We start from the raw sequence: 72,089 nt of genomic DNA, 5'->3' as shown, positions 1-72,089 counted from the left end.
GAACTAGCTACTTAAGGACACCTTGAAGAAATTTGAGGTTGGTAGTAAGTCTTTGAACATGATCCTTACAAATAAGGGTCACGTTCCCAAAAGAAGTGGAATCGGATTTGTGAGAAGTCTTCACCAAAATCCAACCACCTTCATAAAAGGCCCTATCTTATATGTTCGACACCAAAACAAATGCAACTTTTGTTACAAACATGGACATAAAACGTATCATTGTCCATTCAAGAAAATTAGCCCGAACAAACTGATTTGGGTTCCTAAAGGAAGCATGATAAACACTATGCAACATAATAAACAATGTAGATCAGTTTTTGAGGCACCCAAAAGTAAATGGATACTTAAAAATTATCCTTTCTTGTAGAGACATACACCATCACAAGCTAGGAGCAAGAGATGGTACCTTGATAGTGGATGCTCAAGGTATATGACGTGAGATCCATCTCAATTCTCTAAGCTCACTAGCATAGACGAAGGCTATGTCACCTTCGGAGACAACAACAAGGGTAAAATCATTGGCAAAGGAACCATAGGTAACAAATCCAACTTCTTTGTTGAAGATGTTTTATTAGTTGATGGTTTAAAACATAACCTTTTGAGCATTAATCAATTATGTGATAAAGGATATATCGTCAAATTCGAATCTAATGCTTACATCATTAAAAAACCATACAAAAACGCATCTATGATTGCATTAAAACATAATAACGTATACACCATTGACATCAATGATCTTTGCAATGAAATGTGTTTCTCGGTTTTGAATGAGGATGCTTGGTTTGGCATAGGAGATTAGGTCATGGTAGTATGAAACTAATCACTCAAATATCATCCAAAGAACTTGTATAAGGAATTCCTCATATCAAGTTCATAAAAAATAATGTGTGTGATGTTTGTCAATTAGGAAAATAAATTAAAGGTAGTTTCAAATCTAAGAATCAAATAAGCACCTCTAGGCCCTTACAATTGATCCATATGGACTTGTTCGGACCAATCTCTACATCAAGCCTAGGAGGTAGCAAATACGCATTCGTCATTGTAGATGACTATAGTAGATACACATGGACTTATTTCTTGAAACACAAAAATGAATGCTTTAGATATTTCATAAAGTTTTGTAAACTTATTCAAAATGAAAAGGGTTTTATGATTTCATTAATTCAAAGTGATCACGGTGGTAAATTTCAAAACCGTGATTTCCAAGAATTTTGTGAATCTAATGGATACAACCACAACTTCTCTACTCCAAGAAATCCTTAACAAAATGGAGTAATAGAAAGAAAGAATAGAAATTTACAAGAAATGACAAGAACCATGTTGAATGAACATAGCCTACCCAAATATTTTTGGGCCGAAGCCGTAAACACTACATGCTATATTTTGAATAGAGTTCTAGTAAGACCCTTACTCACCAAAACTCCATATGAGTTGTGGAATAATAAAAAACCCAATGTTTTATATTTTAAAGTTTTTGAGTGTAAGTGTTTTATCTTGAATGAAAAAGATGTCATATGAAAATTTGATGCTAAATCCGATTAAGAAATTTTTCTTGGTTATTCTTCGATTTCTAAAGCTTTTCGTATCTTTAATAAAAGAACTTTAATTATAGAAGAATCCATTTATGTTGTTTTCAATGAGATTTTCGAAATTAAGAAAAATGATTTTGATGATGATGTTAATTTCGATTCTTTGAATTTAAATAAAACCCCTTCTCCAACTAGCAACTTGGATGCATCCACTTCCGAAACATCCTTACCCAAGGATTGGAAGTATGTAGATGCTCATCCTAAGGAGCTAATCCTAAGAGACACATCTAAGGGGGTTCAAACACGTTCTTCTCTTAAAAATTTTTGTGTCAACGCCGCTTTTCTCTCCCAAATTGAACCTAAATGTATTGACGAAGCCATGAAAGATGATTCATGGATTATCGCTATACAAGATGAGTTAAATCAATTTGAGAGAAATGAGGTGTGGAAGCTTATTCCTAGGCCACATGACCATTTAGTTATTGGTACTAAATGGGTCTTTAGAAACAAGCAAGATGAATATGGTATCGTGGTTAGAAACAAGGCTAGATTAGTGGTCAAAAGTTTCAACCAAGAAGAAGGTATCGATTATAAAGAATCCTTCGCTCCTGTGGCTAGATTAGAAGCCATAAGGATGCTCCTTGTCTATAGTAATAATAATAATTTTAAGTTGTTTCAAATGGATGTTAAAAGCGCTTTTCTTAATGGTTTTATTTCTGAAGAAGTTTATGTTGAACAACCTCCCGGATTTGAAAATAATAGCCTCCCTAATCATGTATTTAAATTAACTAAAGCTCTCTATAGTTTAAAACAAGCCCCAAGAGCTTGGTATGAGAGACTTAGTACTTTTCTTATTGAAAATAATTTCACAAAAGGTAAGGTCGATACTATATTGTTTATTAAGAATTTTAAAAATAATTTTCTCATTATTCAGATTTATGTTGATGATATTATCTTCGGTTCTACGAATGAATCTCTTTGTGAATCTTTTGCTAAAACCATGAGTCTTGAATTTGAAATGAGGAGAATTAACCTTTTTCTTATGCTTACAAATTAAGCAACTAAGTAATGACATCTTTATTAGTCAAACTAAATATGCTTTAGATCTACTGAAAAGATTTAATATGGATAGCTCAAAAGCTATTAACACTCCTATGAGCATCTCCACTAAGTTAGAAGTTGATGAAAGTGGAGAAAGCTTCGATAAAAAAACTTATAGGGGTATGATAGGAAGTTTACTTTACCTCACTACAACTAGACCAGATATCATGTTCAGTGTAGGACTTTGTGCTAGGTTTCAATCGAACCATAAGATATCTCATCTCAAAGTGGTTAAAAGAATACTTAGATATCTTAAAGGTACCACAAATCTAGGATTATGGTATCCAAAAATCGAGAATTTTGAGTTAATTGCTTATGCTGATGTGGATTTTGCTGGGTGTAGACTAGATAGAAAAAGCACATCAGGAACATGTCAATTTTTGGGACATTCCCTTGTTTCCTGATCATTTAAGAAATAAAACTCGGTTGCACTATCAACAACCGAAGCTGAGTATATTGCACCTAGTGCATGCTGTGCACAAGTTGTGTGGATGAAAAACACCTTAGAAGATTATAAAGTTCATCTTAAAAATATTCCCATTAAATGTGATAACACAAGTGCAATATGTTTAATAAAGAATCTCATTCAACACTCAAGAACAAAACATATTGATATTGGACATCACTTTATACGAGATCATATCACTAATCATGATGTAATCATAGAGTTCATTGATACTAAGCATCAACTAGTTGATATTTTTACAAAACCTCTAAGTGAAGAACAATTTGATTTATTAGAAGAGAATTAGGAATGTTAATATGTCCGAATGCATGAACCTATTAAGATTATTTTTCAGACTTTTTTGATTTAATGATCAAATCACTTAATTGCCATGATAATTTTACACAATTACATGCCTTAATTACATGTTGGAAATTATATGTTTTGGATACAAAAATTTCCATGATAATAAGCATGTTTTATCTTCATTTTTTAATTTGAAAATCTACAGTAAAACCTCGTCCGAATGCATGAAAGTGTTAAATTTTATTTTCGGATCTTCTTGATCCTAACAATCGGATTTTCTCAACACATTATTCTCTTCCGGACTTAATAAACATATGTCATATCGAGTTTTGGATTCACATCATTGATTTTTGACATATGGAATCAACTAACAAATGCATCTCTCATAGACTTATCACGTGAAAAATATCTTTCAAGAAATGGATTTGACTTTTCCTTCATATATCTTTTGAGAAATAGTTTTACGTGCAAGGATTTGATTCACACACATATCTTGATTCTTGTAAAAATAAAGCGTACTTTAATATATTATCAATTTTAACTTCATTCGAGTAAGCTCACAAATGGCTTTCCTCCTTCATGCAAAAAGATAATAACAAATAAAGAGGAAGAAGTAATGAAAGTCATCTCCATGTCATGTTTTCCTTCAGATGTTTGTATAATTGATATCCTATCACTCATTATTGAAAAATGACATAAACCTAGTTAAAATTTGCTAATATCATTCTCCTTTTTATTGATGACAAAGGGGGAGAAATATATGAATTGATACTATGAGTACTATATTTGAATGAGAAATATATGAATTGATGCTATGAGTGCCATATTTAAATTTAATGCTATATAAATTGATGCTATGAGTGCCATATTTGAATTTGAATTATGTTAAGATATCAAAAGCTTGCATCAAAATATATGATAAATTGGTGATAGAATTGCTATAATTGCCATATTTGCACTATGTTAAGATATCTAGAGCATACATCTAATTGATATCTTGTCATGTGATGAAATGCTATGATTGCTAAACACTTGAAACGTTTGTATTATGTTAAGATATCAAGAACATACATCGCAGTTTTACATGTTAATATCTTACCATATGATGAATTGCTACGATTGCTATCTTTCACATTTGAAATGTAAAACCTGAAAATGGATGTCAAGCCTTGACATCATTTTTAGAGAAATACATCATGATAGGAATCATGATAGGAGTATTGATAAGGTTAAACGATCTTAACTTATCAATATGTCTCTTGAATTCAAAGGCTTTGAATTCAAGAATGACTTATCTCAAGTATGGCATATAGATAGGGAGAGTTAAGGTTAACTCCGTTATCAATTGATTGTCATCATCAAACTGGGGGAGATTGTTGAATCTCGGATTTTGATGATGAAGTCAATTGTCATTTATTATCTAATCCATATGTTGAGATAAGTGTGCAAGATTAACTACGATGGAAGTAAGACATGCAGCAGGAGTTGCGCCAAAGTCAAGACCATGATCACGTTGGGGGTTCGAGAGTTCGACGGAAGTCCGGACGGTCGTCAGAGGTTCTGCGGGAACAAATCCGAGAAGTCTAGGAGCTTGCTAAAGAAGCTCATCGGAACTCGCCAAGTGGATCGTCGCAAGTCCAGGAGTTGGCCGGAAGTCCGCCGGAGTATCGCCGAGGGTTCTTTAGATGTTCGTCGGAAGTTCCCCAGAAGAAGCGATTGACGCACCGAAGCAAGTTGCAGTAAATGTCTTAAGAAATATTGTAGTTAGCATGTAGATTAAGCTAGGAATGGGAGGTGATCCCATTAACTTAATCTGGGGGTAATTAGGCCCTTGACAGACCCAAATTAGGTCGAATGGATCAGCCCATTCGGACCTAGATTTCTTGGTCGACGATGCAACCGCCCAGGTCAGGCGGTGGTACCGTCTGGGCTCAGTCTTCAAGCAAGACTGGGCGGTGGTACCACCCCTGTCAGGTGGTGGTACCGCCTGGGCTCAGTCTCTGAGCAAGACTGGGCGGTGGTACCACCTGAGCCGAGAGGTAGTACCGCCCAGTTATGGCGATAGTACCGCCAGGACCTCGGAAATCTGGGAGATGATATTTTTAAGCTCCAAATTCAAACCAGTTTGGGGTCTATATAAACCCCACCCTTTCCTGCATGAAAGGGCACCGAAAATCCAATCTTACTCTGTGATTTTTAGAGCTAAAAAGTATTGTATAAGCTAAAAATTCTCCTCCCTCTTTTCTTCCAAGTTTCAATCATTCAAGAGAGGAGTGAAAATTCTGTAAGGGTTGTCTCCTAAGCCCGTCAAAAGGAGTGAAATTGTAAAAGGGTGGTTGGCCTTCGCTTATTGAAGGAAGGCCTCTAGTGGACGTCGGTGACCTCGTCGGAGGAGGAAGCCAAATGTGGATGTAGGTCAAGATTGACCGAATCACTCTAAAATTGCAGTGCTATCTGGTTTGCATTTATTCTTGCTGCTTACCTTACTGCAAACCTTCACATGTGCTTTACTTCCTCATTACTTTTGCTGCACTCTTTTACGAACTTGCTTTCAAGTTAAGTTTATGAAAACGATTTTACGTCGGAAACGATTTCAACGCACGAACGTCGTTTTAAATCGTCGAAAGTTTTCCGCTGCACTAATTCACACACCCCCCCCCCCCTCTTAGTGCTCTTGATCCTAATAGTCTACCCATTTAAGATCCCAAATAGTTAAAAAACATTGCATAGATCCATGCCATTTTGGTGAAAATGAAAAAAATATTAGAGAAAATAATGAATTATAAATTATTTAGATGCTAAATGAAAATAAATATCTAGATTAGAAAAAAAAATGATAGATGTACATATGGGTGCAATGGAAAGTTTTCATTAAAAAATTAAATGATTTAAACCAGCCCTTATATGTGATACATTATTTTTTATTTGACTAAAAAAATAGTGCATTATATACCAAGACTTTAATTATTTAGATAAATTTTCACCATGGGTTGTTCACTTATTTAGAAGCCCAAATGTTAAAAAACATTACATAGATCTATCATATTTTGATGAAATTAAACAAATAAAAAAATAAAAAATTGATAAAATGTTGAGATGTCAAATAAATTATAAAAAAATTTGAATAAATTCTCTAAATTTCAAAATGTGTAATAGATATCCATTCGGGTGCAATGCAAAGCTTTTATGAATTTTTTAAATGATTTGCACTAATCCTTGAACGTGATACATTATTTTTTTATTCTAAAAATAGTATATCATATATCAGGACTTTAGTTTTGATTTTTACCATTGGTTATATATCTATGTAGAAGATAAAATGTCGAATGTGGATCAATCTATTTTGATGGAAATGGAAAATATAGTTTGGGTGTCATTCATTTATGAAATTGTTATATGCTTATTTATATAATGGTCTCGTTATAGGGACAATCCACTTTTTGATAAAGTATTTTCTATTCTTGATAATATTGATAGTTAGAGATTAGCTGAAATATTATCTTTGGGTGAAATTTAATTACTAAATAACTCGACACTTGTACTGTAAGAAAATATAGAGGTGACATCATATGTGCAACGGAAGAACATAAAACAAAAATCTTAAATTTTCCAAAAGGTGTTTATCGTCGTACGAAGATTGGTACATAAAATCTATGAAATTGAAAATCACGTATGAGATAGTTGTGTTACCTAGGGAGATCGTATATCCCTGAATTCCTATAGATCTGTGGGAGAGGATGAATGAGATCAAACGTCCTCCTCTCTAGTGGTGATCCACATGGTAGGGGTTGCGAAGATGCTCCTTAAATCTTCACACCTACTATTTGAGGAGGAGAATGAGAGAGGAGAATAGAAGGTGGCAACCAAGAAGCTTTTCCTATGGCTCTTTGATTCTCTCATATTTATAGAGGCTCTCTATCAACTTAACTCTAATGGATCATGCCCTATTGGGTATTGGATCTCCATCCAACTACCCAAGCCTTTTAGATTAGTAGATCTCTATCCAATAATCTCTATTGGCTCTTATTGGATAGATTAGTAGATCTCTATCCAATGAACGTTTGGACTTCCGATGAACTCTCAAACTCCTAGTGAAGTCTCGATCTTGACTCCGACACAACATCTGCTTCATTTCTTACCACTGTCGTAGTTAATTCTGTACACTTATCTCAACATATAGATTAGATCAAATAATTTACCAATTGATTTCATCATCAAAATCTGAGATTCAACAACTACCTATGCCATAATAATGTACTTTGCCTTTATGGTCGAGTCAATAGTAGTTTCTTGCTTGGAACTCATCTAGTATACTGCTCTTCCATTCAGGGTGAATACATACCTTGAATTAGACTTACTATCATTGACATCAGACCAGAAACTCGAGTCTGTGTAGCCCTGAGGCTACTTTCTCAATATACCGGTAAAAGATCTTTAGTCGTTCTCAAGTACTTAAGGATATATTTTACTGCTTTCCAATGCTCCAAGCCTAGATCTGCTTGATACTTGCTCGTGACACTCAGAGCATGCGCTATTTCAAGCTTGGTACATAGCATAACATAAATGATAAAACCTATCGTTGAGGCATAGGGTATCCTATCCACGTCTGCCCTTTCTTCAGGAGTCTTTGGGGACATACTCTTAGAAAGTGATATCCTATATTTTATCGATACGAGACATCTCTTGGAATTTTCTATGCCAAACCATTTGACAATGTTATTTATATACCTAGACTGGGACAAGTCAAGCATCTTCTTGGATCTATCTCTATAGATCAGAATCCCCAAGATATAAGATGCTTCCCCTAAGTCCTTCATGGAGAAATGTCTAGATAACTAAGCTTTTACTATGGAGAGCATTCCAACATAATTCCCAATAATCAAGATGTCATCCACATATAGCACCAAGAAGGTGATAGCGCTCTCACTTACCTTCCTGTACACACAAGGCTCATCTTCGTTCTTAACGAAGCCATAAAATCTAATATTCTAATCAAATCTTATGTTCCAACTTTGGGAAGCTTGCTTCAGTCCATAGATGTGTTAGGAAATCTTAGGGGTTGACATCAACTATATAGTGGAAAAACATTAAAAACAAAATCCCCAATTTCCCAAAGATGTGTTCGTCGTCATACGAAAATTGGTGCGTAAAATCTGTGAAACTTAAAACTGCATATATGAAAAATTGTGTTACATAGGGAGATCATATATTCTTGAATCCCTACAGATCTCCAGGAGAGGGTGAAGGAGGTCAAGTATTCTCCTCTCTAGCGGTGATCCACATAGTAAGACTACGACGATGCTCCTCAAAACTCCAAGCTTGCTATCTGAGGAGAAGAAGGGGAGGAGAATAGGATAGGTAACCCAAAAAGGCTCTAGCCTATAAACTATTGGTTTCCTCCTATTTATAGAGGTCCCCCTGTCAACTTAACCATAATGGATCCTGTCCCATTGGATATTGGATCTCCATCCAACTATCCAAACCTCTTAAATTAGTGGATCTCTATCCAATTATCTATCATTGGCTCTTATTAGATCTCATCTATTGGATCCAATAATTCATGGGCTTATTAGATATCCAATAAAATATGGGCTTTAACGGATATCGCATATCTGAACCTCTACTCATCGCAACGCCTACCATATGTCTGTGACCCTCTAGGCCCAATATCGAGTTGGCCATGAGTCATATCTGTCAGAACTTCTTCTGGTTCAGTGAATTATTATCTCAATAATAATTCACTCGACTCATCGATTACGGACATACTAGGCCACTACGTCGTAGTCTCTAGACGATAGAAGGGAATTCAATCCATTGGACATGTCTGTCCTTGGTTACCATATACTTATGGTCCCTCATCTATTTAATATCCCAAAGACCGTATATCGGGCATGGTGCTGTCAGACCTATACGGTTTCTGCTCGAGTCTCGCTCTAATCGGATTCTCCCGGAGAACTCTTTCTCTCTCAATCCAAATGATCCTGGCCAGGGATTTGTTTGAGCAAGAACATATAAGATATTTCTCTTATGACACCGAGAGTGGATGATCCTTTATCGACACTCAATAGTTCTCATAAGGTTGGCTACCAATCCCAATGACCGGTTGTGCTAGATTTGGAACCTCCAGACCTATAAGTCCGGTATCAAAGAATGGAGTACTCATATAGGACATCCTTGGTGTCTCAAGTCTAAGGATTAGATACACCACTAAGACTACGGAATCGTTGTCTAACAATAAGGCATCATCAACCATCCAACATTCCGTAAGTGCATCAATCAGTGAACTCATTCTCTAATGAGCACCTGTATTGTATCCCTAGTGTCCCCACACAAGCAGCTATGAGACCAGTTGCATCTATCATATGGACGAGTATGCAACACACTAGTCTGTCCGGTTATCTCGATTTTCCTCTTGAGTAACCTATGATTGGGATTATTTAGGATGTGTGTTTAAAGGCGAATCGGTCTCATTATCGTGATCTCATCACGATTCAATTCCCATTGCACAGATCCATGGACATCACAATATATTCAACCAATAAGCAATATAAAGTGATAAAATATCAAATAATAATAATAAGTAAAAAGACTGCATGTCAAGTCACACATGTCATCACTCACGTGATTGGCTTGCATGACACCTATGACTAGCAATCTTCCACTTGACCTAAAGCCAATCACCTATGTGTCTGATCCCCATCAGACCCTAGTGATACTCAAAGACAATTTGAGACTATAACTTTGTTAGTAGATCTGCGATGTTACCTTCAGATGGAACTCTTTCCATTGTTATATCTCCTCAGGTCACGATCTCTCTAATCAGGTGGAACCTCCTAAGAACACTTCTAATGAGACCCAGGTTCTCTCATTTGAGCAATTGCCTCATTGTTGTCACAATATAAGGGAATTGACTCCTCGCTGCATAGCACGACTCTTAGATCCGTGATGAACTTCTTCATCCAGACTCCCTTTGTTACCTCTATTGCAGCAATGTACTCTACTTCTATAGTCGAGTCAGCAATAGTATCTTGGTTGAAACTCTTCCAGCATACTGCTCCTCTATTCAGGGTGTACACATACCCCGAATTTGACTTGCTATCATCGATATCGGACTGGAAGCTCAAGTCCGTGTACCCCTCAACCTTGAGGCCACTACCTCCATATACCAGTAAAAGATCCTTAGTCCTTCTCAAGTACTTAAGGATGCACTTTATTGCTTTCTAATACTCCAAGCCTGGATTTGCCTGATACCTGCTCGTGACACTTAGAGCATGTGCTATATCAGGCCTAGTACATAGTATGACATACATGATAGACCCTATCACTGAGGCATAGGGTATCCTATCCATGTTCGCCCTTTCTTCAGGAGTCTTTGGGGACATACTCCTAGAAAGCGATATCCCATGTCTCATCGGTATGAAACATCTCTTGGAATTTTCTATGCCGAACCTTTTGACAATAATGTCTATGTACCTGGACTAGGACAAGCCAAGCATCCTCATGGATCTATCTCTATAGATCCGAATCCCTAAAATATAGGATGCTTCCCCTAAGTCCGTCATGCAGAAGTTTCTAGATAACTAAGCCTTTGCTGTGGATAACATTCATACATCATTCCCAATGATTAGGATGTTATCCCCAAAATATATGCGCTCCCACGTACCATCCTATACACACAAGGCTCATTTTCATTCTTAACAAAGTCATAAGATCTAATTTCCTCATCAAATCTTATGTTCCAACTTCGAGAAACTTGGTTTAGTCCATAAATGGACCTAAGCAACCTAAAAAACTTGTCTGGGTAGTCCTTGAACATGAATCCCTCAAGCTGTATCATATGCACCTCCTTCTCGAGGTTGCCATTGAGGAATGCAATTTTCACGTCTATCTGCTAGATCTCATAATCATAGTGTGCTACAATAGCCAATAGAATTTGGATGGATTCTAACATAACTACGGGTGAGAAGGTTTTGTCATAGTCAACACATTGCCTTTGACGATACTCTTTAGCCACTAGCCTTGCTTTATAGGTTTTTACCTTTCTATCTACTCCGATCTTATTTTTGAAGATCCACTTCCAACCGATTGGTACAATACCCTCGGTGCATCAACTAGGTTCCAAACCTTATTGAAGTATATAGAATCCATCTCAGAATTCATGGCTTCTTACCACTTCCCATAGTTTATACTCACAATAGCCTCCTCGTAGGTCTAAGGATCAATATCCTCAACATCATCTCCTTTAATATGTCTCACATATCTCTTAGGAGGATGGGTGTTAGGACCTTTTTTTTGAGCTTTTGAATAATGTTTATTGAGTTTGTTTAGTCCAGTTGTTTATTGAGTCTGTTTAGTTTAGTTAGAATCGGGTAGATATTTATTTAATATTTATTTATTATTAAGAGTCCAAGTCCTAGTGGACTCTAGGTGGAACTCTATAAATAGTGATGTAACCCTTTCATCAAGGAATCAATCAATCAATCAATCAATGAAATATTATTCCAATTTGTTATAACAAACCCTAGGAGGCCGATCCCCTCGAAGTGATCAAGGAGGTCGATCTCCTCGAAGTGATCATCCCCTTTTCTTCCATTTCATTCATTTCTTTTATAATAAATCCTTAGTTTCTATCATTTGGTATTAGAGAGGAGATCCTTGGTGTTCTCACTGCAGTGTTGCAGTAGTTATTAAAAAAAAATAAAGAGAGAAAGAAATTGGTGTGAGGAAGGGTGAAGCCGTCAACTACGAACACCGGTCCTTCTCAACCGAGAAGGAACCTCTGCGTCTCGGCCAACGACCACCGCTGCCCCTTCTCCACCGCTGCCATTGCAGTTATCAAAAGAAAAATATATATAGAGGAAGGAAAAATCTGCAGCCACATCCTTCTTAAGCGAGAAGGAAGCTCAGCCAGCGAAACAGAGCCCACCCCCGCCACTGCTCGTTGGCCGGCGATCACTATCATCGCTGCTTCCTGGCCGACGGACCACCATCGCCCCCTCATTGCTCCTAGCCTCAGTGACCACCACTTCCTCTCCTCCACCGGTTGCAGCCACATCTTTCTCGAGTAAGAATGAAGCCTAGCCAGCGAAACAGAGCCCACCACCGCCACTGCTCATTGGCTAGAGATCACTGCCGCCGTTGCTTCCCGGCTGATGGACCACCACCGCCTCGCTTCCCGGCCAGAGTCCATCGCCGCCCGTCGCCTCTCATCCGAGCCACCACTGCTGCCAGGAGATGACGTTGCTAGAGTCCCATCACGCCGTAGCCCCGTAACCCAGCCAGAGTCCACCGTCGTCTCCCACCCGAACCACCACCATTGCTAACCTTCTCCTCAATTGCTCGCGATCCTTCGGCATTGCCAGCGGCTCCTGCTATGGTGCGATAGAAACAGAGCACCCCTGTTTCCCCTCTCCACCACTACAACTCCCCAGCCAGCGACAACCGCCACCCACCTTCCAGCCATGACCCTCGTTGCCTCTTTCTCCACCGCCGCTTGCCCCCTCCTTGGGTCGCAACCGCAGCCGCCCGACCTCCCCTCCTCGCAGCGACAAAATAGGGTAATCTTGCATCTTCTATCGCAGCCACCGATCACCGCAGTTCCCGACTAGCAACCATGGCCGCTGCTACTCCCGGCCAGCACCTCCCAGCCGTGACCCTCGCTGCCTCCTCCACTGTCGCCCACCTCCCCTTAGGTCATAGTCGCAACCACAACCGTCGGTTGCCGCAGCCCTCGTTGCAACGGTTGTAGAAACAGAGCTTCCTTTGTTACTACAGCCCCCCTCGTCAATCCCTGTCACGACCCTCGCTACTTCCTTCTCCACCATCACCGCTGCGCTGTGGCCAGCGACCACCGCTGCTACCAGCCCACCGCAGTCTTCTCCTCAGTCACTCATCATCCTTCCGGCCAACTCCTTATGTGGTACGACAAAAACAGAGCACGCAGCAACAAAAACAATGGCACCCTCTACTGCCATAGTCGTCGATTGTAACCACCACCGCCGCTGCTCTCGGCCAACAACCAACCCCTCGTTCTGCAGCAACCGCCCTCTAATAGCACACGCAGCAACCACCGCCGCACGCAGCAACAAAAACAATGGCACCCTCTGCTGCCGCAACCGCCGATTGTAACCACCATCGCCGCTGCTACCGGCCAACAACCAACCCCTCGTTCTGCAGCAGCCGCCCTCTAACAGCACACATAGCAACCGCAGCAAGTACGCTACCCTGCCTCAACCCCAACAACGCACGCACCACCGATTCCTCTTCTCAACCCCGGTCGCTTCAATGTCGCCTCCCCCTTGCTTAGCATCTTCTGCCACAACCGCAGGTTGCCATCACCGTAGCCTCAACCCCGCTACTCGGCGATCGCCCCTTGGGTCGCAGCAGCTGCAACCACATTGACGTAGTCGCCTTCTAGCCCCAGTGCTCTCACCCCACGCAGCGACAAAAACAGGGCAGTAACTCTTCCTCCAATGTAGTGACCGCAGCACTGCTCTCGGCGTCCACCTCCTCGGCAACTTAGCATCGACAGTGCTGATGTCGTTGACTGACATCAAAAATAGGAGTTGAGATTACAGATTTATAGTCTTACACAATGGCCACACTCAGTGAAAGCACAAATGGAAGCATTGGAAGTCAGAATTGAGAATCAACTACAAGAAACATTTAATGATTTCAAAAAGAGCCTATTGGAGAGCCTCAACAAATTTCAACAAAATGGGGGTTCAAGTTCTACGTTGTATAGATCTAGAAATACAAGAAAAGAGCCCCAAGATTGTGACACAAACTACTCACATAGGAAGGTGGAATTTTCGAGATAGGAAGATGGAGATCCGACCAGTTGGATCTATAGGGCAGAATTTTTTTTTTCACTTTCACAGAATCCCAAAAGAATCCAAGGTAGAAGTAGTCTCAATCCAACTCAATAGAGATGCAATCCAGTGGTACAATTGGTATGAACCTTGTCACAAAGTTCCTTCGTGGGAGTAGTTCAAAAGAGGGCTTCTTGTTCACTTTGGCCCATCCGAATATGAGAATGTTGATGGATAGCTCGTCAAAATTTGTTAGACTTCTACAGTGTTGGAATATCAGAGTAGGTTTGAAAGATTGTCAAATCAAGTTAGCGATTTGTCGGAATGACAACTTCTAGGTATATCTATTAAAGGGCTTATTCCAGAGATCCAGTATGAAGTTAAGGCTCGTCAACCCCGCACTATGATAGCTGCGATCTCATTCACACATCTACATGAGAAAAAAATTAGTAGGAAAAATCATGGAAACAGAAGTGACAACAACTAGATGATCAGCAAGCCAACCGCCCCATCTATTCCCAACCGAAACCTTGACACCCGAAGACTAACCCAAAAAGAACTTAAGGAAAGATCAACAAGGGGTTTGTACTATGATGAAAAGTAGAGTATGAAGCACCAATGTAAACAAGGGTAACTTTTGATGATTGAGCCAATTGGAGAGGAACCAGAAGCAGAAGAGTTGGACTGTGATCACGAAGGTGTGGAAACTGATGACGATATTGAAGTCATCACATATACAGTGCATGCATTGGCTGGCTATGCTAACCCATAAATTATGAAAATCGAAGGAACTTTGAAGCATCAGTCTGTCACTGTTTTGATTAGTATGGGTAGCACTAAAAAATTTTTTGGATAGGAATGTTGATTGGTTCTCAAACCTCACTCAACTCTATCAAGCTCCCACTATCTCCGCCAAGAATATGTTTCTTCTCAAGGAACACCGCTCTCTTGGCTACAAAGATTTTTTGGTCCTCGGGATGATAGAAATAATACCCACAAGTTTCCTTGGGGTATCCCACGAACTTGCACCGCTCCGTCCTCGATTCTAACTTATCAGGGTTATGTCTTCCCTTTCCATATCTCATATGGTGTAGACACTACTAATTTAGTTGGAACTCTATTCAGAAGATAATCTATGATCTTTAAGCGTTATCTCCAGAATGAGATGGGTAGGTCAGTGAAACTCATCATAGACCGCACCATGTCTAACAGTGTACGATTCCTACTTTCAGATACACCATTAAGCTGGGGTGTATAAGAAGGTATCCATTGAGATAGAATCCCATGATCCATAAGGAATTGGGTGAACTCTATACTCAAGTACTCACCTCCTCGATCTGATCAAAGAGTCTTGATACTCTTTCCAATATAGTTCTACACTTGATTCTTACACTCTCCGAATTTCTTAAAGGCCTCGGACTTATACTTTATCAAGTACACATGTCCATACCTTGAGAAATCATCAGTAAAAGTAATAAGGTAGGAGTAACCACCTATGGCATGAGTTGATATGGGTCCACATACATCACTATGTATGAGTTCCAATAGCTCAATGGCTCTCTCTCTAGTTCCACTAAAAGGAGTATTGGTCAGTTTTCCATGAAGGCAAGGCTCACTAGTTGTATATGACTCATAGTAGAATGGATCTTGATATCCATCCTTTAGCAACTTTTGGATCATTCCCTCATGGATGTGACCTAGCCTACAATGCCACAGCATGCACTATTCACCTCATCTCGTTTCTTCTTGGACACACTTACATTCATGATATGTGGAGCAGTGTCTAGCATAAACAAACCATTATGCAATGTTCCTCTTGTGATGATCTCATCATCTAATAATATTGAACAACCATTGTTCTCAAAAACTAATTTATATCCACTAATTGTCAAACATGAAATGAAAATAATATTTTTAATAATAGAAGGAACAAAATAACATGCATCCAATATAATAATAGCTCCACTAAGCATATGTAGGGTAACCTCACCAATAGCTACTACAACAACTCTTGCTCCATTGTCCATCTTAAGGTTCATCTCGCTTCTCGCCAATCTCTTAGGTCTTGCAAGAACCTACAATGAATTACAAATATGATAAGCACTACCATATCTGATACTCATGTATTATCATAAGAGTCTAACAAATGGAGACTGATCATGAATGTACTTGCTTCTCCAAGCTTCTGTTTCACCCTCTCTACAAGGTACTCTTTGTAGTTTCTTTTCCAGTGCTCATCTTTGCCATAGTGGAAGTACTGGCCTTTGTCCTTTGTCGGGTCTTTCTTAGCAACCTTTGCTTTACCTGGTCTGCCCTTGTCCTTGCCCTTCTTAAGGGACTTTTCTACTTTCCTTTTCTTTCTGGTCTCATCAGTATAGAAAACTGGTTTCTCTTTCTTAATAATGCTCTTTGCCTCCCTCAATATATTTAGGAGCTCAGGGAGAGTCACCTCAAGCTTGTTCATATTAAAATCAATATGAACTGTGAAAAGGAATCTAGTAGAGACTGAAGCACAAAATCCACACATAGGTTATCCTCTAGGACCATTCCTAGACCTGTGAGTTTCTTTATCTACTCAATCATCTTTAGGATATGGTTCTGAATCGGTGTCCCCTCAATCATCCTAGTGCGGAAAAGGCACTTAGATATCTCATATCGTTGAGTCCCTCCTTGTTCTTCAAACAGTTTGTGGATATGTAGGAGAATGGATTTGGCATCCATATTTTCATGTTGTATCTATAACTCAGGAGTCATGATCCTCAACATGTAATACTGAGCAAGAGTGGAGTCATCTATATACTTCACGTAGCGAGCAATCTCATCCTCACTTGCTCTTTCCTCGGGCATAGGCATCACTGTATTAAGGACGTACGTGATTTTCTTTGTCGTGAGAACAATTCTCAAGTTGCGGAGATAATCCATATAATTCAGACTAGTGAGGTGGTTGACATCAAGTATGCCACGTAACGGATTTGAAAGCAATATTTCTGAAAATAACTATGCAGCAGAAAGAAATAACATACAAATTTTATAAAAAAATAAACAATCAAAATATGAACTTCTATCTTAATATGCTCCCATTATTTTACTAGCGAGTCACACGACACCCTCAGCACGTGAAATGGAAGTCTCTGGTAGACTTCTAGTGGGGATCGAGATCTAATCAACATCTTAGTGTAATCTTGAGGGACTCGACCAATTACACTAAGCCTAAAAGGTAGACAAATCTTGCTGATCATAACTCATTGTGATTTCCGTCCTATTCGACCTCCAAACCACCATGGTCTCGAGGGACTCGACCAACTATGATGTGCAGTTAAGTCAACACCATCATTACAAGATGAGTCTGATTTGATGATATACCCTCCAGGGACTCGACCAAGTATACCATGTCCTCATGTCACCGGTGACATCTCTATGTCGTAGGCAAGATAGAGAATCACAATATAGGTGAGCCTCGAGGGACTTGAACAACTCAACCTACATCGAGAATCAGCCTCGAGGGATTTTGATTTGGACTCCTAATATTACATGTCACACACATACATATTTAATACATATCTACATCGCATGTAAATATATATACATATCTAATAGGTGTACAAACAATAACACATCACATGAGCAATCACACAAGATGATCATGGACCACAGCCTAATGTGATCAGGCCCGAGCCAATGGGCCTAATCACTCACATCAAGTTCTATCTATATGTGCAGCGGTGTATCTCCATGCTGTTGAATCTCGGATTTTGATGATGAAACCAATTAATAGTGTTTATCTGATCTGCACTTTGAGTGACACTAGAAGCTTCGATCAGGGAGAGACAATTAAAGGCAGGAAGAATCATGTTGGGCCGGAGTGGAACATGTCAGAAGATTGGATGTCGAGTCGGAGGATCAGTCGACATATCAACAGAAGGCTTCAGGCCATGAGTTCGAGCATCGGGCCAAGAAGAGCGGAAATTGTGCCAAGGAAATCGGAGTTGCGGAGTCAACTAGCCAATTGGGCAATAGGCCGTAAGAAAGGACGATGCGCCGAAGAATCGGACGAAGCGTCGATGAACCAATGACATGCCGGACAACATGATTCAAGCTTTGTAATAATTGTCTAGATCAAAGTAGGTTTTATTTGTGCAAGATTAACTACAATAGTGATTAAGGCATAAGACAAAATGAAGTCCTGGAGTCAATAACGAGACTTCGTTGGGAGTTCGAGAGTTCGTTGAAAGTCCGAACGTTCGTCGGAAGTCCGAACCTTCGTCAAAAGTTCTACCAAAATTGACGGAGAAGTCTAGGAGCTTACCGAAGAAGCTCGTCGGAACTCACCAAGAAGATCATCGTGAAGTCCAAGAGTATGCCGGGAGTCTGTTGGAACATTATCAAGAGATCATCGGAAGTTCGCTGAAAGATTGCTAGAAGCTCGCCGAAAGAAACATAGACTAACCAGACCGGATTTGCTTAGTGTATGCCTTAAATTTTATAGTTAGCACATAATTGGGATTGGAATTAGGCCAACCCAATTAGGGATCAGTTAGGCCTATGTATGGACTATGTTGGGCCAAGTGAAAGGCCCAAATAATGACCCAACAGGTGGCACCATCATGGCATAATCTCCGAGACTATGTTAGGCAGTGGTACCGCCTAGTGTTAGTGTCAAGCGGTGGTACCACCAGTCTGGGCGGTGGTACTGCCAGTCTAGGCAATGGTACAACCCAAACACAGTCTCCCAAGCGGTGGTACCGCCCAGTATCAGTGTTCCAGGCAGTAGTACCACCCAGCATAGGCGGTGGTACCACTAGGACCTAGGAAACTCGGGATGAGACCTTTTTAGGCTCCAAGTTTGAATCAACTTGAGGCCTATAAATACTCCTCTTATTCCTAGTTAAAACACAAGCACAAAGAACTTAAAAGTGAGAAAACACTATAGAAATTACTTGAGAGATCCCCTCCTCTAGCTTAAACTTAGAATTCTATTTAGAGAGGAGTGTGTGCTTGTAAAAGGTTGTCTCCTAAACATGTGAAAAGGAGAAGAGGGGTGTAAAAGGGTAGTTGATCTTCGCCCATTGAAGGAAGATCGTTAGTGGATGCCGGTGGCCTTAACGGAAGAGGAATTAGGAGTGGATGTAGGTCACGACGATCGAACCACTATAAACTCGATTTGTATTTCTTTCGAGCAATTTACTTTAACCACGAACTTTCTTACATGCTATACTCTTTCATATGCTTTCAATTTAAGCATATTTACGAAACGGGTTTAAACGAAACGAATTTTTTAAACCGGCGTAATTTTATTCGCTACACTAATTCACCCCCCCTCCCCCCTCCCCCCTCTTAGTGCTAACTCGTTCCTAACACATGCCTTGTGATCGTCCATCTCATTCTCATCGGTCGGGAGCCTGCACGCAGATGGTAGTGCTGCCATCTACAAGGGTAGCAACAGTTGCTGCCCTTTCTCGCTTTTACGTCAACGATTATGATGTAAAAAGCTTCTAGAAAACACAACACATGCAGTTTAAAATCAATCTTTCGCACGAACGACCTGGCTTTGATACTACTGTTGGAAAATCTAGGAGCGACATCACATGCGCAATAAAAGAACATTAAAAAAAGAATCCCCAATTTTCCAAAGATGTGTTCTTCATCGTGCGAAGATTGGTGCGCAAAAACCGTGAAATATAAAACTGTGCATATGAAAGATTATGTTACCTAGCGAGATTGTATATCCTTGAATCCCTATAGATCTTTAGGAGAGGGTGAAGGAGGTCAAGTATCCTCATCTCTAGCGGTGATCCACAAAGTAGAGCTACGACGATGCTCCTTAAAACTCCAATCCTACTATCTAAGGAGGAGAATAGGAGAGGCATCCCAAAAATGCTCTAGCCTATGAACCATTGGTTCCCTCCTATTTATAGAGGTCCCTTGTCAACTTAACCCTAATGGATCTTGCCCTATTGGGTATTGGATCTCCATTCAACTACCCAAGCCTCTTAGATCAGTGGATCTCAATCCAATAATCTCTCACTGCCTCTTATTGGATCTCATCCATAGGACCCAATAATTCAGGGGCTTATTAGATATCCAATAAGATAGGGGCTCTAGAGGATATCTCATATTCGAACCTCTACTCATCGCAACGCCTACCATATGTGTGTGACCCTCTAGGCCGAATATCGAGCTAGCCATGAGTCATACCTATCAGAACTCCTTCTGCTCAGTGAATTATTATCTCCATAATAATTCACTCGACTCATTGACTGTGGACGTATTAGGAACGAGCTGGCACTAGGGGGGTGAATTAGTGCAGCGGTAAAAACGTCGATTTCGTAAAATCTTTGTATGATTAAAACCAATCTCGGAAGGTGTTTATTTGAAAGCATATACGAGCGTAGGCGTAGTAAAAGCACAGTAAGGAGGAGAGGTAGTTTGCTATAAAAGTAAATTGCTCAAAGTAAATGCAAACCGAGTTTATAGTGGTTCGGTTGTCGTGACCTACATCTACTCCTGATTCCTCCTTCGTCGAGGCTATTGGCATCCGCTATCGGTCTTCCTTTAATAGGTGAAGACCAAACACCTTTTACAGCTCTTTCTCCTTTTACCGAGTTTAGGAGATAACCCTTATACCTCCACTCACTCCTCTCTCAAACTATTCTAACACTTAGAACTTTAAGAGGAGTTCATACAAGATTACAATAGCATTTCTTTCTTTTTCACTCTCAAGTCTTGTATATTTTAACCGAGGATGAGAGAGGTATTTATAGGCTTCAAGTTAATTCAAACTTGGAGCCTAAAAAGGTCTTATCCCAGGTTTCTTAGGTACGGGCGGTACCACCGCTAGTGCCAACTTGACACTGGGTGATACCATTGCCTGACAAGGGCAATACCACCTCTTGAGTCATTGTTTGGGCCTTTTCATTAGACCCAACACAGTTCATACATGGGCCCAACTGGCTCCTAATTGGGTTGGCCCAATTCCAATCCCAATTATGTGCTAACTACGAATTCTAAGACTTTACTAAACTAAACAAGTCCGTAAGTCTAGTTTCTTCCGGTGAGCTTCTGGCGATCTTCCGTGCGAACTTCCGACGATCTCTAGGAAATGTTCCAGCGGACTCCCGGAAAGCTCCTAGACTTCACGACGATCTTCTTGGCGAGTTCTGACGAGCTTCTTTGGTAAGCTCTCGAATACTTCTCGGTCAATTACGGCAGAACTTCCAACGAATGTCCGAACTTCCGACGAACTCTTAAACTCCCAACGAACTCGTGTTCTTTACTCCGGGACTTCATTTTGCTTTATGCCTTACTATCGTAGTTAATCCTACATACATAAAACATACTTCGATTTAGACAATTATTACTAAGTATGAATCATGTTGTCTGACATGTCATTAGTCCAACGATGCTTCGTCCGATTCTTCGGTACCTCATCCTCTCTTGCGGCTTATTACCCAATCGGTCAGTTGACCTCCGCAACTCCGATATCCTTAGTGTAATATCCGATTTTCTTAACCCAATGCCCGAATCCATGGCTCGAAGCCTTCTGTCGATACATCAATCAATCCTCCGGCGCGACGTCCAATCTTCTGACATGTTTTTCTCGAGCCCAACATGATTCTTCCTGCTTTAATTGTCTCTCCCTGATCGAAGCATCCTGTGTCACTCAAAACGTAGATTAAATCATAAACACTATCAATTGGTTTCATCATCAAAATCCAAGATTCAAAAAAATCTCCCTTTTTGATGATGACAACCAATTGATGACGGAGTTAACCTTAACTCCCGGAGTTTAAACAAACTCCCTCTATCAATATGTCATATTGATAGAACTCTTAGATTAAAAAATCCAAGCAATATGTTATCATAAAACTTATGCATAACATCATCATACTCCTCCCCCTTTGTCATCAACAAAAAGGATAAGTTCAATTATCAAGTGTTTTAGACATTTCAGTTCAAATCATTACATAATAAATCTCAAGTTTAATCATTATGCAAGCTAGCAAATTTAGCAAGTGCCACATCATATTAGAACATGCAAGCTATTAAGTTTTAGATATGCAAGGTAGTAAAATAGCAAGTTTATAACATACAAGCTAGCAAAAATTTCGAAACCAAATGCAAAATAGCTTTCTTGTTGAAGTGTGTAAGCTAGCAATTCTTGCTTCCTTTTGCAATCTGTAAGTTGTAAGTTTTGCTTCTTGAGATAGACAAGATAGCACTTCTTGGTGATGTTTAAGATAGCAAGTTTTACATCATGCAAGCTGGTGAATCTTACAACATTTTAGAACATGCAACCTAGCACATTTTTACATCATTTTTTTAAAAATATAAGCTATCAATATTTGAGATATTCAAGAAAGCAACTTTTGCTTCTTAAAATATGCAAGTTAGCAATCTTTGCTTCTCTTTTGAGATGTGCAAGCTAGTAATTCTTGCTTCTTTTTTGAGTTGGGCAATCTAGTAATTTTTTGATATGCAAGCTAGTAAGATTGTAAGTTTTACATTAAGCAAGCTAACACATTTTACACTATGCAAGCTAGCAAATTTTACATAATTTTAGAACAAGCATAGTTAGTTCTTTCTCTCCCTCTGTCACTGTCAAAAAGAAGGGAAGAAATTAATTTTAAAATTCTTTTTTTCCTTTACATCGATTTTCAAATCATGACAAAGGATAAATAACAAAGATGAAAAATCAAGTCATGAATGTCAAAATAATTTTTCATCATGAATATTTCATCATTGCATGCATCATTATCATAGGTTGAAGTATTGCATGCATAATATCAAATCATCATTCATAATTACATCAATATTTCAATCATCAAAAATGAAAGATCAAGTCTAAAATTTGAGAAATCAAGAGAAACCATAATTCATTTTAACAAATCTCCTCTTAAATAATTAACAAAAAGAATTCTTAGAAGATCATGATATAGATAAAATTCATTTAATCTTATAGGAAAATAAGACCTCAATTCATGTATACAAAATCTCTCAATTCATTATGAATCATATAAATTATAATTTAAAAAAATCATAATTCATTTAGATAGTAGATAGCAAAAGGAGAAAATGATTTTTATTCATAGAAAGATTTCAAGTATCAAGTATCGAGAAATCAAGATCATGAATTGAATTATTTTTCTCTTTAGTAAATGGCAAAGAGAAACATAAGAGATCAAATAAGAGATCTTGATTCATAAAAGATTTTATGTTATAAATATCGAAAAATCAAGATAAAGCTCATTCAAATTCAATTCATCACATCAAAATCATTTTCAAGAGATTCATAAAAAAATATATTTAGATTCATTAATCTCTCCTTTTTGAAAATCAATGAAGTAGAGAAAAAGAAATTTTTCAAGGAGAAAGCTTTCCTCTTTTTAGTTGTTTCAATTCATATGATTTATTTCATATGAACATACCTTTGTCATTTATACCAAATAAAAATATACATTATTTTTAAATAAAAAAAACTACTTTACGATAAAAATCGATAATCCATAAATCGCAAGAATCATCATGCATAATTTCGAAAGATAAACTAATTAAGCATGATCTTAAATCATCATTACATTTTCTTTAAGACATCAAGCATGGTTTCAATTAAAATCAGAAATAATCAAGATACACATTATTTCTTCTTGAAAAATATACATAGGATTATCATTGGATTTAAATCTAACATTTTATTTATTTATCATAAAAGATGTAATTTTCATTATCATTTTTCAAATTACTAGCATGATCCTAATTTTTTAGCATTTTCATTACATTATTAAAAATATAATTTTCAAGAAAAATAATTAAACTAAATTAAAAATAACTTATGAAAAGCATAATGTAATTTCGAAATAAACTAAGGAGATTTTCATTACGTCGTCATCGAAAGCCGTTAAGACGTAGTTTGTTATCACGCCTTTGTTGATTTTCTCCTCGTCTTTGGATGAGCTCGATTTGTCCCAAAGTGCTTCCCTCTTCTTGCGTTCATAGCAAGTAGTTGCATTTATTTTGTTCTTTAATTTTTATTTTATGAATTTTTTAAATTTCATAGTGAGAAATTTAAGTTCACCATCACTTGAGCTTATGCTCGAGTGGTCTTCAATTGCTCTAAGTCTGAAATCCTTCCTGTTCTTTGAAAGGTTGTTCTCAAGTTCGTTTTGTGCTACATTGGTCATTTCGTAGGTCATTAAAGACCCGATAAGTTCTTCGAGTGAAAATTTGTTTAAGTCTTTTATCTCTTGTATGGTAGTTACTTTTGAATCTCAATTCTTATTAAGAGAATGTAAAATTTTGTTTATAAGTTCAAAATCTGAAAAACTTTTACCAAGTGCTTTTAAACCATTGACGACATCCGTAAAATGGGTATGCACGTCTCCAATAGTTTTGCTTGGCTTCATATGAAACAATTCAAAGTCATGCATTAAAAGATTAATCTTCGAAACTTTTACTCTACTAGTGCCTTCGTGTGTGATTTCAAGAGTGTGTCAAATATCGAAAGACGTTTCGCAAGTAGAAACCCGATTGAATTCAATTTTGTCTAAGTCGCAAAATAAGGCATTCATAGCCTTTGCATTTAAAGATAAAGTTTTCTCCAACTCATTCCAATCGTTCATTGGAAGAGAATACCTTTGAAATCTGTTTTTGATAACATTCCATACATTTAAATCCAAGGAAAGCAAGAAAACTCTCATTCGAGTTTTCCAATATGTGTAGTCCATCCCATCGAACATGGGAGGACGAATGAGAGAGTGACCCTCTTGAAAGCCGAAAAGAGCCATTTCTCTTAGGTGTTAAACCAAATGAGAAATACGTGGCTCTAATACCAACTGTTAGGAACGAGTCAGCACTAAGAGGGTGGGGGGGGTGAATTAGTGCAGTGGTAAAAACGTCGATTTCATAAAATCTTCGTACGATTAAAATCGATCTCAAAAGGTGTTTACTTGAAAGCGTATGCAAGCATAGGTATAGTAAAAGCACAGTAAGGAGGAGAGGCAGTTTGCTATAAAAGTAAATTGCTTAAAGTAAATGCAAACTGAGTTTATAGTGGTTCGATCGTCGTAACCTACATCCACTCCCGATTCCTCCTCTGTCAAGGTCACCGGCATCCACTATCGGTCTTCCTTCAATAGGCGAAGACCAACCACCTTTTATAGCTCTTTCTCCTTTTACCGGGTTTAGGAGATAAACCTTACACCCCCACTCACTCCTCTCTCAAACTATTCTAACACTTGGAACTTTGAGAGGAGTTCACACAAGATTAAAGCAGTGTTTCTTTCCTTTTCACTCTCAAGTCTTGTATATTTTAACTAGGGATGAGAAGGATATTTATAAGCTTCTGTTAGGATCAAGAGCACTAAGAGGGGGGGGGGTGAATTAGTGCAGCAGAAAACTTTCGACGATTAAAATCGCGTTCGTACGATAAGAGCGATTTCGGTAGAAAATCCGATTCGTAAATCACTTTAACTTGTAACCAAGCAAGATGCAGTTAAAGCAAAGATATAAAGGTAATTTGAAATTATGATAGAAATCATAATGTAAATGCAAATTGAAATATGATGTTCGTATGATAAAAATGATTTACGTTTAAACGCTGATTCGGAAAATGCAGAGCTTGAAACACGATCGTATATGCGCAGAAGGTAGTAAGCTTTTGAGGAGGTTTGCAGTAAAGATAAGATGCTCAAAGTAAATACAAACTGAGATTTAGAGTGGTTCGGTCAATCTTGACCTACATCCACTTTTGGCTTCCTCCACCGATGAGGTCACCGACGTCAACTAGAGGCCTTCCTTCAATAGGCGAAGGCCAACCACCCTTTTACAGTTTCACTCCTTTTGACGGGCTTAGGAGACAACCCTTACAGAATTTTCTCTCCTCTCTTTAAAGATCAGAACTTGGAAGAAAAGAGGGAGAAGAACTTTTGGCCTTTACAAAAATTTTAAGCTCTAAAAATCACAGAATAAGATCAGGATTTCAGTGTGTTTTTTGTGCTCTTTCAGTGCTGAAAGGGTGGGGTATTTATAGGCCCCAACCCAGTTTGAATTTCGAGCTCAAAATTATCAATTCTCGGAATTCTAGGATCTGGCGGTTGCATCTCCTGACTGAGGTGGTTGCACCGCCTGGCAGAGCTCGAAGACTGAGCCTCTGGGCGGTTCCACCTCCTGTTAGGAGAGGTTGCACCTCTTGCCATAGCTCGAAGACCGAGCTCAGGCGGTGCCATCGCCTGACTGAGGTGGTTGTACCTCCTGCCAGAGCTCGAAGACCGAGCTCAGGCGGTGCCACCTCCTGTCAGGGGCGGTTGCACCGCCCAGTCTCGCTCAGAGACTGAGCCCAGGCAGTGCCACCGCTTGGCTGGGGCGGTTCAACCGCCTGACAGAAATCAGGGTCCGAATGGGTTGATCCATTTGGCCCAATTTGGGTTTTCCAGGGGCCCAATTGCCCCAAGATTAAGTTAATGGGATCACCTCCCATTTCCAACTTAATCATTGTGCTAACTACGATATTTCCTAAGACATTTACTGCAACTTGCTCCGGTGCGTCAATTGCTTCTTTCGGCGAACTTCCGTCGATCATCCGATGAACCCTCGGTGATGCTCCTGCGGACTTCCGGCAAACTCCTGGACTTGCGATGATCCACTTGGCGAGTTCCGACGAGCTTCTTTGGCAAGCTCATGGACTTCTCGGATTTGTTCCCGCAGAACCTCCGACGACTGTCCGAACTTCCGTCGAACTCTCGAACTCCCAACGTGATCATTGTCTTGATTCCGGCGCAACTCCTGCTGCATATCTTACTTTCATCGTAGTTAATCCTACACACTTAAAACAAAACTTTGATTGAGACAATTAATCCTAAGCAATTAACCAAGTTGTCCGGCATGTCATTGGTCCCTCGACGCTTCATCCGATTCTTCGGCGCATCGTCCTCTCCTACAGCCTATTGCCCAATTGGCCAGTTGACTCCGCAACTCCGATATCCTTGGCACAATACCCGCTCTTCTTGGCCTGATGCCCGAGTCCACGGCCCGAAGCCTTCTGTCGATACGTCGACCGATCCACCGGCCCGACGTCCAATCTTCTGGCATGTTCCTCCGGCACAACATGATTTTCCTGCTTTAATTGTCTCATCCTGATCGAAGCATCCTGCGTTACTCAAAACGCAGATTAAATCATAAACATATATCAAGTAGTTTCATCATCAAAATATGAGATTCAACAATCTCCCCTTTTTTGATGATGACAACCACTTGATGACGGAGTTAAACTTAACTCCCGGAGTTTAAACAAACTCCCCCTATCAATATGCCATATTGATAGAATCTTGTGTTTGGAATATTAGTTTAACTTATTATATGAAAAACATAATATCAAGTTTTATCATCATGCAGTTTTGAAGCTAGAAAATTTAGCAAATGTTACATCATGCTTAGAACATTCAAGCTATCAAGTTTTAGATATGCAAGTTTTACAGCATACAAGATAGCACTTTTAGAACATGCAAGCTAGCAATGTTACAATATTTTAGAACTTGCAAGCTAGCAATTTAGAGACGTTCAAGAAGGCAACTATTGCTTCTTGAAATATGCAAGTTGCAAGCTAGCAAATTTTTGCTTCCTTTGCAATGTTTAAGCTCGCAATTTTGCTTCCATTGCAAGGTGTAAGTTTAGCATGTTTAATTTTCTTGAGATAGCAACTATTTGCTTCTCTTTATACTACAAGCTAGCAATTTTTACGATATGCAAGTTTTACTACATACAAGCTAGCAAAAATTTCGAAAGCAAATGCAAGATAGCTTTCTTGTGTAAGCTTATGATTCTTGCTTCCTATTGCAATGTGCAAGTTGCAAGTTTTGCTTCTTGAGATAGGCAAGATAGCACTTTTGTAATTTTTGTTTGGCAAGCTTGTGATGTTCAAGATAACAAGCTCTTTCTTCTCTTTTGAGAAGTGTCATTTTTGCTTTCTTTGCAAAGTGCAAGCTAGCAAAATGCCAAACTAGCAAGAGATAACGTTTTACATGAGGCAAGCAAACAATTTGGCAAGTGTTACATTTGCATCTTCTCTTTAGAGGAGTGTAATTTTTGCTTTCATCTTGAATTGTGTAAGCTAGCTAGTTTGCCTCTTTTCATGATGTCCACGCTAGAAATTCTTACTCCCCCTTTGTCATTGTCAAAAAGAAGGGAAGACCATTTTTTCAATTTTCAGGTTACGACAAAGGTAAGTATCAATTTTATTTGTACATCATTATATATTCAAATTAAAACATACACAATTTCAAAAACCTTATTTTTCATGCACGATACCGAAAAATAAATCAATCATCATTAATGGGTATATCATACATGATACTCAAACATTAAAATTTTTAAGCATTTATCAACATATTGATCATGATACCAAACATTCATCATTTAAAGCATTCATGATACATATCATATGCAATACATTATGTACATCATTGTCATAAGTATTGCATGCATCATTTCAAATTCATGAATATTTCATCATTGCATGCATCATGCCAAATCATAAAATATACAATCATCATTAATGCATAATTCCTAATCATCATTTATTTTGCAACATGATGGTACCAAATTTGTCAAATTACATTCTACCATACATGATCGAAACTTCTTATTTGTATACATCAAAACAAATTAATGAATATTTCATGTATTCTTATCATCACATAAGGAATATCAAGAAGAATTATTAGGTGATGAGATAAACATTTCATGAATACAAGGAATTGCATAAAAATCATATCATGAAAGATTAGAACATGTGAATACCAAAAGACATGATTTCTTTTTGAAAAACCTACTCCATAATTAATCAAAAGAAAATCTTAGGAGAACGATTAATGAAAAAATCTTGATTCATAATATATCTTAATTTATAAATATCACGGAACCAAGATCATGATTTTGGATAAAACTCATTCAAATTCAAATCACCAAAAATCATTTTTATGGTTCACAAAATTCGTAACATAAGTAGATTCATGATTTCATTGATAATATATTTTTTCCTTTTTTAAGTATTTCATTTTAAGTGATTGATTTCATGTTAGCATGCTTTTTCATTTATGTTAAACATGCATCAACGTTTAGGATCGAAAAATGAATTTCATCATAAAACCATCAAGATCAATAGATTCTCAAAAATGAACTACTATGATCAAAAAAATCCAAAAATGAAATTTAACACTTTCATGCATTCCGACAAGGTTTTGCTATAGATTTTCAAGTTCAATCATGAAGATAAAACATGCTCATGATCATAAAAATTTTTGTATCCAAAACACATAATTTCCAACATGTTATTAAGGCATGTAATAGTGTAAAATCATCATGGCAATTAAGTGATTTGAACATTGAATCAAGAAAGTCCGAAAAATAATCTTAACAAGTTCATGCATTCGAGCATATTTTTGCCATAGTTTTTCAAATACACCCATGAAAATAACACATGCTTATCATCATGTATAACTTAAAATCTCATGCATAAAATTGTTAATCAAAATATTTAATATTACATCATTATGCATTTCTTCAAATCAAACATGATTTTTTTTTTAATCAAAATGGAAATCAATGTAATACACATTATTACTTCTTAACCATGATTTCATATTTTCAATCAAAATTATTTTATTTGTTTATCATAAAATATGTAATATTATCATTTTCGAAATTACTTACCATGATCATAATTTTTTTTTTAAACATGTAATTTTTAAGAAAATTAATTCTAAACTAAAAAAGAAAATACATCATGAGAGCATCAAGTAATTTCAAAATAAATTAGGGGGATTTCGATTACTTCATCATTGAAAGCGGTTAAGGCGTAGTTTGCCACCTCGCCTTTCTTGATTTTCTCCTCGTCTTCGGAGGAGCTCGATTCATCCCACTTTGTGTTATTCTTCTTTGGCCTCTTTCTTCGTTCAAGTTTATTATTTATTTTAGATTTTTGTTTAATAAACTTATTAAGATTTAGTGTTCGAAGTTTAAGTTCATCATTGTCCTCATCACTTGAGTCATCGCTCAAGTGGTATTCATTTGTCCGGAGTTCCAAATCCTTCCTGTTCTTTGGAAGGTGATTTTGTTCATCATGTGCATTGTGCACCATTTCATATGTCATCAACGAACCAATTAGTTCTTCAAGTGGTAAGTTGTTTAGGTTTTTAGCTTCTTGTATTGTAGTTACTTTTGAATCCCACTTCTTAGAAAGAGAACGCAAAATCTTGTTTATGAGTTCAAAATCTAAAAGATATTTTCCAAGAGCTCTTAAACTATTGACGACATCCGTGAAACGGGTGTACATGCCGCCTATAGTCTCGTTTGGTTGCATTTGAAAAAGCTCAAAATCATACAATAAAATGTTAACTTTCGAGTCTTTGACTCTACTAGTTCCCTCGTGCATGATTTCAAGTGTTCGCTAAATGTCAAAAGTCGTTTCGCACGTAGAAATCCGATTGAACTCATTTTTGTCCAAAGCGCAAAATAAGGCATTCATAGCCTTTGCGTTTAAAGAAAAATACTTCTTCTCCAAATCCAACCATTCGTTCATCGGTTTAGAGGGAAGTAGAAAACCGTTTTCAACGATATTCCATAAATCCAAATTCATAGAAATCAAGAAAACTCTCATTCGAGTTTTCCAATAAGTGTAATCCAATCCGTTAAACAACGGTGGACGAACAACCGATAAGCCCTCTTGAAAGCCATGAAGAGCCATTTCTCTCGGGTGTAAATCCGAAATGAGAAATACCGGGCTCTGATACCAATTGTTAGGATCAAAAGCACTAAGAGGGGGGGGGGGGGTGAATTAGTGCAGTAGAAAACTTTCAACGATTAAAATCGCATTCGTACGATAAGAGCGATTTCGGTAGAAAATCCGATTCGTAAATCACTTTAACTTGTAACCAAGCAAGATGCCGTTAAAGCAAAGATATAAAGGAAATTTGCAGTTATGATAGAAATCAGAACGTAAACGCAAACTGAAATATGATGTTCGTACGATAAAAATGATTTACGTCTAAACGCCGATTCAGAAAATGCAGAGCTTGAAACATGATCGTATATGCGTAGAAGGCAGTAAGCTTTTGAGGAGGTTTGCAGTAAAGATAAGATACTCAAAGTAAATGCAAACTGAGATTTAGAGTGGTTCGGTCAATCTTGACCTACATCCACTTTTGGCTTCCTCCATCGACGAGGTCACCGACATCTACTAGAGGCCTTCCTTCAATAGGTGAAGGCCAACCACCCTTTTATAGTTTCACTCCTTTTGACGGGCTTAGGAGACAACCCTTACAGAATTTTCTCTCCTCTTTAAAGATCAGAACTTGGAAGAAAAGAGGGAGAAGAACTTTTGGCCTTTACAATAATTTTGAGCTCTAAAAATCATAGAATAAGATTAGGATTTCGGTGTGTTTTTGGTGCTCTTTCAGTGCTGAAAGGGTGGGGTATTTATAGGCCCCAACCCAGTTTGAATTTCGAGCTCAAAACTGTAAATTCCCGAAATTCCGAGATCTAGCGATTGCACCTCTTGACTGAGGCGGTTGCACCGCTTGGCAGAGCTCGAAGACTAAGCCTCTGGGCAGTGCCACCTCCTGTCAGGGGCAGTTGCACCTCCTGCCAGAGCTCGAAGACCGAGCTCAGACGATGCCACCGCCTGACTGAGGCGATTGCACCTCCTGCCAGAGCTCAAAGACCGAGCTCAGGTGGTGCCACCTCCTGTCAGGGGCGATTGCACCGCCCAGTCTCACTCGGAGACTGAGCCCAGGCGGTGCCACCGCCTGGCTGGGGCGGTTCAACCGCCTGGCAAAAATCAGGGTCCGAATGGGTTGATCCATTCGGCCCAATTTGGGTTTTTCAGGGGCCCAATTGCCCCAAGATTAAGTTAATGGGATCACCTCTCATTTTCAACTTAATCATTATGCTAACTACGATATTTCCTAAGACATTTACTGCAACTTGCTCTGGTGCGTCAATCGCTTCTTTCGGCGAGCTTCCGGCGAACTTCCGTCGATCATCTGATGAACCCTCGGTGATGCTCCTGCGGACTTCCGGCAAACTCCTGGACTTGCGACGATCCACTTGGTGAGTTCCGACGAGCTTCTTTGGCAAGCTCATGGACTTCTCAGATTTGTTCCCGCAGAACCTCCGACGACTGTCCGAACTTCCGTCGAACTCTCGAACTCCCAACGTGATCATTGTCTTGATTCCGACGCAACTCCTGCTGCATATCTTACTTTTATCGTAGTTAATCCTACACTCTTAAAACAAAACTTCGATTGAGACAATTAATCCTAAGCAATTAACCAAGTTGTCCGGCATGTCATTGTTCCCTCGACGCTTCTTCCGATTCTTCGGCGCATCGTCCTCTCCTGCAGCCTATTGCTCAATCGGCCAGTTGACTCCACAACTCCGATATCCTTGGCACAATACCCGCTCTTCTTGGCCCGATGCCCGAGTCCACGTCCCGAAGCCTTCTGTCGATACGTCGACTGATCCACCGACCCGACGTCCAATCTTCTAACATGTTCCTCCAGCACAACATGATTTTCCTGCTTTAATTGTCTCATCCTGATTGAAGCATCCTGCGTCACTCAAAATACAGATTAAATCATAAACATATATCAAGTAGTTTCATCATCAAAATACGAGATTCAACAGCTTCAAGTTGATTCAAACTTAGAGCCTTAAAAGGTCTCATCACGGGTTTCCTAGGTACAGGCGATACCACCGCCTATGTTGGGCGGTACCACCGTAGTGTCAGTCTGACACTAGGCGGTACCATCGCTTGACAAGGGCGGTGCCACCGCTTGGGTCACTACTTGGGCATTTTCATTGGGCCCAACACAGTTCATACATGGGCCCAATTGGCCCCTAATTAGGTTGGTCCAATTCTAATCTCAATTATGTGCTAACTATGAATTCTAAGACATTTACTAAGCTAAACAATTCCGTAAGTCTAGTTTCTTCCAGTGAGCTTACGGCGATCTTCCACGCGAACTTCCGACGATCTCTCGGTAATGTTCTAGCGGACTCCCGGTAAGCTCCTAGACTTCACGACGATCTTCTTGGCGAGTTCCGACGAGCTTCTTTAGCAAGCTCCCGAATACTTCTCGGTCAATTCTAACAGAACTTCTGACGAATGTCCGGACTTCTGACGAACTCTCAACGAACTCGCGTTCTTGACCCCAAGACTTCATTTTGCTTTATGTCTTACTATCGTAGATAATCCTGCATACATAAAACATACTTCGATCTAGAAAATTATTACTAAGCATGAATCATGTTATCTGGCATGTCATTGGTCCATCAACGCTTCGTTCGATTCTTTGGTGTATCATCCTCTCTAGCGGCCTGTTACCCAATCGGCCAATTGACCTCTGCAACTCTGATATCCTTGGCGCAATATCCACTCTTCTTGGCCCGATGCTCGAATCCATGGTCCGAAGCCTTCTGTCGATACGTCAACCAATCCTCCGGCATGATGTCCAATCTTCTGACATATTTTTCTCTGGCCCAATATGATTCTTCCTGCTTTAATTATCTCTCCCTGATCGAAGCATCCTACATCACTCAAAACGCAGATTAAATCATAAATAGTATCAATTGGTTTCATCATCAAAATTCAAGATTCAATAGGATGCATTAGGCCACTACGCCGCAGTCCCCAAACGATACAAGGGAATCCAATCCATTGGACCTATTTGTCCTCAGTTACTATATACTTATAGTCTCTCATCCATCTAATATCCCAGAGACCGTATATCGAGCATGGTACTATCAAACCCATACGGTTTCTACTCGAGTCTCTCAGAGAACTCTTTATCTCTTAATCCGAATGACCATGGCTTGGGATTTATCTGAGCAAGAACACATGGGATATTTCTCTCATGACACTGAGAGTGGATGATCCTCTATCGACACTCAATAGTCCTCGTAAGGTTGGTTACTGATAGAACCCTTGCAGATTTTAAACTTGGGGTTGATCTCTTTAGGAGATCGGCCTCCTTGGAACTCTATAGGGGTTCCTCCCTCCAAGTTGCTGCTCAAAGGCTGCAGAAAAGATTCATCTATTACTTATGAAAAGAGAAGAAATACATGACTATTTATAGGGCTTCTAAACCCTAACTCCTAATAGGACTCCTACTTAAGACTCTTACTTCTAACCAACTCCTAATAGGACTCCTAGTCAAGACTCCTATTCCCTTACAACTCCTAATTCTTCTCTAAGAAAACACCTCCTACATGAATGCCCCTCTCAATTAGGACTCTCCTAGCTAGAGTCCTAACAGAATGTCCCTCTCAATTAGGACTCTCCTAGCTAGAGTCCTAACAGTTTTACATGAATGTCCCTCTCAATTAGGACTCTCCAAGCTAGAGTTCTAATAGACCCGCCCTCTTCAAATCAGCCTTGTCCTCGAGGCTGATAATTCGTGAATTCTGGGAATTTGATCTTCAAGTCGTCATAGTTCTCCCAAGTGGCATCTTCTATTGGTAGGTTCGCCCACTGTATTAGCACTTTATTAGTGGGTCGTCGTCGTCGAGTCACGATCCGTCGATCAATAATGGCACTTGGCTGGGTCTGGAGTTCTCTTTGGGTAGTCATATTTGGTGGGTGGCTTTGGGCTGTCTCCAAGCACCTATTTAAAACTTCCGTCTGGCTGTTGATTTGTGAGTGATATGTCGTACTCCTTTTCAATTTAGTACCCTGCATATGGAATAACTTTGTCCAAAATCTGCTCTTGAAGATGCAAGTAGAATTTGTCACAAGCACAATGTGTCCCTTATAGCATAATTCTTTTGAGTCCCGATTGTAATGAGCCACGGAACTTGGTGCTTCCTCTAATTTTTTTTTGTATCTTACTGGTCTCCGAATCTTCTTGCCATTCCATCTTAATATCATCAAGGAAGTCGCTGGTTGGAAGTAAAATGAACAAAAATTCAGCTTGCTCAAGTAGCTGCGAAAGTGCATCTGCAACAATATTCTCTTTCCACCTTTTGTAAGTTATTTCATAATCAAATCCAAAAAAGTTTTGTTACCCATTTTTGCTGCTCAGGGGATGATATCTTTCGCTCCAAAAAGTGCTTAAGGCTTTTTTGGTCGGTTTTAATTTGAAATCGTCGACCAATCAAGTAGGGTCTCCACCGCGTTGCTGCGCGCACAATGGCGAGCATCTCCTTATCATATGTTGATTTATTTTGATAGGAGGGAGATAATGTCTTACTAGTGTATGCGAGTGTTCGACCATCTTGCATGAGAATGGCTCTAATTCTGACTCCAGATGTGTCGGCCTCAATAATGAAGGGTCGGTTGAAATTTGGTAGTGTTAGCACCGGCGTTGTCGTCATGGCTGCTAGTCATAGGTGCCCAGCAAGCCAATCACGTGAGTGATGGCACGTGTGACTTGATACATAATCTTTTTGCTTATTATATTTTGGCGTATATCACTTTATAACTATTGCATAAATGCATATGTATAGTGATGTCCTTGGATTTGTGCAATGGGAATCGGATCGTGATGAGATCACGATAATGAGATCGATTCACCTTTAAACACATATCCTAAATAATCCCGGTCATAGGTTACTCGAGAGGGACATCGTGATAACCGGATAGACTGGTGTGCTGTATACCCGTCCATATGATGGATGCAGCTGGTCTCATAGCTGCTCGTGTAGGGACACTAGGGATACAGTACAGGTGCTCATTGGAGAATGAGTTCACTGATTGATCCGCTTACGGAATGCTGGATGGTTGATGATGCCTTATTGTCAGACAACGATTCCGTAGTCCTAGTGGTGTATCTGGTTCTTAGACTTGAGACACCAAGGATGTCCTGTATGAGTGCTCCACTCTTTGATACTAGACTTATAGGTTTGGCTGTTCCCAGATCTAGTACAGCTGGTCATTGGGAGTGGTAGTCGACCTTACGAGGGCTATTGAGTGTCGATAGAGGATCATCCACTCTCGGTATCATGAGAGGAATATCCCATGTGTTCTTGCTCAGACAAATCCCTGGCCAGGGTCATTCGGGTTGAGAGAGAAAGAGTTCTCCGGGAGAATCCGATTAGAGCGAGACTCAAGTAGAAACCGTATGGGTCTAACAGCACCATGCTCGATATACGGTCTCTGGGATATTAGATGGATGAGGGACTATAGGTACATGGTAACTGAGGACAGACAGGTCCAATGGATTGGATTCCCCTGTATCGTCTGGGGACTACGGCGTAGTGGCCTAGTACTTCCGTAGTCGATGAGTCGAGTGAATTATTACAGAGATAATAATTCACTTAGTTAGAAGGAGTTCTGACAGGTATGACTCACGGCCAGCTCGATATTGGGCCTAGAGGGTCACACACATATGGTAGGCATTGCGATGAGTAGAGGTTCGGATATGAGATATCCGACGGAGCCCTTGTCTTATTGGATGCAGATCCAATACCCACTAGGGAAAGGACCCATTAGGGTTTTGACATGGGATCTCTATAAATAGGAGGGATTCACAGCCTCATAGGCTAGAGTCTTTGCTTGCCCTTCCTATTCTCCTCTCCCTCTCCACCTCAGAGTAGGCCTGGAGTTTTGAGAAGCGTCGTCGCAACCCTGCTGTGTGGATCACCGCTAGAGAGGAGGACGCTTGACCTCCTTCACCCTCTCCTGAGGATCTGCAAGGAAACAGGGATATACGATCTCCCTAGGTAACACAATCTCTATACGCAGTTTTGTGTTTTGCGGATTTTGCGCACCAATCTTCGCACGACGACGAACATCTTTTTGGGAATCGGGGATTTTTGTTTTCTTGTTCTTCCGCTGCGCATATGATGTCGCCCCCCATGATTTCCCAACAATGGCTGCCTTAAGTTTGTCGAAGGCCGTGGAGGCTCTGTCCAACCATTGGAGGATATCTTTTTTCAGTAAGGAAGTAAGTGGTGCACTGATCTTTCCATAGTTTTTCACGAACTTGCGGTAGTAGCCTGTTAAACCCAGAAAGCCATATAGCAATTTTATTTTTCTCGGGGTCAGCCAATTTTGCATTGCTCCAATTTTGAAGGGGTCCACCGTCACACCTTCCTCTGATATGATATGCCCAAGATATCCCAACTTTTGTTGAAGAAAGTAAAAATTTCTAGTGGCCGTTGTGTGTTCGAAAGGCGGTTTTCGGTATGACTTCTTCGAACACTCGTATTTGATAATACCCGGATCAAAGGTCCATCTTTGTGAAGATTTGTGCTCCCTTTCATATAGCAATTCATCTAGTACTGGAATAGGGTATTTATCCTTGATGGTTATGCCATTGAGAGCTCGGTAATCAACGCATATTCGCCATGTTCCGTCCTTCTTGTGTACAAGTAGCACCGGTGAAGAGTAGAGGTTGCAATTCGGTCGAATAACTCCTGTTTCGAGCATCTCTTTTATAATCCTTTCTATTTCATCCTTCTGGAGATGTAGATACTGATATGGCCAAGTATTTACTAAAGATTTGCCTGGAAGAATCGTTATACAATGATCATGCCGACGGGTAAGAGGTAGGTTGCACGGTTCGTCAAATATATTTGAAAATTCAGCAAGCAAAGGAAGTAGATTTGGATCTTCAAATTCTATTGGCTCTCCCCTAGTTTGCTGCTCAAGTTGTACCAAAAAGCCACTGCATGCTTTATGCAAAACATTCTCCATTTGTTGTGTGCAAATCGTTGTTATGTCGCCCCCACGTTTTCCGTGCAATGTCACCTGTTTCTCCTTACTGTAAAATTTCATAATTAGTTTCATAAAATTCCAGAAAATATCACCTAATGTCGTCAACCATTTAAGAGGGAGAAGGAAGAAATCCGCAATTATCTCTTGGTCCTTCAGCAATAGTTTCTCCTACGGGCGCCTACGATCACAATTCAAAATCCGTCCGTTGATGACCTTAACATCAAACCTGCAGCGATTCTCGATAGGTAATGCTATCCGAACAACAAGCTTACTATATAGGAAGTTAGTAGTACTGCCCGTGTTGATGAGAACAGTGATCGGTTGTTGTTTGAGAAGGCCTCCAACTTTCATCGTTTGCGGGTTTGAGTAGCTGGCTAGTGCATGTACTGTAACGTCAGTCGGTTGTGACTCTTCTTCTGCATCTTCTTCTTCATGTTCAAGGCTCTCTTTTGGATGTTCAATGACCTCTTCTTCTATCGATTCAATCATAAGAAGTCCTCCTTTACTACAGCGATGCTCACGGCTCCACGGCTCGTCACAATGCCAACATAACCCCTTCGCATATCGCTCCCGAAGCTCTTCTCCTGTTAACCTCTTTGGTGCAGGGACTTGGTCAACAGTAGGGTGGGCTGAAGGCTTCAATATTACTGGTTGAGGAGCGACCCTAGTCCTCCGAGCTTCATGGTTCAATTGCTCCTCTTGATGTCGTGCGAAAGAGATGGCTGCCATAAGCGTGTACGGTTGTCGCGCTTTAACTTCTCCTCGGATCTCCGGCTTCAAGCCCTCAATGAAGGTCCTCAATAGCTGTTTTTGAGACCAATCATGATTTTGATTAGATAACCTTTCAAACTTGGTTTGGTACTCCTAAATGGTGGAGGTTTGTCGGATCTTTGCTAGTTGTTCGTCAATATTCTCGTAATCGATTGGTCTGAAGCGGATCAGCAGTCCTTCTTTGAATTGTTACCATGAAAGGACTCCATAAGTATGTTCAAACTGTTCAAACCACTGTATAGCGTCCCCTTCAAGATGTATAGCTGCAATTTTCACCATAGATACATCCGTGGTTTTGTGGTACCGAAAATATCGCTCCGCGTGCGAGATCCAACCAATCGGGTCTCCTTCTTCCCATCTAGGGAAGTCCACTCTCATGCATGGATAGTTGGGGTCAGTCATATAGCCTCCCCTCCCTTGGAAGTCATCTCTTCGGGCTTGGTGTGATTGGGCAAAGCTCTCTCCTTGATATGATTTCTTCGGGCTTAGTGGTCGGCCCAATCTGAGTTCGGTAAAGAGCATCCGAATCTTATCCTCCATTCGCACCTCCAAGGCTTCGAATTTAGCATTGATTGCCTCCTTAGATGCCATAGTATATGCCCCCAAATCTCTCTTTTGTTGTTGGGTTAAAGACATGTATAGGTTGAGAGAAGTGATGGTTGAAAGGGTTGGTGGATTGGTGGATGTAGGCTGCGGTTTAGGCTTGTTTTGTGGCTGTTTTGGGTACAGTTTGAGGGTGTGGTTTGGCAAAGTTTTAGGGTTGTGGATAAAAGTTTTGGATCTGTGGTAGATGGTAGCAAAGGTTTGACAGAAATCCGTAGAAGTTGCAGCAAGTATGTGCTGTCTTGTAAGAGTAGAATTGTCGTCGAAGAAACAACGATTTCTCAACGTAATTTCCACCAAAAACTTAAGAGAATTGAGGAGGGAATTGATAGCAAAATCACAGTTTATATGACAGCAAGGATATCTAATTTAATCAAGAAAATTTCGGCAGTATAACAGCAAGGAAATTGGTGCAAGTTGCAATTGCAGAATTGTCGTCGAAAAATTTCAGCGGGTTACGATGAAAATTTGCAGCAACATAAAATCATTTTTAGAGATGAATTTCTTAATAGATCAATCTTAGATGGAAGACAAGATGATCTATGAAGTGTATAAGAAATTTTATTCAAAAAAGATTGCAAACAGATGGGTTAAGGCAACGATATGCAGCTGAAATTTTCTGCAGCATAGATTTTCAAGTGCAGCAGATTGGACATAAAAGATCAGTAGTTTATATTGAGAATTTTTCGATAAAACCAAAGGGAAATCCACTGTTAGGAAGTGTCAAAGATGTCATAAAAATTTCGTAGAAATTTGGATAGAAAAAACACAGTAGCAAGATCAAACAGATGATGCTATGCGGCTTGAATTCTGCAATTCAAGTGCAGCAGATTGGACATAAAAGATCAGTAGTTTATATTGAGAATTTTTTGATGAAACTAAAGGGAAATCCACTGTTAGGAACTGTCAAAAATGTCATAAAAATTTCGTAGAAATTTGGATAGAAAAAGCACAGTAGCAAGATCAAACAGATGGTGCTATGCAGCTTGAATTCTACAATGTATCTTTCGTCGTAGAGATGAAAACTTTGTGATGAAAAGTTTATGCTGCAATATAGGAACAATTTTTTTTTTTTTGGATTTTCGAATAAGGATAACTAAATTGCAGCAGCAGTAAGGTAGGAAACCAGAACCTGTTGCAATTCACGGGGAGATCAAAGGATGATCTGCGGTGGTGGAGATGATGGCGGAATACGGTGACGATCTTTTAAGCAATTGTGGGAATTGCTTTGGATGGTTGTAGAGGGTTGATGGATGGCTGTGGAAGGGCAGCGAGACGCCAAGAATGCTGCTCTGATACCAGGTGATAGAACCCTTGCAGATTCTAAACTTGGGGTTGATCTCTTTAGGGGATCGGCCTCCTTGGAACTCTACAGGGGTTCCTCCCTCCAAGTTGCTGCTCAAAGGCTGCAGAAAAGATTCATCTATTGCTTATGAAAAGAGAAGGAATACATGACTATTTATAGGGCTTCTAAACCCTAACTCCTAATAGGACTCCTACTTAAGACTCTTACTTCTAACCAACTCCTAATAGGACTCCTAGTCAAGACTCCTATTCCCTTACAACTCCTAATTCTTCTCTAAGAAAACACCTCCTACATGAATGCCCCTCTCAATTAGGACTCTCCTAGCTAGAGTCCTAACAGAATGTCCCTCTCAATTAGGACTCTCCTAGCTAGAGTCCTAACAGTTTTACATGAATGTCCCTCTCAATTAGGACTCTCCAAGCTAGAGTCCTAACAGTTACCACTCTCGATGACCGGCTATACTAGATTTGGAACCTCCAGACCTATAAGTTTGATATCAAAGAGTGGAGTACTCATACAGGACATCCTTGGTGTCTCAAGTCTAAGGACCAAATACACCATTGGGGCTACAGAATCATTGTCTGACAATAAGGCATCATCAACCATCCAACATTCCATAAACGGATCAATCAGTGAACTCATTCTCCAATGAGCACTTGTGCTATATCCCTAGTATCCCCACACGAACAGTTATGAGACCCATCAATATGTTGAGGGAGGAAAAGAGTACTATCAAGAAAGAGAAGCCAGCTCTCTATACTAGTGAAATTAGAAAGAAAAGGAAGGAAGAAAAGTCCCTTAAGAATGGCAAGGGCAAGGGCAAACCGGGTAAAGCAAAGGTTGCTAAAAAGGATCTAGCAAAGGATAAAATCCAGTGCTTCCACTACGACAAAGATAAGTACTGGAAGAATAACTACAAAGAGTATCTTGTAGAGAGAGTGAAACAGATGCTTGGAGAAGCTTCAAGTACATTCATGGTCAATCTTCAATTGTCATATTCCTATGATAACACATGATTTTGGATACCGGTAGTGCTTATCATATTTATAATTCGTTACAGGTTCTGACAATACCTAAGAGATTAGTGAGAGACAAAATGGACCTCAAGATGGGTAATGGAGCAAAAGTTACTATAATAGCTGTTGGTGAGGTCACCCTACATTTGCCTAATGGAGCTATTATTACATTAGATGCATGTTATTTTGTTCCTTCTATTATCAAAAATATTATTTTCGATAGTTAGTAGATATAAATTAGTTTTTTAGAATAATGGTTATTCAATACTATTAAATAATGAGATCATCACGAGAGGAACATTGCATAATGGTTTGTTTATACTAGACACGGCTCCACATATCATGAATGTAAGTGTGTCCAAGAGGAAACGAGATGAGATGAACAGTGCATACCTATGGCATTATAGGCTAAGTCACATCCATGAGGGAAGGATTCAAAAGTTGCTAAAGGATGGATATCTAGATCCATTCGACTATGAGTCATATACAACTTGCGAGCCTTGCCTTCGTGAAAAACTGACCAACTCTCCTTTTAGTGGAACTGGAGAGAGAGCCAGTAAGCTACTAAAACTTATACATAGTAATAGTAATATATGTGGACCCATGTCAACTCATGCCATAGGTGGTTACTGATAACAGTCAAGATCTCCTATGATAACAGCCTTAACAACAGCCAAGATCTCCCCAACTACATGAGGAAATATCGTAAATCTATTGAGGAAAATCCTCCTCTGTTGAGTTAAATTCTTCCTTCTAACATGTATAAATAGGTTAACTGTGTGAGTACATATTTCACAGCTATTTCAAATATAAAGAAGCTTTACTATTTTTTCTTATAACTATATATGAGTTAAGGTGTGTTACCCTTTCAGCGGAGAGAGCTTCTGTGCATACATTACTGATGAGTCGTGAGTTGACCTGTGAAGAAGATGCCAAAAGTTATCTTCATTAGGACATCACACAGGATAAAATTAATCATAACCAAGCTGAAGGAGAAGGTAAGTTGGATGTTGGTTCCCAAATGTGCATTTTGTGGTCAGCAAAAGGTCAATAACATGCTCAGAATATTGATCATTTTTCATATTTAGCAGACAGAGAAAATGACAACACATGGTATAATGCACTTCAGAGAATTGAAATTGTATCCAGAGCCAAGAATAAAGATCTTAACTAATGAGTAATGCCAGGAAACAACAACTAATAATTTCATGAGAATACTATGTCACTAATTTGATATAACTATGCAGACCCAGATAACTGAAAAAAATACCTTGCATATTGTGTCAAATCCTACATTTATCTCCACAAATTGATTCTTTAAATCTCCATTCAAGGTTACAGGAACTCCAACCACCCTGGGCACAAACTTCTTGCATTTAGCTATTCAACCTAAACACATCATATAACAAAACCTTTCCTCACAAACATATTGCATCATCCATGATGCCAAACTATACAGTTCCAAGGAACCAAATGGATTCTAAAAGTAGTCAGTTCCTAAACGTTTGCTGAAACCAAATTGAGCACCTTCGTTGGACATTTTAACTCAGCAAATGTCTCCGCAAGCTGAGCAGCATCTGTGTTGGATGTAACTCATTCATAAATGTAAGGAGAAGTAGTTAAACATCATAATTTATACTTGCAACCCATATAAATAACATATGCATGATAAGAAAAGTACCTCCAATAATGACAAGACCATCCAACTTCAGTTCTTGGCAGGTAGACATTACAGCATTGACTTGCTCAGTTGTTCTTATTTGATCTTTCGTACGGCCAAGTAAGTCGTAGCCACCTGATGACACCAAAGAGTTATCATATTATAATCAGTTGTCTGTACAAATGTAGAACCAAATGTTGCCATAGATACTTCTAACAGACCTTGGTTTTATATGTCGAGAGAATATCATCTGTGATGTCCAAAGTCTTCTTCGCAAATAATCCCTTAGTGCCACCTACAACAAATATCATATCGTACCGGAGTTCCGACATTCGCTCGGTATGATACGGTACTGTATACCGAACGATATACAGTTTGATAATATATATATATATATAATATAATATAATAAAAATTCGACGACCTCTCGGGAGAAGGGAATGAAGTTCATAGACTTGAATGATAAAATTATGCAGGACTTGAATGAAGTTCATGGAAAAAGGCATAAGAAATATTAATTGAATGAAAGAGATTAGGAGGAAGTAACCTATGAAATATAATAAACTCAAAAAAGTATTTGATTGATAGTAGGCATGAATAGTGAAAAGAAAACTAACATCTGTAGACAACAAAATGTTCAAACCAACAACAAAGAAGTTACAAATCTCAACCAACAATGAACTCACCAAAAACTATGGTTTACTTATGAATAAGTTATTTCTTTGGACAACTACGATGAACAAATTTTTCTCAGTCATGCATCATAAAGAATGGTGCAAATAATAGTACTATATCATACCGTATCGAGCGAATCTCGAAACTCCGATACGATATAATATTTCAATCCTTGGTTTAAACCATAAAGTATAAACTCAAAAGAGTTGTTCTACTACCTTTTATGTTCCTTATAAAATGGAAACTGAATCATAGTTGTTAAGTCAAGGAAAATTTGAACTCATCAATTAGTAAAAGAAATAAAATATAACTTCCATTACACATTATGAAAATTCAATCAAATCACATATGATGATTATAGCAGGAAGACATCACTAAATGCGACAATTGCTTAGGACTGGATGGATTCAGAAATATCTGGAATGACCTGACATACAAGTCAAAGGACTTCTCTTCTTCAGAACAAAAATGATGCAAATTGTGCAATGCAAGTTACCGAAAATTTTGAAGCTGCCTTACATAAAATGAAGTGCCTGCTAATTTCACTTGATACTAAAGAAAATGAAAACCATGACCTTCACATCACATCAATCTCCAAAAATTTTCATGCTGAAGCACAAGCATTTTAAATTTTGGAGTGCTTGAACTATGAACTTAATAAAACTAATTATCCTGCCTTGAATATATAAGGCAAATTCTCATGTACAAGTGACACTGCATATAATAGTCATAGTCCACAGACAGACAAAAGCAAAACTGACCAAAGCTTATAGTTGGTGAAAAAGGATAAACTTCAAGAAGCTACACCACTGATTCAAGTGGCAGAAAATTCCAAATTTTGGAAACAAACTAGAGAAAGGTATAATGACAAGTTCTATATAAAAAAGTTTCCATTTATTCAACAGGTAATAGATAAGGAGATTAAGGTGCAGAATCAACTATAGCAGAAGTTCTAAGGTGAAATATGATTTGTCATCACTATGAGAAAATAATGGAAAAGGCATAATTTTAGATCCATTACTGATGAGCCAGTATATAACACAAATACTTACCAACAAAACCAAGCAATGTACCCTTAGGGTTGTGACACTTAAGGGCACTATGAAGACCCCAAATGACATTATGTCCTCCTGGAGATTGTCTCCCACAAAATACTACACCAACCCTGCAACATGAAATTTGAATGCATGAATGCTAAGTTTTATATCAGACAAGTTTTGAGCCACAAAAGAAAGTCCACATGAGTCAAGAAAAAAATTGAGTGGTTACTACAGCAAAAGTTAACGTGTCCCGCAAATGGTACCCGCATGATGATTTTAATCTCTGTTGTGCGTGTTAGTGGGTCGGATCCACACGTGATGTAACTTCTAATCCAATAATGGGCGGAACCCACGGAATAGGACGGCGACCTACCCGTCTCGGTACCTTTCTTGTCATTGGAAAGGATTTGGGGCCGACACTCCGTCTGACCACAAGAACGAGAGGGACACCGGTGCTATAACCATGGCGAGTGAGTAAACACTCGCGTGGCTAGAACCTCTGGGAACCTTCCGGAGAGCATTTCGGGTCTCTCATTATATAATGGGCCGCTGTGTAACGGCACGTCATGTTCTGCCTTGCATCGTGCCGCCTTCCTCGAGCTTCCATCGGCGGCAAGGGTTTACGGCGGTCTGTAGGGATTTTGCCTGCTCTACTCCCGCTCTCTAAGTCCTCCTCGGCCTCCGGTCCTCTCCCTCCGAGACCCCTCTTCTTCTTCTTCAAATGGCGATCGGCTCCATGCTCCTCTCGAGGATGGCTAGGTCCAGGTCATTGACCTACCCCATCTCCTCCGCTCTGCCCCAGGTACGTGGTGGTCGGAGCTCTCCTCTTGTTTCTATCAACTCGATTTCTTTTCCTCTGTCGTGAAGCAGAAAAGTCGTCGGTGTTTTTGAGATTGATTGGAAATTTCTTTGTTTCGTTTTCTTTTTTCACACCTGTGAACGTTATGTAATCAATCAATCCCATTGTTGTTGCGCATATCCAGGTTTCTAAGCTTCTGAAGGCTCCAAATGGTATGTCTCCTCCAACTCAAAGTTGGCCTGATGCTGGTGCAAGAGCATTTAGGTAATATATACTGACCCCTTTTATCGTATCGATCTTTCCTTTGTTGCTCTCCGTGGTCGTCTCTTTGCAAATTGCGTTGTCAGTATCTGAGCTTTCTGAACTGGCTGATTTATGTAGCTCAAAGTCGGCAAGTGCAGATGTAATCGGCGTCGATTTGGGTACAACAAACTCTTGTGTTGCTGTCATGGATGGAAAGGTGAACTCATGCTTAACTCATGTTTTACTTGTTGTCCTCCTTAACTGAACATTTTGTGGTCTTTTCAATTTGTTAAGGTATGTCTGTTTGGTTGATAACGAAGATCCTCTAATATGTGTATCTTGGTTGACTTCTCCAGAGTCCCAAGGTGATTGAAAATGCAGAAGGTGCAAGGACGACTCCGTCAATCGTCGCCTTCAATCCGAAGGGTGAACTTCTGGTGGGCACTCCAGCAAAACGCCAAGCGGTGACAAACCCAGCCAACACTTTATTCGGTACCAAGCGATTGATCGGAAGAAGGTTTGATGACCCCCAGACACAAAAGGAACTGACGATGGTGCCATATAAAATTGTCAAGGCACCAAACGGGGATGCTTGGGTTGAAATGAATGGACAGCAATACTCCCCGAGCCAGATTGGTGCATTCGTGCTCACCAAGATGAAGGAAACCGCAGAGGCTTATCTTGGTAAATCTGTTTCGAAGGCTGTCATCACTGTTCCCGCCTACTTCAACGATGCACAGCGCCAGGCTACAAAGGATGCAGGGAGAATTGCTGGGCTTGAAGTCCTTAGGATTATCAATGAGCCAACTGCAGCTGCACTTTCCTATGGAATGAACAATAAGGAGGGTTTGATTGCTGTCTTTGATTTGGGCGGTGGTACTTTCGATGTCTCCATCCTGGAAATCTCCAATGGGGTATTTGAGGTTTGTTCCTGACAGACAATACATATCTGAATCATCTTTCTCCCATAGTTTTTTATTTTTTTTTTCGTTTTAATAGCAGTGATCTTCCATTTGCAGGTCAAGGCTACCAACGGGGATACATTCCTTGGTGGGGAAGACTTCGATAATGCGCTGCTAGACTATTTGGTTAGTGATTTTAAAAGGTCAGAGAACATTGATTTGTCCAAGGACCGATTGGCGCTACAACGGCTAAGAGAAGCAGCAGAGAAAGCAAAAGTGGAACTCTCATCGACATTGCAAACAGAGATAAACCTTCCTTTTATTACCGCTGATGCTTCAGGAGCCAAACACTTCAATGTCACATTGACACGATCTAAGTTTGAATCACTTGTTAACCATCTGATCGAGAGAACCCGGATACCATGCAGCAATTGCCTGAAAGATGCTGGCATTTCAGCAAAAGAACTCGATGAAGTCCTTTTGGTTGGTGGTATGACAAGGGTACCCAAGGTTCAGGAAATTGTTAGTCAGATTTTTGGCAAGAACCCTAGCAAAAGTGTGAACCCCGATGAGGCTGTTGCCATGGGAGCTGCCATACAAGGTGGCATCCTGAGGGGTGACGTTAAGGAGCTTCTCTTGCTGGATGTCACCCCACTCTCCCTCGGCATTGAGACTCTTGGAGGGATCTTTACGCGGCTTATCAACCGAAACACAACTATTCCAACCAACAAGAGTCAGGTCTTCTCGACTGCAGCTGATAACCAAACCCAGGTCGGCATCCGGGTATTGCAGGGTGAGAGGGAAATGGCTTCGGATAATAAGCTTCTTGGGGAATTCAATCTCACTGGCATTCCTCCTTCTCCAAGAGGCATGCCCCAAATAGAGGTCACCTTTGATATCGATGCGAACGGGATCGTGAAGGTCTCGGCCAAGGATAAAGCAACAGGCAAAGAGCAGGAAATCACCATCAGATCCTCAGGTGGGCTGTCTGAAGAGGTGATAGAAAAGATGGTAAAGGAGGCAGAGATTCATGCTCGGAAGGATCAGGAGAGGAAGTCACTGATCGATATCAAGAACACTGCAGACACTACAATTTACAGTATCGAAAAGAGCCTTGGGGAGTTCAGAGATAAGATTCCCGGGGAGGTTGCCAAAGAGATCGAAGACTCGGTGGCTGATTTGAGGGCTGCAATGAGCCAACAAGACAATGCGGAGAAGATCAAGGAGAAGATGGAAGCTGCAAACAAGGCAGTCTCAAAGATCGGACAGCATATGCAACAAGGTGGAGGTGGAGGTGGAGGAGGGTCTTCAGGTTCTGCATCTGAAGCCGACTACAAGGAAGCCAAGATGTAGAATTTTGCTGCATCATTTAGATTCTTAGGTAACAGAAACACGTTAACTGGAAAGATTTTGTGCGCTTGGATAAAAAGATGGGAGGGGGAGGCTGAAATCATGAAAGGTACTTTTCACTGCTATAATTTTTTTCTTTGTGTATGTCGATCTTTGATCAAATATTGGCTGCTTATATTGTCACTTAAAATCAATGTTTCCCTCTCGAATCTATCTTTCTTCCCAAGTTTTCGAGTTCTCATGGGACTGGTTGGCATTGTCTTGACATGTTTCTTTTGGTCCTATTAGGATCAAAATTGGATGCTCAAACAGCAATTACTTGCACTTTTCTTTTGTTGTCCAAAGATATCCTCTAGTTGGCTCCGAATGTCATCCCTGAGATATCACCTTAGTCTTTATTCAATATAAGCCAATTTCTGCATGAAATTGATGTGGGACTGAAATCGTTTGTGTTTTAGTGGGTATGCTTTTGGTATTCCCGATCCAACAACTACTGCGGATTACCAAATAATATTGCCAATGAAGATCTCTCAAATCGGACTAGTAAATAACTATTCGATCGCTAATACTGCGCCGATCCAACTACTGCGGATTACCAGATATTTGATCCAACTACTGAGGATTACCAAATAATATCGCCAATCGGATTACCAGATATTTGATCCAACTACTGCGGACTACCAAATAATAACTCTGCTGTTTGTTTTCTTGTGCGATGCTCATCCTCATCCAGCTTGCATCTCCTTGGGAGGGCCGAAGAAGAATTCCCGCTGAGTTGAGCGAGCATTAAGCAGAGGTATGAGCTCAAGCTTGAACAACAGGCAATACAAGTCGACAACAATCGCAATACACAAAGGTAGACTGACCATATTTACTCATCAGACTAATAAAGATGGTTAATACGTCCAGCTATGCACATGGAACCATGGGTTTGAAATCATTTATATAGATGAGCTGAAGCCAACATCATCTACTTTTACAAACTAATACATAAAACTGAGTCTTTGCTATCAAAACAACAATCTACTCGATCAACATTCTTCCCCTACATTAGTACTCCTGACTTACGGACAGTGTCCTAAATCAGATCAGATGTTTTCCGAGGCATTTGTTTGAGTCGAAAAGGAACGTAGAATCCAGCAGGTTCACTGAAGCATTGCTCCGACACAAACAGCACCTCAGTTGTCTCGGCAAAATATAAGCCCTAAATATCTGGCAGGCAGAACCAATAAATACATAGAATTAGACCAAATACTATTGACATGACATATTTTTAGATGAGCAAGCAAATGGTACCAACTCTACTACTTCTGTAAAAAGGTAGTACAACAACTCCACAGTCTCATAGCTATAGACCTGAGTGTTCAAATGGCACACGGACAAACAGTTGGCCATGCAGGGTCACCACCGCCGAAGTTTGATGAGGATCAATCCGCAAAGGCAAGGTGATAACCTGAGGATATTGTGTGACATTGTTGAGTGAAAAAAGATGTCAGTAACAATTAACTTTTGTACACAATCACCTTTTTAAAGGGAGTGACGCCCCACGGATTATCAGGCTGCTCCGGTTCGCCAGATATAACCAATCGACCAGCAGGATCAGATTGCACATGCACCTGAATTGATGCATTAATAAATTTAGGGCAATCAGTTGGAGAAACAAAATTGTTATCCTTCTCCTGCTCATATAAGTATAGGCTGAGCAACATTAAGATTGATGTGAGAGAACTTTTCTGTAATCATTCAACAAGTTACCAATGTCATTACACATCATAGAAAGAGTGGCATCTACCTCTTCACGTAGAAGCCCAGGAACTAAAGCATAGACTTCAAAACAATCCTTCTGCAGAGAGCAGAGAACATAGTCAAGGTAAAAGGTTATAATGAACAAAAATATTAAGCACTACGCCAGCATACCATATTTGGTTGCACTAGTATGAACTTCATAGGGGTTCATAACTTCTAGAAATAAGCACTTTTTTCTTCTTCTTTTTTTGCATCATATACACTATATACTAGTAAGGGATTTAACTAAAACTGAAATTACAATAAAACCATACTGTTTGCCGCACATTGATCTTCACCCAATCAGCAGGAGTCCCAACATCAAAAACCATCGAGTCGTCTCTGTCATAAAAGCACCCATTTTAATACCATAAATTGATCCACAATTCTAGAGAACCATTTGACTTCGACAACAAAACTATAATAGCTTTTACAGAGCAAGAAGCACTGGAAAAAGGAACTAATAATTCCAAATGCATGAGACAGGGAGCCATGTGATTGGACAAAGATCCAAGATCAGCTTTTTTAGGAAAAAGAATCTTAAAATATGGCAAATGTGGGGAAGGCTCCATCCCCAATCTTTAAGTATAAGAAATCAAAATGTCCAAATAACAATTATGTTTTCTGTTTCTTTATTTGTTTTTTATTTTCCACATAAAACATAATAATATTTAGACAGATTCAGAAACCTATTTAAGTGGTAAATAATAGGAAATTGTTAGCCTCTCTATGTTTAGAAGGTTGCAGACCATCGAGTCTCGTGCACCAGGTATGCTTTTTTATGTTTTTTTTTTGTATATAGTGGTCTCTAGCCCAATAATAATGCACACCATAGCAAATTTTAGCATTATGGAAAAGAAGCAGCTTCTGTGGCTACATGATCTGCTTGTACAGCGGCATCCACACTACATGCACATCATGTTCAGTATATCCAACTAGAGACAGGCCTTATGCAAGATATTCACATGACCATATTCAAATATGTGGTGTGAATTTTAATTTACGACATTTAAGCCTAGCTAAAGAATATGCATGAGTAATTTGCATTAAGAACTGCATTTTAAACATGCATGCACCTCCACCACAACTAAATGTTCGTCTTAGAAATAACACATTTAAGCCTAGCTAAAGAATATACATGAGTAATTTGCATTAAGAACTGCATTTTAAGCATGCATGCACCTCCACCACAACTAAATGTTCCAGTCTTAGAAATAACCTCAAAGTAGTGAATTCTGCTAGATACACAAAATTGTGAGCTTACATCTATATCCACTAAAAAAGGCTACTAAACATATCAAACCAGAGGAAGCAATAGTTCTTTACCAACTAGAATACAATTTCATGTAATTAAGAGTGAGTGATCTTAACTGTGACTTAATGACTTTAGTGCGTGCAAATTTGACAGCACGGTCGAGACCAGATGGCTTTTTCCTCTTTAATCCACCTTCATACATTTCAGAAAACATAAGAAATCAGAAAATGAATGTCACGAACAGAAAACTCCAAGGACCCAAACCTATGCTTTTAAGATGCTTATCACGCTTTATCAACTGGAACGAGCTCTTGTCCTACAAACCAAAACAAGACAAAAAAAACATTTGCTGGGTCAACAGCAGACTCCAAAAAACATGTTTGCTGAAAATAATTACAGATCTCAACAATGGTAAATCACACTCACAAACCTTAATAATTGGGTCTCCAACCTCACCATTACCAAGCAAGCGCTGAGAGTGCCAACCCTGCATAGCACGTGCTGCAGCGTCTCTTCTAGCTCTACCTGAGACAGATGACTGATTTCCACTTGCCTGCAAGAACCATGAAAGGTGTCCCATAAGAACCCATTTCACCATACTAACCAACATACACAACTTACATGAAACTTACATGCAAATTCATGTTTCATCAAAATTGGGCAAAAGTAATCGTGACTATGAAAAGTTCCAAAACTAAAAAAAGCATTTACCAGCTTAGCTTAATAGCATAGGATTAGTTGATAATTGTAAGCAGCCATGATTGGCAAAACAAGAAGCAGCACCCATAAATTCTCAACCATTTGGGTTCAGACACATGACTATTTTCCTCCTCTTGGCCATATTTGTCCGAACTAACAAAACAAAATTTAAAAAGCAGTTTTCTGCGGTAATATTGGTTTAAGGAATAGGCAGTTCCTTTAACAAACCTTCGATCCGCTCCGTCAGAATCTTTCTACAATCAACAATAACCACTACTAGTTACCATATCTTCAAATAACAACATCACAAGTAAAATGATGGAGGCCTCTTACCTGCCAACTCGCTTCTACAAGTTCCCTGAGATATCATTAATTAATAAAAAGTGTGAATCCAAAGCTTGAGGTGTCAACCAATACGGAGTTTGGAATCAATACGGGGTTTTTGGAGAAAGTCAATGTACGTAACCTTAAATTAATATTTAGAGAGACTATTACTGTTGTATCAAGGCCTGCCCTTATTTCATTAATTTGTATCATTGTTTATGTCATTTTAGCTCAAATTCATAGAGTGTTGACATTCATTAGGAGTCAAAATTTTAAAATTCCTACTCTTACACAGAATCCTTTGTCCATTTATACAGATGGAAACATATGAAATAAAATATGGCCCTCTACTTCAAAGTAGAACTATGACATCTTCCAAAAGAGAAGATTGGTATTATAAAACACAATTAGATGACAAGATAAGGCTAAAACTTACCTGATGTTCAGAAATAATAGGCTCTGCAAGCGAAGAAGTTGGTACTTGGAGCTCTCCAGTACGAATCTTATGTTTTTCATACTCAAGAAGTGCCTGCATCAGTCAAAGGTGAATTACTGCCCATGTTGATTAAAAAATGAGTTGGTCAAAAAATCAATCAAAATATATAGTGGAAGGGAGATGGATAGAGAGCCAAGCAAAGGAAAAAAGAGTGATCGAGGAAGGGAGAAAAGAAAGAAAACAGGCAAGTAGAAATGGTTCTTGTGACCCAGATTTTTTGCCTCTCTATTAATTTTAAGTCCTTTCTAGTTTCTTTGATATCTTTTAAGTTAAAATATTTAACATCAATAAAAAGGGAAAAAAAATGCTGTATTTAGCATGGGATCTCCAAATCAATTCAAAAGAAAGATCAGTGTGAAAGTACTAGAATCAAATCAAGTGTATCAAAGTCCATTGCTACTAGCAACATGTGGAACCCAAGAACAAGAAGCAAGGATACGAATACTTGATTCTCAACGGCAACAATGGTGGTTACACTTTTAATTCACTTTAGGATATGAATATTCAAAGGAGTCACCGTTGCAGTTGAATCAGAGTTCCTTTGACCTGCTCATCAGAAGAATTCGGATCTATCAAATATACACAAGTAGTTTTGAGTGTTTGTTCTGGACACAGCAGCTTCACAAAATGTTTTGCACCCAGATAGAAATGTACCTTACACTATCTTGAAAATGACACAAATGCAGCCCTTCTGTTTTATGCTGCTGAGAAGCTAACTCCAAATAAATAATATTGGTTAAACCTAGTTTTGAACTCTTCTCCCTTCCAATCAAAGTTGTCAAAAGGCCAAGGCGAAAACAAAAGAACAAATTTTCAACAATGTATTATCATCATATTTAGATTTGATCAGACCAGTACTATGCTAATACATAGTATCAGTATATAAGATGCTAAAAAAAGTCTTTAATGATAGGCATAACAAATAAAAGTATAGTTAACTGATGTATGAGGTAAACATTTATAAACTTAAAAGAAGAGGTCTGAAACTTAAGAAAGAAAGTTCTTTCAAGGTCCAGCTTGCAACATTTCTAGTGTAAGCATTACCTTCTCATAGAAAATCCGAAATGTCCAAGACACTGTCGTACAAGTCCTGAAAAAATATTGACAATAAATCATTTAAGAGTGATGGATGTCAAAATTTTCCTTGGAGATGCTCATCAAAATGTTATTCAAAAGACCAATAAGTTAATGATACATTACCGTATGTTATAAAATTTTCAGAATACGCCAATATTCTTTTCTTAAAATCCATTTATGCATTCCCGTAAAAAAAATTTTAATAATTGTCACTTAAAATACAATATTTTATATGGTGCAAAAAATGTCGACTTTGAGGTTCTCCATGTGTCTTTCTAACACTCAGCATTTATAAGCTGAAACAAACAGTTAGTTACACAATGTTTTCAAGGGGATCCTCGATCGGTAAATATGTGAACTTGAAGTATGTAGGATTTGCATGATTCACTGAGTTTAGTTGGTTAAATTGTTTAAACCATTTTTGCCCAGTTGCCATTGGAGAAAGAAAACAGACTTGGTTAGGAACTCACTTTGGAGGTTTGAAAGATTCTCCCACCTGTCGCCAAAGTTTGCATGATGTCACCTAGACAAACAAATAAATTTACACATCAAGATTATGGCTTCACTTGAGAAACTAAGTCATTTTTCATAACGTGCTATTCTCGTTTTGGAGGATGCAATGACATATCAATGTACAAGAAGAGCCTTTACTTAAATTTCCATTTGTTATCAAACAGTTTGGGAAAAGATGCAAGAAAGAATCCTACAGCAGCAGCAAGCAAAAAATCAGATTTCTTTCTTTAGAGAACAAGACAAGTCATCTTAATGTAAAAACATTCAGTAGTCTTAGGCATAATTACCTGTTATGTGAATTGCTCAAATGAGAGTGGATATATGGTATGCCATTAATGGTAAATGAAATGTGTAGTTAGTGAACCACTCATGGTATCATTCTTTTATATTGGGCAAAACATTTTGGCATTACTAAGCCATTAGTCTTGCATTTAATCGGATCTGAAACCTTTTATTTTGCTTTAAACCCAATTCTATATATTTATACTTTTAGAAAGTTAGTGTTCTGTAACACCTTCGTTCCACATCTGGCCATTTGTTACGACCCAACCTGATCCTCAAATTGACTCATTAACCTTATCAACCTACATCCACATGGCCCAAAATGTTTAAGCTTAGAATAACAAGAGAAGATCCATCCAGCCACAGGAACCATCACAACATCCTCCCACTTCTGACGAAGGGACTAATCAAGCGTGTCAAATCTTTTCTTTAGATTTTCATGAATAGATTCTAGGTCACAAATGTCCGCCATGAATTTTGCTTCTGCTTACTAGGTTTATATCTAAAAAAATCATATATGACAAGAGATCCATGATTTGGCTATCGGGATTGCCTACCAACATGGGCTGGGATGTGAAGAACCCAAACTAGGATGTTGAAGCAGAACCACATTTTCTAGGAGGGTTTTAGTGATCCTGGTTATTATGATCATAACTGAATTAATCTGTGACGAACTGATTTTATGAATGAACCACAGAATTGTCCTCTAAAAGAATGTAACTGATTTGATTTCATAACGCAATTCCAGTGTCAGAAAGGAAGCTTAAAATTATTAAATGCGAAACAAAATTATCATCCAAATGGAAGAAGGAAATGCATTGTAATATCTGAGTTGTGGATCCTGGCATGGAATTACATCTCCAACCAAAACTGGTCCCATTTCACCCAACAACTAAAGAGGGTGAATCCTCAAAGTTGCAAACGACAAAAACTCATCATTCAGACATGGCAATTCAATTTGAAACAAAATAAATAAATCAAATATCTAGAGTTTGTCGGGTTTTATGATGCATAACAAATTACTTTTGCGCCCGACCTTTTATTTTAGATTATGAACTAAGGCATACGAGTCTCATATTTCAAACAGAAACCAGACGCAATGATGAATAGGAGAGAATTTCATGTAAAATGAAGCACTTTTACCTTGTCATAACCACCCAACTTTGTCACTTGCCTCCATAACCTGGTCCAGAAAGTGTATAAGACTATTATTGTGACAGCAACACAAAGGTAGCCAAAAAAAAAAAAGGGTGAAGGATTGTGCTTACTTGAGGCAGTTCAGCCCTTCACCATAGAACTTAGGTGGCTTAAATTCCATGCTTCTCTCTTTGTAGAAGTTATCAAGTTCTTTCATGAAAGCAGATTGTTGTTCCTCCGTACCAGAATCATAACCATCCAAGAAAGAGTCAAAATCAGAAGACTGGTTAGAACCCTCTATAACGCCGCCTTGGTACTCTTCGTTCCCCCTTTCTTGCTTCACTGAGGCCTCCGTAGCTTGATGTTCTTCAGAAATATCTTCCTTCTTATCTGTCACCATAAAAGAGCTCCCATTTTCAAGTTGTTCATTTTTCACCTCAGTCTTCTCTGAGTTCTCTCCAATATTGGCATCGGAAGCAGCAACAAGATCAGGGGCATCTTCCACCCGAGTCATTGTAGCAGGATCAGCATTGTTGGCTTCTGATATTTGTGGTATCTCATCATTTCCACCGGTCGGTTCAGATGAAACAAGCTCTTGAGAAAATTCAGGAAGAACTTCTGCTTGCAGCCCAGAGTCATTCTCGACCAAAGGGTTATCAATTAGAGGTGTGAGTTCCTCCTCTTCAGCTGCATTCATTTGCTCAACTTCAGAAATCTCTGTGATTTCCTTCTCCGATTCACTGCTTTCCACCATCCCACCGGTGTCCCCGACCTCACTCATCCTGCTGATTAATCTGTCAAATCGATACCAATTAGGTAGCAAAAAGAGCTAGCAGATTCCGTCAGATGAGCTTACCAGTAAGGTTCATAAAACACAGGCCAAATATGACTAAAGGTTGCTTCTTTTTTTTTTTTTGTGTGTGTACAGATGTTGGTAAAATGCAACTCGTTCTGCTCGATTCTGAGAGTTTGCAGACGTTCCAAGGGAAAAGCACAGGAAATCTTATCTTCCAACTCGTGGAAAACAAAAGCTTCCAACTTCTCTCAAATTCCTTGTCTGTAACCAGAACCTCTCCAAGACAAGACAAATTTCTTCAACTTCCGGAACCCAAAACCCAACCCCCACTTCCCAACAAAAGGAAATATCGCTACGTTCCTCTTGGATGCAAATGTATGCCAAAGCTACATCATATTCAACGAAGCTTCGAATGACATCAATTTTCTGCAGGGGGGAGGATGAGAGAACTTAGCTTTCTGGAGATGCCGCCGGTGCGGAGCTCCAATCACCTCGAGTTCACTAGCAAAGACGTGGGTTTAGATAAACCGTCGGAGGAATCCGAGCTCCAGATGCACCCTAGTCGCCCCTCCCCCCGGTCTCTAAACCCTAGATCTTGTTTCAATTAGATAAGAGGAAAGAACAGGTGGCGAGGAATAGAAGACAAGAAAGAGTAGTAGGTTTTCGGGCAGGGGACCGGAATCCAGTCCACAACAGGTGCCTTTACCCCACCACCCTTGGCAGTTTATAAAGATGGTTCGTCTGAACCGGAAACCGACCCGACCCGACCCGTTCGCTCGGTCGGTCGGTCGGTCGGTCGGTCTACTCAACCAAATAAAAATTGTCCCGGTTCAAATTGTTCCGTATAATTAATTAATAATAATATCTCTTTTTTGGCACAATTTTTATTTTTCCTATTTGGTCTCGTTGATATTGATATATACAATGCATCTATAATACCGTGATATCAACATTAGATATATATATATATATATATATATTAGAAAGAATGGAATGATAATCTATTTACATTATTTTGCAAAATATAATGAATGTTTACGATGTATGAACGAAAAATATTATAAATAACATTCTAAAAATACCATAGCTGAGTTTTCTTTTTTTTTTATGACTTGCATCCAACGCTCCAATATGAATTATGTCAACATCTTATTTGTTAATATTATAAGCGATGAAAAGAATCATAAGAATTTGTTACAATATTTTTCTATTCACACACTGTTTTTCTTTCCTATAAAATATTGTAATGATGTGTTTCGACTTGTATTTCTATATCCGTTTGTTGGCATTGTATGCAATAAAAAGAAAGACAAGAATTCACTAATTTATTATATTATTGTTTTTATTTTTTATTTTGTTATATATTATTTATTTATTTATTTATAAAGAAAAAAAACTATAACGACATTCAAAAACATCCTAATTGACTTTTTATTATTTTTTTTTATCAAACACCCTAATATAAATTATATCTATATCTATGTAATTGAAAGAAAATAGCGTAGCAAAATATTTGTATTCATGTCAAATGACAAGAATTTGCATCATGACTCCTTTATAATATACAAATTATATGATAAATATTTTCTATATATGAATGAAGCAGTCAGTATAACAATACTCAAAAATACTTTAATTGATTTTTTATGACTTGTATCAAACATTTCAATGCAAAGTATGTCCAAATTCATTTATTCATGTCGTATGCAATAAAAAGAATCACAAGAATTTATATCCATCACCTCATTCTATTGAGATACCATATTTTTTTTGTCTTTCTGTATATGGACGAAAATATTATAACGACTTTTCAAACCGCAATAAATAACTTTTGATGACTTGTATGTTTATTTGTTTAATATAAATTATAAATAAATACAATAAATATGAATCATGTTTATATTTATTTCATCTTGTTTAAATTTCAAAGTTAAATGTGAGATATACCAATTAGTTAAACTTAAAATCCACATTCCTATCTATCTACTAATAATAATATTGTGATGTAATTTGTAAGATATACCAATTAGTTAAACTTGACTACGAATCATATATTTATTTAATATGATGTAAGTAAAAACAAAATAAAAAAAAGGAGATTACCTGAATTCCAACGTACATGATATAACAGTCGGAAGCAATGCCACGTTGGAATATGCAGCCTTTGATGGCAATCAATATATGTCGATGACATCTCCATCTCTCGATCCAATAATACATAGATGAATATTTCTTTATGATTAAATATGTTTGGTCAATTTCGGAATAAGATGATGTCATAATTTTTTAATAGCATTTATAGCATTTTAACAAAATACTATAATGCTATTAAAAGTATTGTAAGTGAGTCGTATGAAATTAAAATATACTAGAAACATTTGATGTAGCAAAGTAGGATTCAAATAAGTATATACGATAGTTTAGGAGGAATATTATACCAATTACAATGTTTTTTAATAATTTTATAGTGTTTTTAGTATCCCAACAAAAATACTATAAAGCTATTAAAAAATATTATAATTGAGATATGTGGAATTAAAATACAATACAAACCAATTGATATACCAAAGAAAGATAATTCTATGATTGTTATAGAATTATAGTGTTTTGTCTCCTAAAAAAAACAATATGACTAATTGAAAATACTATAACTTACTATATAAGGGTTTTGAATTGATCAAAAAGATTATAAATTAAGTTCTAACCTCATAAATTAATTATAAAATTATTAAAACATAGAACAAAAAAACTTAATTTTGTTAGGAACGTGTCGGTACTAAGAGAGGGGGAGGGGGGAAGGGGGTGAATTAGTGCAGCAATAAAAACGTCTATTTGAAAAATTCTTGTACGATTAAAATCAATCTCGGAAAGATGCTTAAATTTCAAACGTTTACAAAAATGTCATGACTAAATAAAGTAAGTAAATAAGTTTACAATATAAGAATTAAAAGTAGAACAAAGATACAAACCGATTTTATAGTGGTTCGGTCGTCGTGACCTACATCCACTCCACCGATTCCCCTTCCGTCGAGGCCACCGGCATCCACTAATGATCTTGTTTCAATGGGTGAAGATCAACTACCATTTTACAACCCTCTTCTCATTTTCACATGTTTAGGAGACAACATTTACACCCTCTTCACTCCTCTTTAAAACTATACTAACACTTAGAGTTTTTTAGATAAGTCCTCACAATATTACAACAGAGTTTTTCTACTTTTTTTCACTCAATTCTTGTGTATATTAACTAGGAATGAGAGGGGTATTTATAGGCCTCAAGATGATTCAAACTTGGAGCCTAAAAATGTCTCATTTTAGGTTTCTTGAGTCTTGACGGTATCACCGCTTGTGCTGGGCGATTCCATCACTTGGGAGACTGTGTTTAGGTGGTACTACTGCCTGATAGTCTCGAAGACTATGTCACGATGGTTCCACCTGTTGGGTCAGGTAAGTATTATATAGGAACGAATAGAAAGGAGCACAAAGAATTGACATAAGAAGAGATGATCAACGAGAGAAATGACACTCACTTCATAGATAAAACGATCGACGAGAGAAGATCGGTGAGATTCGACGGTTGACGGAAGCTAGGGCACAAGAGGAGAGGGAACAACTAATAGGAGCCAAGGTGCAAGAGGAGAAAATTATCGATGAGAGTTAAGGCTCAAGAAGAGAGGAAATAGTTGGGCTTAGGGGCATGAGAGAAGAGGAAATAACAACGAGAGTTTAGGGTTTATGGTGTGATCGGTGTGAAAATAACCAAAAGCCTCAAAATCGTTGAAAATAGTTGACGGCATGGCACGGAGAGAGCGAAGGGAGGGACACAAGAGGAAGAGGAGAAGGCGCATGTATCTACTTTAGAAGTTGAACACAAAGAAGAGGACATGAAAGCGTAGGTCTAATTCAGATCAAAGTGATAAAAGAGTAAAGATCGGTCTTATATGATTACCTCCAAAACTAGCATCAGCTACATTTAATTAGTGAGAGACATTAGAGAGTATTAAAAGAAATAGACGGTACCAAATGATAAAAAAAAATGTAAAAACTAGAAGCACCTTCCAACAAAAGCCTAAAAAAATAGATAGATAGATAGATAGATATTTTCAGTAAATTTATCCTTATATATTAAATATCATATTTTCTAAATCATACAAAATAATTCATCTATATATTGAAATTAATTTCAATATATCTATTATAGTTGTTCATAGTAATAATAAAAGAGATTACTATTTATAATCTTCTTCTTCTTTTTTATCATTTATAATCCTATTTTTAAAAATTTAAATATTCCTGAATTATCCACGTATATGGCCCTCAATTTATAACTTAAAAATATTTTAACCATAAGATACGTCAATATCAATCCATAGAATCAATTGATACATCATGAGGATTACTAACTCGTGCATCACGAGATGAGATTAGTGTTACATAATACATAATTTTCCCACAATGAATCAATGTTCTTATACTATTTCTTCTTATATTTAACACTCCTCTCAGCACGTACGTGACAGTAGATAAAGAGATTATGACACTCTCTCTGCATGTATTGTAACTATTGTGAGCCCCTATCTATCTAGATGGTATGATTCAGGAATAGTAATCACACTTCAAGCATAAAAAAGTGATAAATGACATCGGATGATATAATCTTACATCAGGTTTCAAATCACCTTAATGATAAAAAAAAAAACTTAATAATTCATTAGTTGATCAATCTATAATATATTATTATTTATTTTAGTTAAATACACTTAAGTTTTAGTATTCAAGTAGTCGAGCATCACTCGCATATCTTTTAAATCAGCTCAATCTCTACGATGCTTTCAATAATATACTCTTGAGACAATTCATCTTTATATGTTTGGATAATCCTCGATTGGCGAGAGGAAAAATGCTCATAAATCTAAATCTATATAACTAATATCATTAATTACTAATCAAATTTATGTATATATTGTTAAGAATTAAAATTATAATTACACACATCCATATTTGAAATAGGACCAAGTACCCACCCAGCAAACTAGTTAACACCAACCCGAGATGTGAATCCAAGCTGTCAATACAAAAGTGTGCATATAAGTACCAAGAAATGTATAAATATTAGTGTACCACTCTTATCACAAAACAATATACATCCAAGCAGATACAATAGATATATATGCCTCCTGTGCAACATGCTGAAAATTAATATCATCGTGTATAGGAAATAAAATATATATATATAACCATTCTAATCTAACACTAAGACCACATCTCTTTAGAAAATGTTCGAAAACATTATCTACTGATAACTCGAGACACTCCAACGATGAGCACATGTCAATGTAGGAAAATATACAAACATGTCATTACTCCTCCCAAGTCTGACATGTATCACATATTCTCGAATACATCGTAGGGGCCCATCTGCACTTAGTGACCACATAGATATTTGACAAGCATGGTTTAAACATTTTAGTTGTCTCTACTCCCGTATAGCATAAGAAATGATTCAAAACTCTTCGATATTGATGGATCTACCGAGCCACTACGATATACTTTATGGACATCAACGATGCTTCTGTAACGTATTTGACCTTTGCCTCATCCTCGTAGGACCTTCATCTCCTTTGAGTTGGACAAACTTCAAAATCCTTATGGTTCGATCCCTCACCGTGTATCCACACCATAATCTAATAGATTTTAATAACTCTATTATCATGACAAACAAACTAATACAAGACTTGAAAGATGTACTTTTACAAACACTCGAAAGATATATATATTACTAAAAATACCCAAAAGATGTAGTGTTAAAAGCACCTCAAATATGTATATTTCAGATAAAATTGAAAGAGCTCAAAAGATATATCTTTTGGATAGTTTTAATAATGTTTAGAATATAAGTGCTTCGAGTATCATAAAATAGATTTAAAAGATGCATATTTTAGATTATTTTTCCTCTTGGAATCGATCCTCCCTAGAATTTGAATGACATGGCTCATGGGCCTACGAAGGTCGAGTGTCAGATAGTTGGAGAGACATTGGAGGGGCGGCAATCGGCGTCGGATAAGGTTGGTAATGATAGAGGGGGGAGCATCGACAATAGGGACCATGGGTTGAGAGTGATAAGTAATAGGGAGAGTCGATAGCGACAGTGATAGTGTGCACATTAGCAAGGAGCAATGATCAACAACAGCAACAGGTGGTGAGGAGATTCGACAATGACAATGTGCGTGCATAGGTGACAAGGAGTAGTAAGGAATAGGTTGAAGGTAGCAATTGACGACAAAGAGCAATGATCAATGGTAATGAGCGATGGGAATAGTCATCAACAATAACATGCACAACGATAGGGTCGATGATTGGTAATAGCGAGCGGTAAGAAGAGTCAATTATAATAGCGAGCGGTGGAGAGAGAGTCAGTGACAGCAACATGCATAGACGATAGGGAACAGTGATGGATAGGCTAAGGTCGATGATCAGTGGGGGAGCAGTGATCGATGACAACGATTGGTAGAGATAGTCGACAACAATAGCTTACACAATAATAGAGAATAGTGATTAGTGGCAATGGGTAGTAGGGAGAGTCGACACTAATAACATGTGCATGTGATAGGGAGCCGTGGGAGATAGACAATGGGCGATAATCGAAGTCAACGACCGGTGGGGAGAGTGAGTAGTGGTAGGCTATGCAAGCGGGGCTATAGGGAAGGAAAAAAAATATAAAAGAGAAGGGTAAAAGTAGAATTTGAAGGATTATAAATAATAAAATATTATTTTATTGATTTTTTAAGGAACTATGAATAATAAATAAAGGGTTATGAATAGTAAGCTCCATAATAAATTATGCATTCAAATTATTATTATTATTATTACTTAAAAATGATATTAATATACTTGAAATAAATTTGAGAGTGAGAGAGATATGCTTATTTATGTGATGTATTATTATTAATAGTTTTAGAGCAAATTCGACTCTTCTTGCCCACCTTCTCGATGAAGGGATTCCGAGTCCTCCCTCCCCAAATTTTCTAGATTTTCTTCTCACCAGCATTGCTTCTTCGTAACTCCTCCCGATTTCTAACACAATTCTCACGGATTTCGTGATTGTTCGACGAAATTAGAGCGAAAGGGGAAGCTTTGTGTAGGATTCGGCCTCCGGATCTCGTAATTTCTCTGAATTTTTACTGTGGATTTTGGTAGCAAGCTGGTGCTTTTCAGAGCTTAAATCCTGGCTAAAAACTGACCCTTTATTTCTCTTTTTCGTGGTCGTGTGCTCGTTCTGTGCGAACCGGAAGAATTTTTGAGCCTCGGGGGGTTTTACAGGTTTCTTAGATTTTCTCATCCTCGTTAGGATTTTGTATGCATTTAATCAAAGGTTTCTTAGTTGCAATTTTTTGTTGTGCGGTCTTCTTCTTCGTTTTGGCACCCCAACTGTTGGTTTTCAGAAAACAATTGATAAGATTATTCATAAAACACCAAGCTGTGATTGGAACCGGAACAAAACACCGAGCTGTGGATCCATGGAAACATCAAGCAAGATTCAAAAGAGAGGCTTTGGGCACTCTTAAACCTCTCCAAGTTTCGATTGTATTTAGTTGGCATGTCCTGGTTATTGATGGATCAACAGTCCCACTTGATGCAATAGCAAGGTTGCACCCCCTTTGTGATCCACATTCTTTTGATACATCATCTGCTTTGACCAAAAGATTCAGATCAACTTCATTTGATACATCATCTGCTTTGACCAAAAGATTCAGATCATATTCATAAAATAGAAGCAAACGAGTCTTTTCAAAGGTCTAATTGGATACCAAAAATACAACTTCGGTGTGTCATTCCATAATGATAAAAAAAAGGATAACAAAAAAGCATGAAGCCCTAAGCAGGAACCTGTTTTTCCATTACCAGTTTTATTACCATTGCTTTGAATGCTGCTGCATGGTAAATATGGTTGGTGTCATCAAACCAACGCAATTTTCATCAAAATACAAGCACTTCTCATCATACCAACGCACTTTTCCATCATGATGATGACGTGAAAAGAGCTTCAGATATTTTGCATACCATGCATCATAAAAGTTTAATCCTCCACATGTTTGATGCATATGAATGTGAATCTACATAAAACAATGACAATGTTGGGGGGGGGGGGGGGTGGGGTTTGGTGTCACTACCTCAGTTTCGCCCTCTCTTCAGCAGAAATCTCAGTGAGAAGATGCCCAGCGCCAGTGTTTGCCAAAACCACCCCTTAGAATTTGCAGGGTCGATTCTTCTCGAGAGGTACCAGGCGTAGATGCTTTCACTGACATGCAAAGCTGCTGACACATTGAAGACGAGTCTCAGGGTCCAGACTGACCGGAAGAAGAAAAGACCAATTGCCCTTGTCCAAGCAAAAGGTCCCACAGGAGGCACGTAAGCTGCACAAAACAATATAGTCATCCCCAGGATCGAGAAGAGCCAGGTAAATATCGTCGGGCCATCCAGCTCTTTTCTCTTCCTCTCCATCCAATATGAGATTGTGGCGTTCAAGCCCTCCTGAGGGCTCACAATTGGTACATAGCCTAGCTCTTGCCTAGCTTTCACAATGGAGAAGTAGTGTGTCACACCAATCTGTTCAAAGAATTATGGAAGTTAGATATTTCAGCAGCACCATGTGCCGTCAATGACCTCTTCATTTGAGTGCACATAGTAAATCACACATGATATGGAGAAAAAGCATCATATGCCACAATGACTTCATCTCTTATGTTTGACAAAGCTCCAAAAAATGATATTAGAAACTCCGGACAAACTTATGTTCATTGTGCTTGGTACTGAATGGATGAAATTGTGAACCGTAGCATGTGAAGCACAGTCACGGGACGACATGGGAAGATCTCAATATGGCAAGACAACAAGACATAGACGTCACATGTAAACAAGATTAGTTGCAATTCAAGTATGATGTAACCTCCTAGAAGAAAAAAATAATTATGGTGTTAACCTTCACTACCAGCTGATTATTTTTAGTTTTTTCATTGAGACTACCCAAATAGATTCTGCATATATGTAGCAAGTGAAAACTCAAAATTGAATGAGAATTCACATTTGAACTCTAAAGAATCCAAGTAAAATCTACAAGTGTCAGTAATCCAATTCAATGAAAAGTTCAAGTATCACTGACCTTGTAAACTTCGGCTGGAAGAAGCAGAGGTTGTGGAAGCCATCTACGATTGAGCCATGGATATAAAAGTGTATAAATGACCCAAAAAATCCGTGCCATCAACAGTGCAGGATGGACACCTAACGTCAGTCTTGGCCAGCCATAATCTAAACTCTGAAACAAAGGCTTCATTATAAACTCAAAAGTGTTGATTGGTGAGCCTGAATAGAAAAGCAAGTATATTTCAAAAATTAGTTCATGATACACGAATAAAAAGAAATATGTAATATATGCTGAATAATTGTTCATGAAAACAATATGAGGACACTTTTTGATAGGCTAAAAAAACCATAAAATGGATGTAACCTGTATCTTCGGTATTACAGATGCTTACCTATATGATTTATTACAGATGCTTACCTACAATATTTTACTCCATGGCGTTGCCCAGAAAAGACCATACCATCAATATGACATTACATGACATTACCAAGGCAAAGGTAGTTCAGTTATACCTTTTTACTGCATGCTACATCACGAGAGACTCTACAGGTTAGATAGCACAGAATGCTAAAGACAAAATTCAGTAAAAGAGACGCCTTCAGGAAAATCCTTCAATACCAAGATGATGACAAAGCTAAAAGATCCCTTGGGTTTTCTAATATTTGCAATTATGAATGAGATAAAAATCTAAGATACAAATGTCATCTTATTCAAAACCAAATTATGGCATCTTCACATGATTCTCATTTGAATTTTTAAATATCTCAAGGTATAGAACAGATGAGAATCCCATGCAAAGGTCGTCTTATTCAAACCCCAATTATGGCATGCCCTTTGCATCATAGCTCATATGCACTATTACTGTTCTTGCAGAAAGTTAAAGAGTGAAACATACTTTCATGTCTCTTTTAAAGGTGGAATGTCCCTTTCTAAAGGTATCCTCAGAAACAAATTTGTTAGCAACAAGGTGGAACCAGTAGCTCAAAGTATGACAGCACAGAGCTACAAGCCATGGACAAACCCCCCAGGCCTTGTCAAAAGACCTTCATAAAATAAAAGCTTTTACTTGATAAAATGAGATCCATTATTATTGTCCAAAATTAGAGCTCAGATTATGTCAAAGAGAAAAAGAAAAAAAAAATGTCAGGTATCATTCACATTTTCCAAACTAAGGATACAGATGTTTAAGAAATGTAACTTTAATTCTGCCAAGTAGTAATATATTTCTCTCTAGATATCAGCTGTTTTTAGCCCTTTATTCCTCTTGTAATCAATGTGTACTAATAATTTGGGCGTAGCAATCACTACATAGTCCTGATATTCCTCTTCATAATTTTAGTAAAAAAAGAGCAGTCCAGTGCATGAGACTCATATCAATGCAGGATGTGGGGCAAGGTAAGTGTTACCCTTGCAATCAGAGATTAACCGTTATTCAAACCCTAGTCATCCAAGTGAAAAAGAGCAATCTTTACCATATATCAAGGCTCGCTCTTTAACACCACGTGGTAGAGTTAGTATCAACAAATTTTTGATGAATTTTATACAACTTCAGTCTTAAACAATTTCCACGTTTTAGATAATTAGACAGTGTTTGACCGGACTGTACGTACCGGTCCGAGCGCAAACCACTATGTGGATCAACCCCGTTTTGCGTGGTTTGATCCAAACCATTTAAAAAAACAATAATAAACACAAAGAGGGCTCACGTTGCTCAAATGCAAGCCCTTAGGGTCGTTCGCTGTGAGCCGCCGATAAGTACACTTCCTCTCCTCTTCTCCTCCATCTTTTCTTCCTCCTCTTTCCTCCACCACCTCCCCTTCTTCCTTCCTTCTCTTCCTCCATTGCACCTTCTCTTCTCCTTCATCTTCCAAACACCGATACATATCGGTCTGGCCAGGGACCAATATGGGTCGGGTATGTGAAAAAGTAATCCTTGGAATTAAATACTATATACTGCAAGATCTAATGGAAGGAAACCACATGAAAATATATGTGCTTTGAAACAGAGATAAAATTCAATAGTTCATAACAAGGGACACACAGAAACAGTATATGCATTGGTCTGTCTTCTTTAGGATCTCCAAATGCAAGTGTAATACATTATAGAAGCTTGATTCCAAGAATCTGGTTGTTACCGTCAGAAATAAAATATGGTTGCCCAGCCGCCACAGGATGTCCTTCTCTACCAGGAATGTCATCTAAAAGTCCCATGCTTGCCAATATCAGAGCAAGAACAAGATTTTCCACATAGACCCAGTCTGTTTTTACACTTGGACTGCCCACTTTGAATAACGCCAAACCCAGCTTTGCAAGGGAAATAATTCTTGGAAAGTGCCTTTCCTCACCGGGTCCATAAATAGCAGCAGGACGAACTGCACAAGTATAAAGGCAACCATCTTTTTTCCTATAACAAGAAAAAAAATTATAAAGAAAATACTATCAAGGTCTCATGGAAGCTTAGTGAGGTGGACTTATCAAGAATTTATATACCGTGGTGGAAGTACAGTAAGGAAGGTACTCATCGAATATTTGTCTACCGGAGTGTAAATACAGTATGTACCAATCTGACCAGGAACTTAAATGTTGGACCACAATACATCAACCCAAGCATGTTGGATGGCTTATATCCCTCCCTAGTTAGTTTTGTATTTGACTGTTTCCATAACAGCAGTCCAACTGTTTAACAAATAAAACTGGCTGACGAAAGAAATAAGAGTCTGAAACAGCTAGCATCCCTTAGTTTGAGTTGCAGAAGCTTGAGCCTACACTAGACATGAGGAAAGAGGAGAAAAAGAAATGGAGGAATCCTGGTCCAAAAAGAAGAAGCTTGAGGAGAGACCGGTGTGCTATAATTTATATATAAGTTTTTTTTTTGTCTTTTTTCATTAAAAGCTAAAATTCTGAAAGTTTGATGCTACATTCAGGCTACCAGAAATAGTTGAATTTGCTTCATGTTTATGGAACCAACAGTCATTTCATTCTAATCAATGGCATCACAATAGCTCCTCTGGGAATAAACAATATATTCACTAGAGTCTCCCAAGAACCTCTCAGAAAAAAAAGCTCATGAAGAAGCTCCTCTTTACTCCAAGAGACTCTCAATCCACTAGAGTTTACCCGATGCAACACTTAGCCTCCCCTTGCACTCGTTAATTCTTAAAAAAAATCATAAAGACATTAAATTAACTTGGCATTAGATGCTTTCAGATCCAACAAAAACTAAAAACATTAAACAAAGAGCTAAGCTCGCTCAGTTGCCCAAAGAATAAAATTTGACGAGCAGTATCTATTAAAACAAGCCATAAACAAAACACGACATCATCCCAATAACAAATCCTAGAACTCAAATACATGGCTCAACTATGACTCGATCAATTTACCTTTGTTCTGCAACAGGAAGTTCTTAAGCCAACCTAGGCATGTCTCTCTATGTCTCCTTATCAAGGTTATGAGAACTACCTCAATTGCTAAAGAGAGACATGCTTATCTTATAAAAAAAAAATCATTAAAGGAAACACAAATGACTATATGCAAAATAATATTTAAGAACTTCAAAAACTTACTTGGATGGACGACCATTACTTTTAAGAACCAGCTGTTCTGCAATAGATTTACTCCGGCCATATGGATCAACATGTTCATCAATAGGAAAATACGGTAATGATTCATTCCCATTTACAATCTCCTTTCCTCCAAAGACAACATTATATGTACTCACATAAACTAGCCTTTTGATACCAAACTCATGGCAGACATCCAACATGTTGCAGGTTCCATTTATATTAACTTCATCAGTACGCCCAGCTTGGAGCATTTCCTTCCCTGACATTCCATATGAAGCAAGATGAAAAACACAATCTGCACCTCGTAAAGCTTTTTCAACATCTTTCTTCCGACTCACGTCCCCTGCAAAATTTAGATGAATTATGTTACTATATAAGTGGCTTAAGAATAGCTCATCATAATAGAAACACAGCACTATAAGCCAGCCATACAAACAACTCCTAGGATCTCAAATAAGTAAGTCCACATAAACTATTTTGTTCCATAATTCCTTACTAATATTTCTGTATTTTAGTATTATGCAATGCCACACCAAACGTTTCTTCAACAATATCCGCCAGCTGAAACTTCTCTGATCTAAACTCAGATTTACAACCTTTATACCAACAATAATATATCAGATAAAAACAGATCCTGTAATCCAGTGAAGAACAGGTCCTATGCTGAACCTATTTGTGCTAGATCCAATCAGTCACAACACCCCATTTCAGAGCTTCCTTCATCTTTCTGCCCATTCACACCCAAACAAAAAAAATCATACAGACTTGGATCTTCATGTTTATATTTTACGTCTTCCAAAGTACCCTAACCCAGTATCTTCCTGTTTTCATCCATATTCAGGATCCTATGCCCTTAGATTTTGTTGTTGGTTACATTTTCATGAAAAATCCTACTTATATAAAACACAACTTGACCAAATCCATCGTTTGACCATCATAAGGCCCTATTCCAACACTTGATCTTCTGTCTCTCTCACCCCAGATCAGATTGGTGTTGGAATGTGGATAAACCACATTGGCCTATCACAATAACCAACTCAAAAACCTGTGGACACTTGCATAATAACATCATCGATAAGTGCCTCCAATGTGATTATCATTAGCCAAATGAATTCCATAACTGAACCATTGCCTTAAAGGATCATATATGTTGGTGTGGCATTCATCCCAGAATGCAAATAAGGTAAGCAGTTCAGTTTAAATGATAGGCTAGTAAATGGTTGCAAAAATGAATAAATCAACTGAACAATATGCAAGAAAACCTAATCATTGTCGGGTTCAGTTAAATGATCAGCAACTGGACAATGCATTCAAGCACTATATTATAGTTTGTTACAGCAATCAGAAAAAATAAAGGTTTTAAAGATCGACCCATCTCGAATTTGAACAACCAGCTATGAGCCTGATAAGATAAATAGAGTTTTTCACTCATCGCACAAAACTTCACAATTTCGCCTAAAACCCTACACCAACTGTAGTAGTTATCGAAGAGAACAAGAAGAGCACGCGATCACCAACCACTCGATTTCTACAGTTGATCAATCTGATAAATTAGGGATTTAGGGCCTCCGAGAAAATCTAACGGCCAAAAGAAAGAGTTTTAGGGCAACAACGTATCAAAAATGTCAGATTGAAGCTGAAACCGCGCCGTACTTGGAAGAGACCGCAGGAGAAGCAAGAGAGAGAAGAAGAAAAGGCGGACCTTGGATGCACTCGACACGGGCCTTGCGCAGCTGGATGGACCAGGAGGAGGCGGGGCGGGGGTCGAGGGACCGGACCTCGGCGGCGCCGCGGCGGACGAGCTCCAGGCAGAGGGCCGCACCTACGAACCCTAACCCTCCCGTCACCACGAAGGTGTTCCCCTCGATGCCCTCGTGCTCGCTAAGATGCATTCTCTCTCTCTCTCTCTCTCTCTCTCTCTCTCTCTCTCTGGAGTGCGTTGACAAGACTCCCTCCTACTTTGTGGTGGTCGCAACACGAGCGGGATGAACCTGTCCGGGATTCAGGATCCCGCGCTATTTCTCCTATCCATCCCCTTCATGGAAACAGATGCCGATACGCAGGAAATGTATTTGTATTTTTGTACTATTTCACTCTTCACTATGTGATGACATTATCGAGATTCGATCTCCCCATCAACTGATTCTACGTGTATATTATACGAAAATATTATCTCCATCACTGGCGAGTCGTCGGTACACCTCCCCATTAATTTTATAACTGAATAGATCATTATTAAATGAATAATAGATCAGTGGATCAAATCATGATTTAGTATATATATATATATAATATAAATGACATGATGTGCACGAGATAAATCCGGTCCGATTTTACATGAGAAGCTTTTGGCCCGATACGTCCGTAAAACCCACCAAGATTGTCATAAATCTTTTAGCTAAAGAAACTCGTAAGACAAAAGACTATAACCCTCGATATATATTTGTTATCTAACTGCCCAATTAATATTTTAAGGATAAGTATATTATTTTATTTTAGAATAGCAATCATTTGGTTGGAATGCTATCACCATAATTGACTTATTAATTATTGGGGGTGAAGGAAATTTTTTTTTATAAATAAATTAATTAAAGAATAATAAATAAATAACATATCAAAAAGTCGATGTAAGTCGTGTCAGGATCATGAATGACACTAAGAGGAGGGTGAATTAGTGTTATTGTAAACTTTCAATGATTTTAAAAAATTACGTTCGATAAGACCCAGGAAATGCGTTTAAACTTGAAAATGTTCAT

At 38.5% G+C, this 72,089-nt stretch overlaps 3 protein-coding genes across 4 annotated transcripts; 1 reads left to right on the top strand and 2 right to left on the bottom strand.

The window, feature by feature from the left end:
* The first annotated feature begins 45,535 nt into the window (after window positions 1-45,535).
* On the top strand, window positions 45,536-48,490 carry LOC103973859 (heat shock 70 kDa protein, mitochondrial-like). The gene is made up of 5 exons (XM_065113420.1): window positions 45,536-45,772; window positions 45,954-46,033; window positions 46,151-46,229; window positions 46,369-46,935; window positions 47,032-48,490. The coding sequence occupies exons 1-5, from the start codon at window positions 45,692-45,694 to the stop codon at window positions 48,265-48,267; spliced, it is 2,043 nt and encodes a 680-aa protein (XP_064969492.1). The 5' UTR covers window positions 45,536-45,691; the 3' UTR covers window positions 48,268-48,490.
* A 621-nt stretch (window positions 48,491-49,111) lies between these two features.
* On the bottom strand, window positions 49,112-57,309 carry LOC103973860 (AT-rich interactive domain-containing protein 5). Of its 2 annotated transcripts, XM_009388529.3 has the most exons (14): window positions 56,689-57,309; window positions 55,964-56,614; window positions 55,839-55,878; window positions 54,371-54,423; window positions 53,868-53,913; window positions 52,764-52,856; window positions 51,735-51,857; window positions 51,569-51,620; window positions 51,421-51,496; window positions 50,325-50,391; window positions 50,057-50,107; window positions 49,788-49,880; window positions 49,621-49,717; window positions 49,112-49,476 (listed from the first exon to the last, which is right to left on the bottom strand). In XM_009388529.3, exons 2-14 carry the CDS (start codon window positions 56,611-56,613, stop codon window positions 49,469-49,471), a joined length of 1,449 nt encoding a protein of 482 aa, XP_009386804.2. In that variant the 5' UTR covers window position 56,614; window positions 56,689-57,309; the 3' UTR covers window positions 49,112-49,468. The 2 variants fall into 2 exon arrangements, with proteins under 2 accessions (XP_009386804.2, XP_009386803.2); XM_009388528.3 differs by having other exon boundaries at window positions 55,964-57,309.
* A 7,187-nt stretch (window positions 57,310-64,496) lies between these two features.
* On the bottom strand, window positions 64,497-71,384 carry LOC135615215 (uncharacterized). Its single transcript, XM_065113419.1, has 5 exons — window positions 71,036-71,384; window positions 69,334-69,676; window positions 67,906-68,174; window positions 65,789-65,988; window positions 64,497-65,235 (listed from the first exon to the last, which is right to left on the bottom strand). The coding sequence occupies exons 1-5, from the start codon at window positions 71,223-71,225 to the stop codon at window positions 64,801-64,803; spliced, it is 1,437 nt and encodes a 478-aa protein (XP_064969491.1). The 5' UTR covers window positions 71,226-71,384; the 3' UTR covers window positions 64,497-64,800.
* Between the last annotated feature and the right edge of the window lie 705 nt (window positions 71,385-72,089).

The sequence above is a fragment of the Musa acuminata genome, chromosome BXJ2-6, assembly GCF_036884655.1.
Source record: "Musa acuminata AAA Group cultivar baxijiao chromosome BXJ2-6, Cavendish_Baxijiao_AAA, whole genome shotgun sequence".
In the NCBI taxonomy this organism is placed as follows: domain Eukaryota; kingdom Viridiplantae; phylum Streptophyta; class Magnoliopsida; order Zingiberales; family Musaceae; genus Musa; species Musa acuminata.
This window is presented reverse-complemented; position numbering and strand designations above follow the sequence as displayed.

Coding starts and splice junctions, on each gene's coding strand:
- LOC103973859 (XM_065113420.1), top strand. CDS start 45,692: ATGGCGATCGGCTCCATGCTCCTCTCGAGGATGGCTAGGTCCAGGTCA. Junction 46,230..46,368: donor TTGCTGTCATGGATGGAAAG/GTGAACTCATGC, acceptor TGACTTCTCCAG/AGTCCCAAGGTGATTGAAAA. Junction 46,936..47,031: donor TCTCCAATGGGGTATTTGAG/GTTTGTTCCTGA, acceptor TTCCATTTGCAG/GTCAAGGCTACCAACGGGGA.
- LOC103973860 (XM_009388528.3), bottom strand. CDS start 56,613: ATGAGTGAGGTCGGGGACACCGGTGGGATGGTGGAAAGCAGTGAATCG. Junction 52,857..53,867: donor TTCGGATTTTCTATGAGAAG/GTAATGCTTACA, acceptor TGACTGATGCAG/GCACTTCTTGAGTATGAAAA. Junction 51,858..52,763: donor CTATTATTTCTGAACATCAG/GTAAGTTTTAGC, acceptor TGGTTCTTGCAG/GCAAGTGGAAATCAGTCATC.
- LOC135615215 (XM_065113419.1), bottom strand. CDS start 71,225: ATGCATCTTAGCGAGCACGAGGGCATCGAGGGGAACACCTTCGTGGTG. Junction 69,677..71,035: donor CCGTGTCGAGTGCATCCAAG/GTCCGCCTTTTC, acceptor TAAATTTTGCAG/GGGACGTGAGTCGGAAGAAA. Junction 68,175..69,333: donor AGTAATGGTCGTCCATCCAA/GTAAGTTTTTGA, acceptor TTCTTGTTATAG/GAAAAAAGATGGTTGCCTTT.